The 72,089-nt window shown below is 34.5% G+C and overlaps 3 protein-coding genes, 2 long non-coding RNA genes and 1 pseudogene across 8 annotated transcripts in view; 4 read left to right on the top strand and 2 right to left on the bottom strand.

Annotated features, from left to right (window-relative positions):
• The first annotated feature begins 4,153 nt into the window (after positions 1 to 4,153).
• Positions 4,154 to 6,007, top strand: LOC106376772. Of its 2 annotated transcripts, XR_001275671.3 has the most exons (5): positions 4,154 to 4,389; positions 4,481 to 4,615; positions 4,719 to 4,825; positions 5,067 to 5,261; positions 5,492 to 6,007. It is a non-coding gene; the product is annotated as an uncharacterized LOC106376772 (long non-coding RNA). The 2 variants fall into 2 exon arrangements; XR_001275665.3 differs by lacking the exon at positions 5,492 to 6,007 and having other exon boundaries at positions 5,067 to 5,433.
• Positions 6,008 to 6,897: 890 nt separating this feature from the next.
• LOC111201960 lies at positions 6,898 to 9,588 on the bottom strand. Its single transcript, XR_002654897.2, has 2 exons — positions 7,496 to 9,588; positions 6,898 to 7,358 (listed from the first exon to the last, which is right to left on the bottom strand). It is a non-coding gene; the product is annotated as an uncharacterized LOC111201960 (long non-coding RNA).
• A 5,958-nt stretch (positions 9,589 to 15,546) lies between these two features.
• Positions 15,547 to 19,529, top strand: LOC106376770 (60S ribosomal protein L3-2). 3 transcript variants are annotated; one of them, XM_048745834.1, is made up of 5 exons: positions 15,547 to 15,660; positions 16,452 to 16,558; positions 16,793 to 16,903; positions 16,994 to 17,967; positions 19,218 to 19,529. In XM_048745834.1, exons 2-4 carry the CDS (start codon positions 16,474 to 16,476, stop codon positions 17,965 to 17,967), a joined length of 1,170 nt encoding a protein of 389 aa, XP_048601791.1. In that variant the 5' UTR covers positions 15,547 to 15,660; positions 16,452 to 16,473; the 3' UTR covers positions 19,218 to 19,529. The 3 variants fall into 3 exon arrangements, with proteins under 3 accessions (XP_048601791.1, XP_013672343.2, XP_013672344.2); XM_013816889.3 differs by lacking the exon at positions 19,218 to 19,529 and having other exon boundaries at positions 16,994 to 18,063; XM_013816890.3 differs by lacking the exon at positions 19,218 to 19,529 and having other exon boundaries at positions 15,614 to 15,705; positions 16,994 to 18,063.
• Positions 19,530 to 32,610: 13,081 nt separating this feature from the next.
• Positions 32,611 to 36,026, bottom strand: LOC106373720 (annotated as a pseudogene).
• A 780-nt stretch (positions 36,027 to 36,806) lies between these two features.
• Positions 36,807 to 46,655, top strand: LOC125580756 (protein RALF-like 15). Its single transcript, XM_048745833.1, has 2 exons — positions 36,807 to 36,917; positions 46,144 to 46,655. The coding sequence occupies exon 2, from the start codon at positions 46,175 to 46,177 to the stop codon at positions 46,400 to 46,402; it is 228 nt and encodes a 75-aa protein (XP_048601790.1). The 5' UTR covers positions 36,807 to 36,917; positions 46,144 to 46,174; the 3' UTR covers positions 46,403 to 46,655.
• Positions 46,656 to 69,641: 22,986 nt separating this feature from the next.
• LOC106376769 (MLO-like protein 6) overlaps positions 69,642 to 72,089 on the top strand; it is a 3,520-nt gene continuing 1,072 nt past the window's right edge. The window contains exons 1-10 of the mRNA XM_013816888.3: positions 69,642 to 69,968; positions 70,287 to 70,344; positions 70,455 to 70,720; positions 70,808 to 70,924; positions 71,037 to 71,097; positions 71,181 to 71,344; positions 71,448 to 71,542; positions 71,627 to 71,676; positions 71,775 to 71,815; positions 71,907 to 72,080. Of these exons, the coding sequence (XP_013672342.1) occupies positions 69,846 to 69,968; positions 70,287 to 70,344; positions 70,455 to 70,720; positions 70,808 to 70,924; positions 71,037 to 71,097; positions 71,181 to 71,344; positions 71,448 to 71,542; positions 71,627 to 71,676; positions 71,775 to 71,815; positions 71,907 to 72,080 (1,149 nt within the window). The 5' untranslated portion in view covers positions 69,642 to 69,845. The remainder of the gene's footprint in view (positions 69,969 to 70,286; positions 70,345 to 70,454; positions 70,721 to 70,807; positions 70,925 to 71,036; positions 71,098 to 71,180; positions 71,345 to 71,447; positions 71,543 to 71,626; positions 71,677 to 71,774; positions 71,816 to 71,906; positions 72,081 to 72,089) is intronic.

Genomic DNA, 72,089 nt, shown 5'->3' with positions numbered 1-72,089 from the left:
TGAATTCTATGAAACATAAAAACATGCATCAAATAATATAGTAAAACAATATGAAAGTCTAATTTCTAAAATTTAATTAATGTATATACAGTAAAATCGACTGTTTTGTAATTTAGAAATAAAAATAGAAAAATAGAAAACATCTAAAAAATAAAACTTTTTGTAAATTAATAATTCTATAAATTAATAAAATATCATAGTCCAATATTATTTGCAAAAGAAAATGAATATAAATCGAGCATACATATACAGTTCTTCTTATTGCAAGAGCTTGCTCACGAAGTTTAACATTTTCCTTTTCAATCAAAAAGAAAAGCTTTCACACCAAATTTTAACATTAACGCTAACATTCTTAAAAGTGAAAGTGCAAATCTCACAAATGTTCTAAGTTTCTAACATTTAATCCCTTAGACAATATTTGTGAAGTGATTTGCATATGTGTCATCACCACATTCTGTTTCAACCAAAAGAGATGACATAGCTTTGATAAAATGTGACATGTATAATTTTTCTTATAAAAATTTATATTTTTGGGTAAAGTTTTTCAATATGGTAATTATTATTAACTTTTATATCATCATTAATGTAAATTTTCTATATAAATAATTATTTTGTCAAGATTATTAAAATATATTAATAACTAATAATGCATATATCACTATTAGATTAATATGTATCCCGCTTTAGTAAAAAATAAACTAAATACAATTCCGAATATAATTTTTTACATCAACTTATATACCATATAAATATATACACTTAATCAAAATTAATTGTAAGTGTGCATAAAAAAATACAATAATAATCACAAATATTTTTAATAAGCCAATGATAAATTTATTGTTTCATTAGTTTAATTAAGAAATTAATTTTTTCAGTTTAACATGTTTTAACTAAAAGAAATAAAATCTAAAATATAATATAATTTATATTTATATATATATATATATATATAAATAGGTGACAGGAGTTTTATTAAAAATAAATAATAATTAAATAAAATATAAAAAGAAATTATTTTTATAAAATGTAATTTAAATAGATTAAATTTAAATAAAATAAAATTGAAATGGTAAAACAAAATCAAAAGAAATAAGACTAAAAATACGTTTAAGATTTTCTTCAAACCGTTTAAATATAAAAATAATAATTTACAAATGTAAATTAAATTTTATTTTGAAATATAAATAATATTATATCTAAAATTATTATGGAAAACTCCTAGTAATTACATGAATCGAAAGACACTAGGTTGGACCACTTTCACGATTTGATCACCTTAACTTTGTGAAGTGTATTATGTTATTTTGATATATATATATAAATTATAATTATTCAGAAATATACAAAGCTTAATCTTTCATCGTTCAGCATGAAAAACTGATTTTAACTGACTGTCTGAAACAAAGAAAGGTGTACATAAGAGGCTGGTTATATAGTTTAAGACATGACTGATAAATTCACAATGTAAATATGAAAACTATATAAACATGTGATTGTTACTATTATATAAACATGTGATTATTACTATTTTCTTCAAATATTTTTCTCAGTAACTAAATACGATTTTTTTATAGAATATTGTAATGGTGAATTGCTACTTAAAATAATTGATAACAATACATCATATATAAATAAAATTATTATTTAAATTCTATGTAACACTGTTTTGAGAACACATATATAATTTTTTTACCTAAATATATAAATTTCTAAATAAAATATAAAATACAACATAACCCCTGTAACATATTCACTAAATATTAGTCAAATATAAACATTATTATATTATATATAAGACCAAAACTTTTACAAATCATCAATCACTTATTTATTTATTTGTGAGAAAAAAGAAAGAAAGAAAACTCACACATGATGGTCGGAAAAAGCTATTTTTATACACTGATATTTGTTTTTCATGATTAATGTCATATATATTTTAGATGAGTCGTAATATACTTAATTGTATTCAGAAGACGTGGACCGAATCTGGTAATATAATTATTTTTGGTACAAATATCCGAACCCGTTTCAGATATATTTCTTTTTTAGATATTTTTAGGTTCATATACATTAGAAACGAACTCATCCAGACACAGAAGGAGCCAACTCAAAACCCACTCATAAATTTATAATATTCAAGCGGAGACTAGTTTCAAAACAAAAAAATAACGATACTCGAAAAGAACAACCCGTACATAAATAGATAGCCAATGTTCATACCTAACTGATTTTATAAACTAAATAAAAATGAATCTTTCTATGTGTTTGGCTAAATTAAGTGAAATTGAAAGATATTTTTATTTAGTAAAAAAATTATATGGAGTGAAAAATTAAGTGACAATAAATGTAATACAATTTTATTATTTTGATTTAAGTAATTATTTTATTCACTAAAAAATGTTTTTGAATTATGTTTTTGGCTACGTAATTTTCCACCGATTGAAACTAAAATATATTTAAAAAGTTTTAGTAAAACAAACTAAACCGAACGTTTTGACCATATACAAAACTCAGTTATTTTACATGTTTGATTTTATAATTGGCAAAAAGGTAATGTTGATTAACTAATAAATGAAAATCTGCACTATTATTATTATATGGTAATATAATTAGTGATGTGATGTATTGTTAATGTAATATAATTCATGAAATTGTTAAAATGAGTGAAATATAGAAAGTCAATTAATTTAATTATATTAATAAAGTTACTAAAATGACATTATACTTCTTCTTTTTAATATTGTTATCAATATTTTACAAACAGTTCTCATTTATATTGTTATTCATGTTTTCAAACAGTATTAAAAAATACTTTGTTTTAATAATATAGATTAATGATTTAATATAGGTTTAACCCATGTTCGAAATTACGCTAGGCGCTATACGTACGCTTGATCCGGGCCTAGTGAGTTAACTGAAAAACGAGATATAATCGGGGAGTAATCGGAGAGTACTCGGGGAGTAATTTTACAATAAAAATCATAAAAATTCACATTTTTCATTTATAATATATGTTAACTTGTTTTGAAAATCAATAGCAGACGTGTTATTGTGGCCTAGCGGTTACATTAGGCTTATTTAGGTCTCTTAACCTGGGTTCAACTGCCGCTAATGTCATTTTTCCATCTTTTTTTGTTTACATCTCTTTAATGAAGGGTATATTTGTAATTTACAATTCATCTTCTTCTTCCCGACCTGTGCGTCTTTTAACCCTAGTTTATGGCCGTTTTTTATTTTTTTTTAACAAAAATCATCTTTTCCTGGGACGATTTGCTTCGATTCTAGATTATTAACAATGAAACATGAAAGATTTATGTTGAAAGGACCGATTTCGAATCATAAAATGCCAAAATATGAACAATATTTTTCTAATCCGAGTTTTTGCCCGAATAACACAAAATCGCAGCAGAGCACCACCGATTTGCGTTTAACCGGCGAGTAATCGGCCAACTCGCCCGCGTTTTCGAACATGGGGTTTAACCATAAAGTAGAATCTGTATTTAATTTAAAAACTTAAAAAATAAATGTTAGGTCCAACACAATGTCTCTGTCTTAATAATATACTAGCTTTTGACCCCCGCGCCCGCGCGGATGTATATTTCATAAAATTAATAGTTTATAGAAAATAATTCATAAAAATATAAAATAAATTTTTCCATATTACATATTTGTTTTATATCACATGTCCGTTTTTTTATAATAGTATTTTTCGATATTTATAAATAGATTTTAAAACATAACAATTATATGGTTTCATTTGTGATAGTATTTTGTGCTATATATTTTTTTAATTGGACATCAATTGCATCAGTTAGATAGTAATATTTTTGTTAAATCTAACTATGTATTAATATACAGTGTAAAGCTAAATTGTTTTTAAAAAGACTGTATTAATTGAAAATTAGATATATGTATTTTATATCATATATATGTATACCATATAAATTGAAAAATCAAATATAAATATTTGTATCTGAAATTTAATTTGATTAAAATATACACCCAGCCAAATAACTACATCTTATCTATTAATTTTCATATTTATTATCATTGGGATATATTGATTTTAGTAATGCATAATCCAATAAATCTATGAATATTATGGCCCAAAATAAAAGTTGTAAATGAAGCCCAGTTTATAACTGTTTATTCCGGGAAAAAAACGTTTATCCAAAAAAAAAGTAACCACTTTTCCTCAATTAAATCTCTCTCTCTCTCTCTCTCTCTTGACAAAAAAAAAATTCTCTCTCTTTCTCTCTTATATCCGCTTCGATATTCATCAATAAAAAAAGGGATCGAAGAATCACATCCACTGAAAGCTATATTCTGGTTATCAACTTCATTGACTCAACTATTTTTTAAATCCATCGATCTATTCTCAGATAGGTTAGACTCATTAATTTTTTTTTGGATTCAGTTGAAAGGATTAATTTTTGAAGACCTAAAAACTTTAATTGTTTATTTCTTATGTCGATAGATTTCTGTTTCCATGAGTAGATCGGCCATCACGTTTCGACTTTGGAGACATCATATTGAAAAGTCAAAATCTTCATTGATAGAAGATAATCACGTCCATGAAGCCAGGTTCTCGTGCTAGAAAGAGTCCTTCAGGGTTTGTCCTTGATTCTGTTTCTATCAAAAAAAATTATGCTTCCAGTCATATGCTTATTACGATTAGTTTTGTCTAATCTACAATATTTATTTTTATTTTTCAGAGACCAGCTAAGGTATGGAATACCAAGACCCTTGACTCGGAAAGACAGATCATGGCTTCAGTTTTTAAAACGGGGATAAATCGTCTGCAATCCTTTGATCGGTGAAGGTATGATAAAAACTCTCCTTTGGTTTGTTTAGAAGGCTGATTTTAATTTACTTTTCTTTAGCTCAGTAACAGGATGGAATGACTTGATTGTCTCAGTTCTATTTAAGTGGTAGATTTATAAATATTATTGTTCAGAGCATGATATGTTAGTGGCATGGTTTCCGAGTCTTTTTATATGGTAGATTTATAAATATTATTGTTCAGAGCATATAGGATATTTGAAATCAGATACACTTTACAGGCGGGAAGTAATAGTACACCAACTAATCCGTTATGGAGAAATAGATGGACAGTCATCATAAGTGATAAGAGAAGCTCACACTGAGTACGGAGACAAAGACAGAGAGATGAGATTAACTTGTGACATCACAGAGCATAGGGAGCGAAGACCAATGAGTAAGTCAACCACCTTGACGATCAACATACTTATAAAACGGTTAGTAATTACTTAACTATAATAACTAAATCATAAGTTGAAAGCAATGTAAAAATATTTAGCCTAACTTAGATTATGAAAGAAATACTCTTTTCTTTTGAAAGCATTGTATATGTATATGAATAAAATCGAATTATATATTACCTATGAGGAAATTTGGTTTAGAGTTCCATTTTGAATTTCTTCATACTTGGCAAGAGATAGTAAATGTCTTTCATCCGCTAAACCAGAACCCGAAAGCACAGCATCATCTGCTATTGTCATCCTGTACTTATGCTGTGATGTTCGGTACTGACCACCAGCTGCAGTCACGGATACGTTTTGAACAACTCCCCATTTATCAATGGGTAAAACACGTTGAACTCGGTACATGAGACTTGGTTTGCAGGAAGCATGGATCTTGTTTCCCTAAAAAACACAAGAATATATTAGATTCAAAGGAACATAAGTAATGTTAAAAGAGAAGAAATGGTGTAGATGAAAAGTTACCCATTGGTCTGCTAAAACCATCTCAAAGCTATCACCTCCGGAAGATGTATGTTGCTTCCATGAATGTAAACATTTCACTTGAACTCTCCAACTGTTTTTGAAAGGTCTAGTTTTGTGAAAGGAGTATAAGCAGTCACGATAGACATGTTTAGGATTTAGTTTTTTTTTTTGATATGTTTGTGACGTTAGATGAAGTGTATCTATATATATAGTTGTGATTGGAAAAAGTAATAAAAGATTTTGTTAGTTGTGAGCTACGCGAAAAATCTTACAAAATTTATGACTGTAATATTAATTAATATTCTTTCCTTATTTTTGATATATCATATAACAAAGAGAATATACTTTTTGACGATAAGCATGATGTGTGTTGCAAGAATTAAAATCAGAATATGCTGATTGTGGTAGTTATGAAGAAATTGTGCGTAGAAATAGGAAAAAAAATAATGTTGTTTTGTTTAGGAAAAGGAATATTTTGTTAAGATATTTTTTATGTAATTTTAATTGTGTATAAGCAGAAATTGTTTTGAGAAAGTTTGTTTCGATTATGGATAGATTAAATCTTGTGTTTTTTTAAGAGTGAGTTACTTATTAGGACACATTTTTCTCTTTTTTTACATGATAGGACACATCCCGCTGGAGGCACACTTTCCTTTGAAAGAGAGAATTTTTGTGGATATTTTTGCCCTCCAGAAATTGAATCACGTGTTGAGATTTGCTAGACAGCTATCTACAACTGAAAATTGGTTTATGGGAAAGTGAGAATAATTGTGGCCACTTGATTGAAATTTAAAATGAAAATCTAACGAAAAGTATGGGTTTACAGATTTACGGACTTTTTTTTTGGCCATTTGATTGAAAAGAAAAATAACATCTAAAGGTTATGATTTTTTCAAACATACTTATTTTGTTATTATCTCATATTATAATATATAAATCAATATATATAAAAATTAGAAATTTCTTTTTCTATTTTGAGATCCATATGAAGATATATTTATTTTAATATATTAAAATTGAATTAAGTGGACAAACTTCCATGAACATATATTATGGATGTGGATGATATAATCTAAAAAAATGAGTTGTGGACATCGTTATTACAAAAAATTTGAGTTATGGATGGTGTGTATCAAAGAACAGCCACAGAAAAAACTTGAGTGCATTACACATTTGTAGATGAAAATGTTATGAACAAAATAAATTGTCGACACATATTGTGGATAGAGGAAAAAATATTTGCGAGTAATCAACAAAAATGAGGTGTGGATATGGTTATCATCTAAATCAAGAAAACGTTTTGTACATTTTATGAATCTTGGGTGAAAGCGTGAATAATCAAAACGTGAGTGACCACAGTTGCAAAAAAACTGAAAATTTGCCATTGTTGTTTTGGCTCTCGAGCATGACCCAGCTCACCGACTAGTAGCAGATCAAACCCGTCGACATCATCAGCTCCATGAACCTCCCCGATTCCAGCCATTCTATGTGTTTGTCGTCGCACAGGTTCAGCCGTCCTCCCCTGAAGTAGAGAGGTGCCGTCGTCACACATTCAAACGCAACTTTCTTGTCTTCTTCTTCCTCTTGCTCCTCCACATCCCCTTTCCACTGTCACAGAACAAGCAATTATGAAACAGTTTTCAAACCAAAACTTCGTGTCTTATGGTTGCAAACAGATCTCGTCCTCGACTCATCTTCTACAAATCAAAATCAAATGAAAACATTAAGGATTCACAGAGGCAAACCTGGTCCTAACCCAGCGGTGGTTGCACATAGAGGTGTTGACGTTTCTATGCCGTAGTGAGCGCAAGGAATCGAGCTCATAGATAGATTGGGAGGTGGAGTTGGTTTGGTCAAAAAAACAAGCTCTTACAGATTACCGTGAGAAAGAGCTATGAATTTTTGAGGTTTGTGATATTATAATTGAAAGCAAAAAGAAACACAGAGAAAAACAAAACATTGCAGAGAAAGGTTGAAGGAGAGAGTTTCTAGGGAATTTGGAAAAGTAAAAATAGATCTGAGATTTGAAATCGAAATTGGGGAGAGAATTGATTTTTGAATTTCTCATAGAAATTATTTTATTGCTTAGTTAGAGTCAGAAGAAAGTGTAATTGAGTCTTATTAGAGGGCATGATAGACATTGCACATCAATAAAGTGTGTCTCCAGCCATATGTGTTTTTATGTGTAATTCATAAGTGAGAAAGTGTCTTAAAAAGTAAAAATTTCTTTTTTTAATGGTACTGGCATTAAATCTTTTGTCGGACGTGATGTGAATTCGGTATTCGGTTTGAAGGTTGAATAATATAATTGTGATTATCATATGGGCCATAAGGTTTCATAAGCCCAGCACGTTTCAATTCCAAAATAATGAGTCAGTACAAAACGGCATAGCTTTATGGCAGTGGCATGGGTAATGTAATTATTGAAGAAAACTGAGGGTTATTTTTTTTTGTACTTCAGTCTTAATAGATTACTAGATTTTGACCCGCGCGTCCGCGCAGGTTTTGAATTTTATTTTTATATATCTAAACTATTTAACGACATTGTTGTCAATGTAATTTATTTACATTTTTCTTGGTTCCTACAAACTTAAACAGACATAGGATAGTCCGACTCAAACTCATTCTAGTAATTTATAATATCTGAACTGTATTAAAGGTCTAAAAACACAATATCCCAAAAAACGAATCGTGTTCTAACGGGTACTCTGATGTACTTGTCAATCTGATTTTGTAATCAAAATATATTTTTTTTTGGCACAAATGAAACATTATTATTAGATTATTAAAAAAAATTGTTTCTTTTTATAACTTGTGCAGTTTGTTTTGAAAATGTATAACTTGTGCAATTTTTGTTTTATATAAATTTGGACTAATCATATATGTACCACTTGCTTTTTATTAATTTTTTTCTAAATTTTTAGACATATTGAAAATTTTAATTTTAAAAAAAAATTATATGAAATGTTATTAATAATAAATTTATTTTCTGATAATTGTATCCTCTAACTATTTAAATGTGACTAAACTAATTAAGATTATACTATATATACAAAATAGTGTTTTTTAAATATAATATATTTCAGTTAAGGGTTTTTAAATTTTCCACAAAAAAAACAACAATAAAATGCTACATAAAATATAGTATTGTTTAAATTGTTTTATATAAAAAATGTAAATGTCTATTATTTACAAAATTGGGCCATACAACATATAATTCCAAAATTATTTACCCGTTACATAAAATCTGGCCCATATAAATATTGTCCTCAATTTTTTATTAGCCCAACTAATAACTCCGGGAAAATGTTTGTTATGTAACGTGCTAAAAACAGTACAACAATTTCTTTTTTGGCTTCTTCTTACCTTTCGATCCGTCGCTGCCTCTCTCTCTCTCTTTCTTAACTCTTCGTCTTCTTCGTGTGGAGATTCCTTCAAAAACCTAACTCAAAAACAGAATCTGAACAACTTTGATTTCATGTTCACTCTCGATCTATTGTATTAAAGGTTAGACACCAATCCTAATTTGTTTGGTTTAATTTCATTGCAAGGGTTTGCCAGATTTTATATTGTTAAATACCATATTGTATTAATGGTTAGACTTTTTTTTTAATTTGTTTGATCTATTGTATTTGGAATGGGGTCTCCGACCTCAACAAGTTCAATTCGGTCCAGGTCATATAATTACAATTTGTTTGCTCTAATTCCATTTTAAAAGGGTTTGGCAGATTTTATATTGTTAAAATTGTTTTTTTTCTGTACAACATTCTTCGTTTCTATGGTCGGATGGTTACAATTTAGGAGCCTAATGGAATTGTGAAAACTTTTACAGGTTGATGCAACATATAAAATAGAGAGCTTCCTTTTGAAACATCATCTCCACCATGTAATCATCTCCGCCATGTAACCGAGTCAGACAATAAGCAGATAAGTACAAAACTTTTATGTTTGTTTGTTCTGAAAAATGTCATTTGTTATCGTTCTTTTTCAATTCATTGTGTTTGTTTGTTCTGTAAAATATTTGAGAATAATGTATATTTTTATTTGATTTACTACAGAAAACTCGATTCAATCCTTAATTCTAACATTTTGGAGAACGAAGACCAGACTCGAGATGAGGAATTTAGACAATGCATTTGTCGACCAAATGGAACAAAACAACGGTTAGTAAATACCACCTTTTTTTTATATTAAGTCAATGAATTAGCTATTGGTTTTTCATTAGATGAAAAGAACTTAGCATCATGTAGGATATCGATTAAGTTATTATCTTGGTTTACCTATATTTTGTAGCTTTTAACTTGACTCATTGAAGCATCTATTTGTTAATGTGAATGATAGTGTCTAAAATGTAAGAAAGAATCAACACTGAATTTCTTGACAATAGCAGAATATATAGAGAATGTCTTGTAAAATGTAACAAAACCAATACGCAAATTTTTAAAAACAAAAGAGAATTCATAAAACAATAAAATAAAACCAAAGCAAAACAACTCTTTATTAGGTGACCATAACTTCCACTAATCAGTCTTTGTCTTCTCCTTCTTTATGATATTAGTGCATAACTTCTTAGATGTAGATGTCATGTCCATTTGATCGCACTCATCTTCCTTACGCTTGTTACTTGGGGTGGAAACATCTCCTGATGAGTTCTCATTGATATGATCAATCACAAGAAGCTAAAAAATAATTAAAAGAATATAGGTAATTTAATATACCTGAAATTGCACGTGAGTAATCTATTCTTAAAGTAGTCAAATATGCAAAAACCACTTACCTCTCCACTAGATAGAGTTGACGAAATGGTCTCAATTAATGAAATTGGTTCTGAGACTGATTCGATCCTCTGAATATACTCTCCAGACCAGACCTCAGAAACCTTAAAAGTCTCGGATCCGTTTACATTGTCATTGGTTATTGCTAGACCAAAACAAAAAGATTTCCCAACCAAGTCTCGAATAGGCTGAGGAATGACTTCTGGGTCTTCAATCTGTTATAAATACTTCACAGATTTATAGGCTGGTACTTGAGTTATAATATTAGCCTATATATTAAACTGTAAAAGTAAAATCACCTCATCAAATGAACCATCCCAAAGCTCAACATCTTTGCTACCAATAATTGTTTTAGCCACAGTGTCAAGAAGCATCAATATGCATGTCTCAGTGTCATCTTTCACAACCAAATGAAGCTTGAACCTGTATAATTCACATATCACTTAGCAAATTCATTTTATAATTTAAAATCTCAACACACGTTTACAGTTCGATATTTGAACAGGCTCCACGACACATTTCACAATGAAATTGTGGCTTTTCAGATTGAATCATCTTACCAGAAGATTTCCTACCAATCCTAGTAATACGTAGATTGCGTCTCTTACACCCAAAATAGAACCAACCCCAGTCCGTGTCAATGGATTCAATTGAACAAATGATCTTGCAACTGTCAGCCTATATGGTTATAAATATATAAAGTTAAAAATATTATAGTAAGAGACCACAACAACAACCGGATATGTAAAGTAGTATTATTACCTCAAAACTCTGTAAAATCTCATAAATACATCTGACGTCTACCTCATCCCAATCTTGAGCAACCTTTGTGATTATCTTATTTTTATTACTTTGATCCAAAATAGCTAGGGGAAGAGGATCATTCAACATCCTGATCAAAACAATAATTAGTGCGCCAAAGTATCTAAATTTTAATAGAGCCAAACCAAACAATATATATTTCATACTTACTTCTGTCTAAAATCGATAGCTTCCTCCATTGTTGGGTTGAGAAAGCGAAGCATCAAATGCGTTGGTTATTTGTTTTTCTCCTATGTTATGATAAAAATATATGCTCACGTCTTCTTTCAATCATACTTTGAAAATAGTACATATAAGATGTGGAGTGTTTACCTCTGTATTCGCTGATTTTTGCAAACCTTATCAAGCATATAATACTTTCATCATTAGCTTCTTTCACCGTTTCAAATTGCGCAGCATATTTTCCCCATAAGCAACATGCCACTTCATGACCACTGAGAGAACATACCATATTTAATATTAAACTTAGGACAGTAAGAGTAAAAATGATTAATAACAGATTTTGCTTAAACTACCTTGTATCACGCAAACGAAAGTGAACTCTTTTCATGTCATTTCCATTAGCTTGGACCATAGCTCCTGCTCCAAGTTCAGTAACCTGTCCCATGATATCTGTTTCAATTAACAGCTATATATATAGAAAAAGTAAAAATCGTTTTGTACACATACCAATTAGAAAATGGGGCTTCAGCTTTCCATTACCAATCTCCTCGTAGTTAGCCAGATTAAGGAAGTGATTATCATTCCGATAATCAGAAGGGGTTATTGATGTGTCTCCTAATGATTGTCATCTTGTACTGCTGCGTTGTAGGTCGATATTTACCTACTCCTACACCAGTTATTTTAACGGTGTCAATGACCTTCCATTCACCAACACGTAGGTAACGTTGAACACTAACGTTGAATACGATTCATTTGAGATCTCTTGCATGATGCTTAGATTTTAGCACCCTTTTAAGAAAACAAAGTAGAATATGAGTCACTATTAGATGAGAATTGGTATATATATGAATCACTATTGAAAGGCAATGTATATTACAGTTTAATCAACCAGGACGCACTCAAGAGTATCTCCTCCATAACTGGTGGTTTGTTTCCAGGAATGAAGCAGTTTCACAGTTAGACGCCATTCATCTCGGAACGGTTTGAGATCCTTAATAAGACACATTTTTCTTTAGTTTGACATGTTTTCTGTGAGAGATTGATCGGCAACCTTTAATTGTAGTCTCAGTATATATAGATGTGTGAAGAAATATAGGTTAAGCTGTATTTATGGCGATGATTAATATGCATCACCGATATTTTCTCATTTCTGTTTTTGACGAAATCATATATATTGTAATATATTTAATTGGTTGTTAGTTTTTAGAATATCTTGCTAACGTGGGGAGAAGGTTAGAATATCTTGCTAACGTGGGGAGAAGGTTAGGTAATATGTATATACGATAACAATGAGATATTTAAGGTAACTAATTTTTACAAATTTAAAATCGATGGGTTATAGGAAAAAAGGATATCGATGGGCCTTATACTAACGGGCAGACACAACAATTTAAGCAAACCATGTTTCCAAACACACCTACTTTTTAAAATGATATCTATGTAACCAAACAATCTCAATTTTTACTTGAGTTTTAATAAGATAGATAGATAGATATATTACAAAATAAAGGTTAGGTCCAACAAATGCAGATCAAACAAAAATGCAGACCAAGCAGAACAAATGCAAATCAAGCAGACCAAGTTAGTATAATAAAAATGTTGTATTTTTTAAATGAAAAATAAATATATAACCAAAATGCAACTTATTGTAAATAAGTAATAAATATCATGTTGAAAAAATAACAATAAATATCATCATTCTAATAAATATACTGAAATTATAAATTATATGAAATTTCATCACAATTACAAAAATTATAAAGAGTATTTTTGTTTTGCTCTTATTGTTTGTATCTTTATTCGATTTGGTTCAACTGTATAACTAATATTATCAATTTTATATATGTTACTGTATAAAAAAATCTTCATTTGAAAATTTAAAATATAAAAATGCATACATGTATATTTAAGAACAAAAAAATATGTTTGGTATTTTATTGATATTAAGTAACTATAAATAACCTATAACATTTGTAACTATATGCAATTAAAATATAAATGATCAAATATGAAAGTATATGCATAAATTTATTAAACTAATTTATATGAAAATATTTATTACTGTTGGAATATATAATACATGATTTTTATTGATCACAAATTTTAAAGGGATACAAAAATAACATGTATAACAAACTGCAACTATTTTATAAAAAAATATGAATATACAACCTTAATATTTATTATTTTATGCATTACTATTTATTGCAAATAAATTGTATTAAAGTTGTAATATGTAAAGAAAAAATATACCATTTTATAAATCATTTCATAGAAAATAAGATATAAGTAATACAATACATATTTTATATATTAATTTTATAAATAATTTTCAAAAATTAAGTTATAATATAAAACGAAAATGGTCTAAATACTAACAATAATTATGAAAGGTTTGGTGTTCTGTTTGAAAATAAATGAAATGGAATAAATAAACTATTTATAAAAAAACAAGGAAAAAAACTACATGATTGGTCATCTGCATTTCTCCCACCTCTTTTTTTTTTACTTTTTGCAGAATAATAAATCTCTTTTATAATAAAAATCTTCATGCAGATTGTAATGCATATTAATGATCTGCATTTAGAAAGCTGAATGGACAAAAAATGCAGTACAACCTGCAAAATAAATGGCCTGCAATTATTCTGCATTGACATGTTTCACATTCAAAGCCATTGTTTTTTTTTATTAATATAGATATACGGGCCGAGCCGAAGAACCCTATAAGTCAAAACAAAAGTCTATGCATATCCAAAACATTTAGTGGGGTTTATTGGTTCTAGTATTTTAATGGATTTGGAAATTCTAATAGATTTGGAAATTTTTGATAAATCCACTAATTTTTAAAATTAAATAAACGGATTTCATAAGAATTCAGATAGATTTAAAAATGAAGTATGTAGATTATTATAAATCAATCAAATGAATTTACAAGAGATAAGACCATGGCTTGTGAACAGGGCCGGCTAATTACAGGGGACAAACAGTGTGACCGTTCTGGGCCCAAGAACGTGTCCTCCCATATATTAATAGTTAATGGGTCCAATTTTTTTATTATAAATATATATATTTTATACAAAAAATTAAAAAATGTAATATATAAAATTGAAAAGGGCCCAAAAATATTTGTTATGTATATATTTTTATTTTCATCATAAAATATACAAAATATTACTGATTAAATTTTAAAAATATTTTAAACATTATATGAATATAAATCGAAAGGATAAATTTTTTTTTTGCCATATGGCCCATAAAAATGTTAAGCCGGCTCTACTTATGAAAATGCCATTAGTCCTTAAAATAGAGAACACTTTCTTGTAATCATATTTTGTTGTTGTGTGTGATCTCTTTTTATGGGGTTAATTTGTGTTCATTCCTTATTACGTAGTGCTTGAGGTGAGTGATTATGTGCTTGAAGTGCTTTTCACCTCTGGCAACACACATTTGAACGGAGACGACTTTGACGATAAAGTCTTTAGTCATTAACTCATTATGCGTTGAGCCTGTTGACATGTAATTTTACGTACAGCTTTTACCCTGCTATTCAGGATGTCAAGATGAAGTTGGATGAAAAAGAGTCAAATGTGTTCCGGTGAGGTTGTAGCTGTAGGTGGTGGGGTTTATGTCTTCGTGAACATGAAATATATTGTGATGCGTAGAGAATTGGAGAAAAGAACGATATCACAAATCCAAGCAAAATAACAAAGTTAACTTTTGTATTTATTCCTTTGTATTTTGAGCATAAAAATACTTACAAATCCATGAAAATATAGTTTCAAATCAAATCCTTGAATAAATCATTGTCATTAAATAACACTTGATTCCAAAATCTATTTTAAAAGCATATAATCAATAACACTAGATTTGCATATAGATTTAAAACTCATAAAATCAATAACACTTGATTTACTATGGATTCCTGAAACCATTAAAATATGCGAACCAATAACAACCTCTCAATTTCAATACCTTTGCGGGTCGGGCTATTTAAAACTTACTTCGGGCCAACCAAGCCCATACTTATATTGGTGTAGCCCTAACTCTTAACAGAAAACCCTAATTCATACACTTGCATATAAATAACCTTCTTTGTTTCAACTATTTGACATTAAAAAGTTCTTTACGCTCATCGCCGCCGAAGACGTGAGGTGCACAAAGCTTACTCTTTGATTTGCGTTTGGTTTCTTGGATCTGTATGTCTTTGCTCCTCGAAACCTGTATATTAATGTCTAATAGTTGAACACACTAGCTTCTTGTATTGTTCTTGTCTGTGATTTGTTTGTTATGAGATGCGCATCAGTATATACACATGTACTTGTGGTGATGATCGGAATGAAAACCCTCGGAAAACATTTTAAATCAAGGCTGGAATCTCTTATCTGCTCTCTGTTACTGGAAAACATTTTTTTTTTAAATGGCTTTCTGGTGAGAAACACTTAAAAAATGAGCTTGAGATTTGGCTATCTTCATTGATGCCATAGGCCTTTGATCCGGGGGAACATTCCGTATCATCTTAACACAAGTCCTAAGAGTATACTGTTGTTGTATATTCATCATCTGCTGTTGTATATTGCTGGTTATATTTTTTATTTTATTCTATACTCTTGTATATTATTTGTTTCTGACATATATTTGCATATGTTGGACTTGCGTTGTCTTCTGTTGGTTGTTTGTTTATTAGATTGATTAGCAGATTGTGTAGAATTATATTCACTATCTTTCAGAAAGATTGAATCACTTAGATTGGCGTTTATTAATCTGTTGATTGAATTACTTACAATCATGTAGACTTTTTTTTTTCTATCTTAGGAGCTGAAACATATACTCTCCTTTCATTTTGCTTTCTGTCTAACTCGTCATCATCTTTACGAGGTGGTGTTTGTTGATTTCTTGATTTGTTTTTTTCATCTTTGTGTAAAACTCAATCTTTAATTGGCAGTGTTTAATTCGAGTAGAAAGATATGTCTCACAGAAAGTTTGAGCATCCAAGACATGGTTCTTTGGGTTTCCTTCCAAGGAAAAGGGCTAACAGGCAACGTGGCAAAGGTAATCTTTTTTGCTTGTAGATTGATATCAGAATGTCTACTTGCATTTATTTCATCATCCATTTCTTGCACTTTTGTAATATGCTTTATTCAACGTAACCTTATGAACAGAGCTTTAAACTTGTGAATATAAAAATGTTTATATTCTCTAAAATGATGGGTGTTACTAGTGTATATTTTTGGTTTGCTTTCTCGCAAATGGTCTCGATCTGACACTCTTAGTTGGTATTTTCAGTGAAGGCCTTCCCTAAGGATGATCCTACTAAGCCTTGCAGACTCACTTCCTTTCTGGGATACAAAGCTGGGATGACTCACATTGTCAGAGAAGTTGAAAAACCTGGATCAAGTGTGTTCTCTCTCACTCTCTTTTCTTTTATTGGTTTCCAGCATTTACTTAAATGTTTCTTTGCTGGTCTCTTTTAATTGTGAATCCCAGAGCTCCACAAGAAGGAAACATGTGAAGCTGTGACTGTGATTGAGACGCCTCCAATGGTTGTTGTCGGTGTGGTTGGGTACGTGAAGACACCACGTGGTCTGCGCTCCCTAAGCACTGTCTGGGCACAGCATTTGAGCGAAGAAGTGAGGAGGAGGTTCTACAAGAACTGGGCCAAGTCTAAGAAGAAGGCGTTCACCAAATACTCAAAGAAGCATGAAACCGAAGAAGGCAAAAAAGACATTCAAAGTCAACTTGAGAAGATGAAGAAGTACTGCACTGTCATCAGAGTCCTTGCGCACACTCAGATAAGGAAAATGAAGGGGCTGAAGCAGAAGAAGGCTCATCTGAATGAGATTCAGGTCAACGGTGGAGACACAGCTAAGAAGGTTGACTATGCGTACAGTCTATTCGAGAAGCAAGTCCCTGTAGATGCTATCTTCCAGAAAGATGAGATGATTGATATCATCGGTGTTACTAAAGGAAAAGGTTATGAAGGTGTGGTTACAAGATGGGGTGTGACCCGTCTTCCAAGGAAGACTCATCGTGGACTCCGCAAGGTGGCTTGTATTGGAGCTTGGCACCCTGCTAGAGTCTCCTACACGGTGGCTAGAGCTGGGCAGAACGGGTACCACCACCGTACTGAGATGAACAAGAAGATTTACAGGCTTGGTAAAGTTGGCCAAGAGACTCACACCGCCATGACTGAGTTCGACAGAACAGAGAAGGAGATCACGCCGATGGGAGGGTTCCCTCACTATGGGATAGTGAAGGATGATTATCTGTTGATCAAGGGTTGTTGCGTGGGGCCAAAGAAACGTGTGGTGACATTGAGACAGACGTTGTTGAAGCAGACGTCTAGGGTTGCGTTGGAGGAGATAAAGCTTAAGTTCATCGACACAGCTTCCAATGGGGGACACGGTCGTTTCCAGACTGCTGAAGAGAAGGCCAAGTTCTATGGTAGACTCAAGGCTTAGATTTTTGGGAAATCTGTTTTTTTAGAGCAAAAAAATGGTAACTATGTCTTTTTAGACTAATTTATACTATTTTATGTCGACTAATTTTTTTCAAAATGGCAGTAATGTCCTTAAAATTGAAATTTTTTTAAAAAAGATATATATTGAGTTCGACAAGGGGATCGATCGATCGATCCCACTTTACAAGTTACAGTGGATCGATCAATCCCGATCATTATTCAGAACAAAAAAAACGCGAAATATATACTGATCGACCTGATCCATTTTACTCGATCGGCGAAGGTCGATTTACACAGATCGACCGATCTGTAAGAATAGATCGATCGATCCCGTGCCGAGGAAAAAATCTCAAATCGATTTTTTTAGTTTTGTATGATTATATCCGGATTGATTCCCACTTGATTTGAACCGACTAAGCATTAAAACTCCAACCTGAAGATACAACCAATTCTCAAACACCACATGAAGCATAGACATGAATCATGGTAGAAATAATGTGAAAATTTTGTGAAAATTTTGTGAACAATCAATGGAATATAGAAGACGGCGAAGAAGGTTGCCAATGTTTTTTTGTCGCTTTTTTTTGTTCTTTTTTCGTTTTTTTTTTTAAATCGGTTTTTTTAAAAAAAAAATATAAAAGTGAATATTCTCAAATATTTTGTTTCCATATTTTTAGGAACTGATTTCTTATCCGTAGAATACAACTAATATGTAGAAATCAGTTTCTACAGTTTTTTAGAATTATAGTAATGTTTAGAATTTGATTTCTACATGTTTTAGATTTATAGTAAATCTGTAGAAGTCGGTTTCTACATGTATTAGAATTAGATTAATGTGTAGATTTCGATTTCTAAGAATTTTAGAATGGTAGGTTAAGCGCGGAATGTGTATTCTACAAATTTGTAGAATACTCATATTTACGTAGATCACGTATTCTAAACATTGTAAATTCAATGAAAAAAATAGATTTCGTTTTCTACTTCGTAGAATATCATTTCTACTTTTTTTAGAACATAATCTGAAATTTATAATTTTAACTTTTTTATAACTGAAAAATATACCATTAAGTTCATATAGGTATTTTAACAAATGTTACTATTTTTCCAAATTTTTTTTGTTTGTAAAACTATTTATTAAAATTATTTTCATAAATATTAAAGGGTATTATAGGAAAATATGACACAAAATATAGATTAGTATAAAGGGACATAGTTACTATTTTTTTACTCTAAAAAAACAATTTTCCTTAGATATTTTTACTTTTCAAATCCCATTAAAAACATTGTTTCGAGTTTTTCTTTCTTTGTTGGCCATTTTGACTGGTTGTTCTTTTGACGTTTTACATCCTCTGCCGTTTTGGTTAAATATGATCAAGATTTTGACCAAATCGTTGAGCTGGAACCTAACCGCCGTGTGGTTCGAGTCTTTTTTTATTTAAATTAATTATTGTTATAAATCACGGTTCGAGTCTTTTTTTTTTTTAATTAATCTATATTATTAAAGTTGAAGTACAAATGAGTTTTGTTTGTATATAAGGATAGAATGATAAATAAAATGTGTTTGGAAATATGGATAGCACTGAATTAATATTTCCTATTTTTCAAAAACGTTTAACGTCATTTATTAATTAACATAACTCCACAAAAGTTCTATCGATTTCTCACACCATATCTAACCTATAAACGCCATATGGTCATTTTTCTCATCCAATAAAAGACAGAGTTTCATACCAAAGCATCCTACAAGAAAAAAGTAAAGACTCGGTTATTCTGTTTGACCATATAAGTGCAATAACAAAATACAGAACTTGACCATTTCTAAAATCCGAATGATTTTACTCAAATTTCAGCAACAAACATATGATATTTTAAAAAGTTGCATAAGCCATTAATGGCCTCTAAAAGTTCTCTTTATGGCAAGAAAACGATAGTTTGGTTTCCCCCTTCGAAATCAATTTCCTTTCCAATCCAAAATTTACTAAACCGAAGTCATCTTCTCGAAACCGAAATCTAATAAATCAAGATATCTTATTAGATGAAAATATATTACTTGACAAAATCTAAGGTTGACAATAAAATGATTTACTCACATTAACTCCCACTTATATCACCAACCCAATAACTGACATATCTTCCAAAAAACCTAATTACGTGATTCACTTACATTCAAACCTTCCTTATCCAATAAATTGTAACAATATTTAAAAAAATATATTGAAGTTTAAAAATGGAATATTCTCATCGATCATAACTATTTTAGCTAGATACGCATATTAACTTGATCTTATACGTGATTGACTCCACAAAATCTAACTATTAAATCTAACAATTAAATACAAAATAATAATATCCCCTATTGTTACTCATGACCCTAAATATATTGCTCACCCTTCCCATCGTTTTTCATATTCAGAGCACGCAAAAACAGAGAGAAAAAAATGTCAAACAAGCAAAGTTATGTTTTTCTTCAGAAAGTGAGATCCTTGAGGAAATTAGCGAGTACACGTGAAGTGTCTTCACTCATGGAAGATAAACAATAGCTTTGGCGAATCTCATGAATTCGTTCTCGCAGACGAAAACGTAAGTTGAAATACTCTATATATATATATATATTCCCATTTAAACTTAATACTATATAGATTTGTTGCTTTAGCAACCAAAATATATTCATATGAGCTTTTTCGTGGCGTTTAGGGTGGAAAACTTCATGCTACTACCAAAACAAAATCACAGGTATCATGCGCATCGCAATCTCCCAATTTGAGAATGAAGGTTTATTGAGAACTTTTCAGTTAAAGGTGCTGGAGGTCAATATCGAACAACAAGTTCTCCATACAACCTTGAGTTCACTGGTGAGACAGTTTTTGCGAAATCAGATTTTCAACAAGACAATCACTTCCTTACTCTTGCAAATTATGAAGATATTGGTAATGGAAAACTCAAAACGTATCTTCTAATTGGTTTGTCCCGCACTTCTACATATTTAAGATATGATATAGTTCGCTTGTGTTGGTAATAATATTATATTTGTTTGTATGTGTTTTAGATATCATTGGTGAAGTGTCTGAGCTTGGAAGAATACAAACAGTTCAAGTTCATGACAAAGACAAAGAAAATACTTCAATTTCAGATGTGTGATACTAAGTGAAGAGTTGTACCTGATTTTCCTTAAACATTTATTATCTTTTCAAATTTTACGGTTCGTTCTATATTATACTGAAGAGGGCTCTTGATGTTGCGTATTGCCTATGGCGAACTTACGCTGAACTATTTGATTCCGCCTCTGTTCTTCTCCCCTGAGCGTATTTTAGATTCAAATGCTTTTATGGAACAGATTTTCAATTTCAGGAACTAAGCTTGATCACCCAAAAACATAGGTTCGTTGTTGCTTCTCCAATTTCATTAACGCCGATCTGTATTATTTAGATATAATCTATCAAATATCTGAGTAACAAAACAAAACCCTAAAATAATCTAAAACAGACTCCAAACCCTTGTATATAGGCGATATTTAGTGATGATCTTCAAAAACTTCTTCCGTTTAGATTCAAGTGAAATGTGATCGGTATCTATGTTTAACGAAGCGGTGTGGAAGACATAAAGCTCTTCTGAGATTAGCTTTGTTATTTAGTGATGATCTTCAAAAACTTATTCCATTTAGATTAGCTATCTTAACGTATTTTTAAGATAGATGCAACAACATGAATATCTAATATATATTTTATATAGTTTATTTACGTTTTTATTAATTTTTAATATAATCCTCAAATTTATTAATATTTAAATTATTAATCATCTATATAACTATATAACTGATCCAACACGTGATAAAAATTCAATATAACAAAAGGAGTGGTTCTACTATACAGAGAATTGAAACATTGACCTCTTACTTAAAAAAATTATACATGAAAGGACCAGTTTTGTTAAAACTGTACTAAAATTTTTAAAACTCCCAACATTAATCATAGACGACCCATTAACTTTTTGTTTTTCAAAATTTTATATATATCATAAAAACAAAGACCCGCCCAGTTGGGCGGGTTAAGATCTAGTTATTGTTATAAATCATATTGTGGATGTACATAACTAGCCCTACTAGAGAGAGAGAGCCGGCGCCTAGAGAGAGACACAACAAACCCTAGTTTTCATTTTCCTTATTGGTTTATGATTAGTACTCTTTTCATATTTGTATTTCTTTTCTCTAGTCTTTCCATTATTCTATGACGGTGTATAAAGGGCTCCTTATGTTTATGAATAATACAGAAGAACTTTTACCTAAGTTTCACAACACGTTATCAGCACGATTACTCTGAAACCTTAAGCTAAACCCTATCGATGATAAACCCTAGCCGGCGAACCTCCATCCCGATCGAGAACATACAATCCGATTGTGATCCATCTCTTCCCGATCGTGAAACCCTTGATCTCGTGTTCAGCAACAATCTCAGCTCGTGATAGATGGTCTCGGCTTGTTCCAGCTCGCATCAGACGATCTCAGCAATCAGCACGTTTGCGAACCGATACTCAAATCAGCACGTTTTACGGTTTACTGTATATCCATGGGGGTAAGTGTAGAACATTCTGTGGCACATGTACATACACAAAACGTCTTGGCCGAATCCTTTATCAAACGCATACAGCTAATAGCTAGACCGTTACTTATGAGATCAAAACTCCCGGTCTCAGCTTGGGGACATGCGGTTCTACATGCAGCCGAACTAATACGCATCAGGCCATCTAATGAACATAGATATTCCCCATCACAATTGCTCACGGTTCACGAGCCAGACATATCCCATCTTAAGACATTTGGATGTGTCGTCTATGTACCAATTGCACCACCACAGAGAACAAAGATGGGTCCTCAAAAGAGGATGGGGATATATGTTGGATATGATTCTCCCACGATTATTAAGTACCTTGAGCCAACTACGGGTGATTTATTTAAGGCCAGGTATGCGGATTGTCATTTCGATGAATTCGAACATCCAACATTAGGGGGAGATAATAATAAGCTGGTAAAAGAAATTACATGGAATCAAACATCCTTATCTTGGCAAGATCCTCGGACTCAAGAATGTGATTTAGAAGTCCAAAAGATAATACATTTACAAAAGCTAGCTAATCAATTGCCAGATTCCTTTGCTGACCCGAAAAGAGTGACAAAGTCATATATACCAGCTGCTAATGCACCAATTAGAATTGATGTTCAAAAGGGACACAATCAAGTTGCTACAGAGTCTAGACAACATTTGAAACGTGGTAGACCAAAATGTTCAAAAGATAAGAACCCTCAGAAAACAAAGAAAGGTGCTGAATCCGAGGTTGGAACCCCAGACATGGCCGCGGCCGATCCTACCCAAGATGTGGCCGCGTCCGACCATAAGGCTTTAGACATGGCCGATGGTCCTGATGTACCAAACACTGATGCTTGGGACGCCAAGCTTCATGGTACTGATGGTCCTGATAATAATGAGATCTCAATAAATTATGTCTTGTCTGGGATACAATGGAACAGAAAGAATGTCGACATTGATGATATATTTGCATACAAGGTTGCACTTGAACTCATGAATTTAAACGAGGATCATGAACCCACGTCTATTTATGAGTGCACTCAACGATCAGATTGGATTAAATGGAAAGAATCTATAAACGTGGAGTTAAATTGTTTAAAGAAAAGAGGTGTTTTCGGTCCTATAATCCGAACACCATATGATGTTAAACCAGTTAAATACAAATGGGTCTTTGTGAGGAAAAGAAATGAACATGGTGAAGTAGTGAGATATAAAGCACGACTCGTTGCACAAGAATTCTCACAGAGACCAGGAATAGATTATGAGGAGACGTACTCCCCTGTGGTGGATGCTACTACTTTTAGATTCCTGATAAGTCTGCCTATAAGAGAATACTTAGACTTGCGGTTAATGGATGTAGTAAATGCATACTTATATGGTCCACTGGATAATGAGATATATATGAAAGTCCTAGAGGGTATTGAATTGAAAAACAAATCGAGTTCTCGAGAACAACATTGTATAAAGTTGAACAAATCACTTTATGGATTGAAACAATCAGGCCGAATGTGGTACAATAGGCTAAGTGAGTATCTAATGAAAGAAGGATATAAGAATGATCCGATCAGTCCTTGTATCTTCATAAAGAAATTTGGCCAGGGCTTTGTGATCATAGCAGTGTATGTTGATGATCTGAATATCCTAGGAACCTCTGGAGAAATCTCCCAAACAGTTGAATATCTTAAGAAAGAATTCGAGATGAAAGATCTAGGAAAAACGAAATTCTGTTTGGGATTACAACTTGAGTACATTAAAGATGGAATCCTTGTGCATCAAATGGCATATACAGAAAAGGTACTCAAGAGATTCAATATGGCCGAGTCACCCATTATCTAGCCCCATGGTCATGAGCTCCCTCAGCCTGGACATTAATCTGTTCCGTCCTAAGATGGACGATGAAGATGTCCTTGGTCCCGAAGTGCCATATCTCAGTGCCATAGAAGGTTTGATGTATTTGGCTAGTCACACACGACCATATATATGTTTTGCCGTGAATCTATTGTCTAGATTTAGCTCTTGTCCGACCCAAAGGCACTGGAACGGGATTAAACATGTTCTTCGTTACCTGCAAGGAACGAAAGTCTTGGATCTATTTTATACTAACCAAAACAAAGAAAGTTTAGTTGGTTTTTCTGATGCAGGTTATCTTTCGGATCCACACAATGCTCGATCACAGACATGCTATATGTTTACACATGGTGGAACGGCCATATCATGGCGTTTCATGAAGCAGACGATCGCGGCCACATATTCAAACCATTCGGAGATCTTGGCAATACATGAGGCCAGCCGCGAGTGTGTTTGGTTGAGGTCCATGACCCAACATGTTCGAGTTGATTGTGGGATGTCCGAAGGCAAGGACGCACCAACCGTGATGTATGAGGACAATGCAGCATGCATTGCTCAGCTCAAGGATGGCTACATCAAAGGAGACCGAACGAAGCACATCTTACCGAAGTTCTTCTTCACGCACGAGCTACAGAAAGCCGGCGAGGTCCAAGTAGTCCAAGTGCGTTCCAGCGACAACTTAGTCGATCTGTTCACCAAATCACTTCCGACTTGCACGTTCAGGAAGCTCACACATCAGATTGGGATGTGTAGACTGAAAGACCTTCAGTGATGTTCAGAACAGGGAGAGTAATACGTGTTGTACTATTTTTCTTTCACCATGGTTTTTTCCTACTGGATTTTCTTGGTAATGTTTTAATGAGACAACATCCAAAACTTATTACAAACTCTGTATGGTTATGACATCCAAGGGGGAGTGTTATAAATCATATTATGGATGTCCATAACCAGCCCATACTAGAGAGAGAGAGAGCCGGCGGCCATGAGAGAGAGAGAGAGAGAGAGAGCTGGCGCCTAGAGAGAGAGACAGCAAACCCTAGTTTTCCTTTTCCTTATTGGTTTATGATTAGTACTCTTTCTATATTTGTATTTTCTTTCTCTAGTCTTTCCGTTATTCTATGACGGTGTAATTCCTTATATACATAAAGGGTTCCTTATGTTTATTAATAATACAAAAGAACTTTTACCTAAGTTTCACAACAATTATGAAAATGTCTTAAATATTGTGTGGTTCTAGACCGAATCGAAACTATTGGTGCATTTTGTTGATTGACACCATTCCTTTTTTTCCCTCGACATATTTGATTAGAACATAACCGAGGTTACACAATCGACATTTTAACCGAACCTCGGACCGGCGGCATTCATGTATCTGAAAACTGAGCTGCCCACACATAAGAAGTCATTCTAAGGCCAACTTCAACAAAACACTAAAACAATAAATTATCTTTAACAAAACACCAAAATGATACTATCCCACCAATTTTAATGTTTATTATCTTTAACAAAACACCAAAATGATATTATCCCACCAATTTTAGTGTTTATTTTAATAGTGTTGTAACACTATTCATCACAACAATATTAAAATCATATATTTTATTACTTTTTATTTAATTGTAAATAGATTAGTATTATTGATAGTTTTGATTTATAGTTAAAATAAATATATCATGTTATTTCGTATTTTTTATTTTTATTTTTACATTATTAAAATTATTTTATTTATATAAATGAGTGTTATCAAGGACATCCAATTGTGTCAAAATAAAAACCATTTATTATGTTTCTTCATTTTTAAATATGTAAATTTTAATTTCAACATCCCATACACACCAACATCGTAGACATGCAAAGCCAATACATAAATCATCAGAGAGATAACACCCATGATCAGTGCCGGTCCGGACTTATGTGGTGCCTAACAAAAAATTTATGCCCTTAAATATAAGTAATATATTATTTAAGTCATAATTTGTTAACAAAAATAAAATAAAATACAAAGAGATAAAATCATATTATTCATGAAAATAATGTTATGAACTTTGAATAACTAAAATGTTTAAGCCATATTGCTTCTAATAATATCATTGACAATCCATTTAGTTGATTACTAATCTTATTTTGGTAACATTTTCTATAAATAAATCAAAACATAAATTGTATAATATGGAAAAATATGATAAAATTATATTAACATCAACATTATTTTTCCTTTATGAAATCCTCAGGGATTAGATGATAATTTGTTTTTTTCAGATTTGATAAATTCCTAGAAAATAATAAAAACTTACAAAAGAAAATGAATAAATAGATTAAAAAAGTCACATGAGTCGCATCAATTCCGATTAAAAAAAAGTAGAAGTTGAGCAACTGATAATTTAAGTCCTTTGTTATAATATATATCTTGTTTACAAAGTTATTTTATCAAAATATAGAATATAAAACAAAAATATTAAGAAGAACGTCTATTAAATATAACTAAGGTGTGCTTAGCTAAATGGGTTATTTAAAAATGAGTTGTGATAAAATAGACTGACTTTGTTAGAAAAGGTAAGTATTGAATGAGATAATTTTTAATTCCTATTTTCTCCTAAACTCTAGAAAGAAAAGAATAAAAAGAAAAAGTAGTAAAAGGGAGCAAACGGTCAGTCGAACTCATCAAATATAAACATAAACAATTATGAGGAGGACACGAACCATTAAGCTACAGCGGTAAATTAACAAAAAATGGTGCCCCTGTGATATATACCAATTTTGGTGCTTAAAACCCTTGCTTCATGAACTTTAACCTATGGCTTCCATCACGATGAACCTTCGGTTGACCCAAGCAAAATCTAAACCAAAACCAAGAGAAACCTTAAAAAAGAACCAACATTTACAAATGGAACCTGATTTCGACGCTTAGAGCATCATTATCCAGGTTTTCTTAGGACAGAGTTCTTAGGGGAATATAAGAAAATGTTTCTTAATTTTTAAAAACTCCGTCCTAAGAAATCCTGGATAATGATGCTCTTAGGGAACCACCAAAACCACTGTTACACGATTTAGATCTGAGAAAGTTTAGAGATGGAAGAGTATAGTTTGATCATTCTTATTAGCTTTAGAAGCCACAATGGACAAATTGACAGCAAAACACAAACCATAACAAACAAAAATCCTAAACATATTAGTAGAGATAGAAACCTAAACACTAAACCAAGAAAATTTGACTAAACTTAAGAGATAAGAATCCAGTGACTAAAAGCAAAAACTTTCTGCCGATAACCGTTGTTGCAACACTACATCAGATCCACTCATAACCGTTCTAACTCTTCCCGTTAAAACATCACGTCTTCAGCCGGAAACACCGAACTATTACTGATGCAGCTGGAAACCATCAATAAAACACATCTGCCAAAATCATGGCCAAATCTAGAAGCTAGGAACATTGGCCGAAAAAGATTAAAAAGGAAATTGTTTCTGAGAAAAAGGCAGTTGCCTAAGATTTTAATAGAAAAAAAAAGAGATGCTTACGGTTTCAAACTTTCAATAATAATATTTTGTGGAAACAAGATAAATCATATAACATTTTGTATTTTCTGAATTTGTGTTTATTAACTTTAAATACCAACTAGATTTTGATCCGCGTTTTAAAAACGCGAGTTTGTTTTCCTCTTAAATGTTTTTAAAAAATTGAAATAATTGTGAAATGTAATATTTTCATTTATTTTTATTTCCTCGTTTTTAGTTGCCAAAAAAAATTATGAGTTTTTATTATTATTTTATAAAAGACAATGTATGTTTACGAAATGGTAATTGATTTTCTGAAAGGATTCAAAATGGTATTTATCTAATCAATAAATTTTATTATGTAGTGAATTTTTAAAAAATTTATTTTATTTAAAATTTCAACCGGTTAATAAACTGTAATTTAAAGTGTGAAACTCATTAGTCCACAGATTTGATTCGTTTTTCATATTACATTATAAATATTTCAATATTTTTTGAAAGTTTAAATTTTATTGAGGAAACAGAAAAATCTAATAATCATGTGTGTAATTATGTGTTAATGTGGGTTTATTTTTGTGCATATTAAACAATATATTTGAAATTGGCCCGAATGGCCCAAAAGAAAAAGTTTTGTGCCGAAAAAATGTGTGATCTATGACCATTCACTTTAAGAAAAAACAGAAAAGGAAAGAAACAAAAATTTATGTCTCGATGTAATATTATTTTCTAACAATCGTAAAATTGTTTATTCTGTAAATCTATACTATTATTTGAGAAGTGAATTTGCTTATTGTCATCTTTTCCATGATTTTAGTTAATTTGCTTATTTGTCATTTTTTTACATGATTTTAAGATAAATTATTAGGTTAATTAATATTTTTATTTTAAATTTTGCTTACTTATCATTTTTTCCATGATTTTAGTTAATTTGCTTAATTGTCATTTTTTCGATGATTTTTAGAATAAATCATTAGTTTAATTAATATTATTATTTAAAATTTTATTTTAAAATATATATATTTATCATGATATTAAAGATAATTAATAAACATTAAACTATTCTACTGATATATATATATATATATATATACTATTAATTTAAAAAATATATTTTAATATATAATTATCATGATATTTAGGACATTTAATTAATAAATAGATATTAACAATTGATATTAGCAATATCTACTGATAATATAATCATTACTTTTATCTTATATTAATTTATGATTTTAATGACTAATATTATAGCCATTTCTTTGATTTTTATTGGAAATATTGATGAAATAAAAATTTTATATACAAGTATTTTAATATATCTAAATTAACCATTTTCTTTGGTTTATTCGGTTGATCGTTTAATATACTCAACCACATCCATATACTGCGGTTTCTTAAAAATAACATCCATTCAGTTTACTCGGTACTACCAAATCAAGACCGTTTTCCCTATTTCGGTTTGGTTCGGTTTAAAATGGTTCGGTTTTACCGGATTGAACACTCCTAGACTATTGTTATTTTATTAATGTTTTGTAGTTGTGATTTTTTTATAATCCTTTCCAGTACCACATGATTTCTTTTCAGTCCAAATACTACATGTATTTAATTTCAAATACAAATTTCCTAATTTAATTATTACTATAGAAAAGATTTTGATCCAATAAAACATAATTTAGTACATTTATTACCAATATGAATATTGAAGTTTTATAATTTATAATAATTTAGATTTTGTATCTAATTTAGTTATTATTATTTTATAAAAATAAATATTAGAATTAAAAATTGTTATGTATATAGATATATTAATCCACACAAGGTGTGGGACATCAACTAGTTAGTATTAAATTATATCATAAAATGTTTTTTAACCATCCTAAAATCGTTAATATTAATAAAAAAATAAACCAAAATATTGTAACCCAAAATCTAGTTAGCATGTTAAAAATATAATATTGGATCATAAACTACAAAAGTATACCATAGGAATCAAATTTTATCATTATGTTTTTGATATTCTTTGTGTAAAAATATTATTATCAAATCTGGAATATAGTATAGAAATCGAGTGAAAAGTATGGTTAGAGTTAGGGTTATGTATCAGAGGAAAGAGGAAGCGAATCTAAACTATTGTTAGGGTTTAGGTTAAGTATTTTGGGTTTAGGGCATGTTTTTCGGTGTTCAGATTCACCTTTTAGGTATTAGCACTCGCTAACTTTTAATATTTGTCACCTATGTATAAAAAAATGTGAATAATGTCAGCAACAATCTACATGTATAAAAAATTATTGTATGTATCAAATTTCTTCAGAATATTGTTGAATTCCCATGCTCATAACAATATATTCTCACAAATTGATAGTGACATGTGTATGTATGGTATAATTCCAGTGAAATTAATCATACCTGGTTTATAACGGTTATTGTGGTCGTTAGATTTTGACACACAAATACGGATAGAGGAAACGCGGGGCTATTATATCACACTGTTAATTATGATTGACACACAAATACAATTAGGAAAGTGGGCCTATTATATCACAATGTTAGCGATGTTGTGAAACTAGAGAATAGAATCTATGTTTCTGTATTATTCATAAACATAAGGAGCTCTTTATATATAGGGAATTATACCGTCATAGAATAATGAAAAGACTAAAGAAAAGAAATACAAATATGGAAAGAGTACAAATCATAATCTAATAAGAAAAATGCAAGATGCCGATTCTCTCTCTCTCTCTCTCTCTCCTCACGGTCGACTCTCTCTCTCTAGCATTGGGCCGGTTATAAACCGGACCGGTTATGGACATCCACAATATGATTTATAACACTCTCCCTTGGATGCCATAACCATACAAGGATTGTAATACGCTTTAGATATTACCTCATTAAAACCTTACCAGGAAAACCCAGTGGGAAAAAACCATGGTGAAAGAAAAAGAGTACAACACGTATTACTCCCCATGTTCTGAACAACTAGCGGCTGGCCTCATGAACAGCTAAGATCCCCGAATGGTTTGAAGATGTGGCCGCGATCGTTATGGCCGTTCCACCATGTGTGAAAACATAGCATGTTTGTGATCGAGCATTGTGTGGATCCGAAAGATAACCTGCATCAACAAAATCAACTAAACCTTCTTTGTTTTGGTTAGTATAAAATAAACCCAAGTCTTTTGTTCCTTGCAGGTAACGAAGAACATGTGTAATCCCGTTCCAATGCCTTTGGGTTGGACAAGAGCTTAATCTAGACAATAGATTCACGGCAAAACATATATCTGGTCGTGTGACTAGCCAGATACATCAAAGCTCCTATGGCACTGGGATGTGGTACTTTGGGACCAAGGACATCTTTATCGTCCATCTTAGGACGGAACGGATCAGTGTCCAGGCCGAGGGACCTCACGACCATGGGGCTAGATAATGGGTGAGACTCGGCCATGTTGAATCTCTTGAGTACTTTTCTGTATATGCCATTTGATGCACAAGGATTCCATCTCTTATGTAGTCAAGCTGTAATCCCAAACAAAACTTTGTTTTTTTCAAGATCTTTCATCTCGAATTCTTTCTTAAGATATTCAACTGTTTGGGAATCTCTCTAGAGGTTCCTAGGATATTTAAATCATCAACATACACTGCTATAATCACAAAGCCCTGGCCGAATTTCTGTATAAAGATACAAGGGCTGATCGGATCATTCTTGTATCCTTCTCTCTCTAGGTACTCACTTAACCTATTGTACCACATTCGGCCTGATTGTTTCAATCCATAAAGTGACTTATTCAACTTTATACAGTGTTGTTCTCGAGTACTCGATTTGTTTTTCAACTCTATACCCTCTGGTACTTCATATAAATCTCATTATCCAGTGTCCCATATAAGTATGCAGTTACAACATCCATTAACCGCAAGTCTAATTTCTCTCTTATAGCCAGACTTATCAGGAATCTAAAAGTAGTAGCATCCACCACAAGGGAGTATGTCTCCTCATAATCTATTCCTGATCTCTGTGAGAATCCTTGTGCAACAAGCCGTGTTTTATATCTAACGACCTCGCCGTGTTCATTTCTTTTTCTCACAAAGACCCACTTATAGCGACTGGTTTAACATCATATGGTGTCCGGACTATTGGTCCAAAGACATCTGTCTTCTTTAAAGAGTTTAACTCCACATTTATAGCTTCTTTCCATTTGATCCAATCTGATCGTTGAGTGCACTCATAAATAGACGTGGGTTCATGATCCTCATTCAAATCCATAAGTTCAAGTGCTACCTTGTATGCAAATATATCATCAATGTCGACATTCTTTCTGTTTCATTGTATCCCAGACAAGACATAGTTTATTGAGATCTCATTATTACCAGGACCTTCACTACCTTAAATCTTGGCGTCCCAAGAATCAGTATTAGATACATCAGGGCCGGCCGCATCTAAGCATTCATGATCGGCCGCAATCGCTATTTGGGTTTTGGGATCGGCCGCGGTTAAGTCCCGGGATTTAGGAATAGCCGCGGTCGTGTCTAGGGTTTCAACAACCTTGGTTTCATTCTCTGCACCTTTCTTAGTTTTCCGAGGGTTCTTATCTTTGGAACCTATTGGTCTACCACGTTTCAAACGTTGTCTAGACTCTGTAGCAACTTGATTATATCCCTCTTGAACATCAATTCTGATTGGTGCATTAGCAGCTGGTATATATGAACACAAAACATAGATGTCGAATTCAACTTCATTCTTTTAAACAATCTAAAGTTTCATAATCCATAAGATCGTCTCGTTCATGATTGAAATCATATTCACCATCTTGATAAGTCATATGAGCTTCAAGATTCTTCCCTTTCAAACTCTCTTGGTAGAGGTCAACGAGATGTTTGGGAGTACTACATGTCTTAGCCCAATGATTATCCATACCACATCTATGGCACACGGATTTGGTCGAGTTTTGTGGTTTAAATGATGTACCACGGCCTCGGCCATGACCACGGCTTCCATAAGAGTTTCCTTGGCCACGACCATATGAGTTGCCTCGGCCACGGCCATATGAGTTACCTCGGCCACCACGTCCATGCTATTTTCCACGACCATGGCCGTGTTGGCTATCACTCTGGACATGGTTCGACTCTTTCTTATCCTCTATGGCCGCATGTGCCTCAGGTAATAGTTTTGTTCTAGGAGGTCTCAATTCACTGTTTCTCATCAACAGTTCATTGTTCTGCTCACCGAGCAAGAGACAAGAGATCAGATTAGCATAAGTTGTGAATCCCTTCTCACGGTGCTGTTGTTGTAACAACACATTGCTTGTGTGGAAGGTGGAAAAGGTTTTCTCAAGCATATCATTATCCGTTATATCCTCACCACACAATTTCAATTTAGAAACTATCTTAACTAGGGCCGAGTTATACTCGTCCACAGACTTGAAGTCCTGGATTCTGAGATTCCTCCAATCATACGTAGCTTTTGGTAATAACACCGTTCTCTGGTGATCATATCTCATTTTTAACTCTGTCCAAAAGACTAGAGGATTCTCAATAGTCAAATACTAATCTTTGAGACTCTCAATAAGATGATGGCGTATAATTAATATCGCACTGTATCTATCTTTCTCACTTGCATTATTGCCCTCGATGATACATTCACCGAGTCCCTTGGATTTTAGGATGATCTTAGCATCAAGTGTCCATTGCAAGTAATTATCTCCAGAGAGATTTCGGGCAGCAAAATCCAAGTTGTTGATTTTCGACTTCTGAAATCATATGTTTCATAATTTAGATTAAAAAGTGTTCAAGCGAATGCAATCAATATGCTCAAGCAATCCAAATTCTAGGTATGATGCAAATATGTCATTCGTATGTGATGCATACATGTTCAATTTTAGCATTCGGATTCTATATGCAATCAGTTCGTACAATTATGCATGCATGATGCAAACAAGCCGCACGGCTACAATCTTAGCAAACGGTTTCAATGCAATCAATACAATGGTCATTCGTTTTCAATCTTAGCAAATGGTTTTCTAAGAGTTCAATGTGTAATTGCAATCAAACAGTCGAGCAATGCATCAATTAGGGTTCATTCAATAATGTATGAAAACTATCAATACTAGGCGGATTATTATCAAGACGAGAATGCATAAATCATTTAACCTAGCTAGCGATTTCTATTTCAATTCAAGCATTCGGTTTTAATCAATCAAACATGATAGTATTCGATTTTAATTTCAAGATATTAGGGTTTTGATCAAACAATCAATACGACTTCAATTTGAAAATCATTCAATCGGTTTTATCAATTCAAACAACCAAATTCAAGAATGAGATTATCAATCCTAGCAATCGATTTCTATGTGATCAAATTCAATACGGTTTTAATTAATCAAGGCTAGCATACTATATCCAAACATACAATCATTCAAACAATCAATTTCGATCTCAAAGATTAATCAGGGTTTGGATAAAATCAATTATGCATTAGCTTTAGGGTTTTAATCGATTTCATGCATAGCATGCATTATGCATGTATGCGGCTAAAGGTATTAGGAAAACGATTTTGATCATTAGATCAATTGGGGTTTAGGGAATCGAACTTATGATTATGAGCTTCGATTTACTCATTAGGGTTTTGATCTATTACCCTAGGGTTTCAATTAGGGTTTAAGGATTACCTTAACCTCAAGTAGGGTTGAATGGACCACCAATGAGATGAGGATCGCGAGCTGAACGTTGAGATTGATATGCGAACGAGCTGAGGTCGTCTAGAGCTGGAATGTATCGCGAGCTGTCCTTGCTGGTATCGGGAACGCAAGCTGAAGCTGAGATCGTCTGATCACGAACGGAAACAAGCTGTTATCGCGAGCGGTATCGAGTCGTCTATCGCGAGCTGGCTGAGATCGTGTCTCGGGATCGAGCTGAGACGGTCTTAGGTCGTGAGCTGGGATCGTGTCACGAACGGGAACATGATGAGTATTAGGTTTAGGGTTCGTGATCGGGAGTTCTCAACGGTTAGGGTTTATCGTCGAGGGGATTATGGATTCGCCGGCTAGGGTTTGTTTGGCTTAGGGTTTAGAGTAATCGTGCTGATAACGTGTTGTGAAACTAGATAATAGAATCTATGTTTCTGTATTATTCATAAACATAAGGATCCCTTTATATATAGGTAATTACACCGTCATAGAATAATGGAAAGATTAAAGAAATGAAATACAAATATGGAAAGAATACAAATCATAATCTAACAAGAAAAATGCAAGATGCCGATTCTCTCTCTCTCTTCACGGTCGACTCTCTTTCTCTAGCATTGAGCCGGTTCTGGACATCCACAATATGATTTATAACAAGCGAGTCAAAATCAAATTAAAATGGAGAATAATAGAACTAAAACGTTAGGAATTAAATTTACCGCAACACCCCTAATGAAGGAGTCGATTCCTTTGAAAAATTAGTGGCAGAAAGAGTAAATAACAAAGTATTTTAGAGGTTAAAATTAGATCGGATCATCAAGCTTTGATAGTATAGATTAAGGTGAAACAGAGTTAATATATCAATTAAAGAAAACATTAAAATCTTTCCTTATAAAACGATTTACAGCAGCATTTCCTAGGTGGAAAAATATATACAATAAATGTTTTCGATAGTAATGGTTTATTTCTTCTTTTGGCTAATTGACTTTCTAAAATAGTTTGTTTATAATAGCTCAATGAACAATATTTGGTTTTAATAGGGAACAAATAATATTCATATTTATTTGATCGTAACATCATCGTGTTAAAATCAATTATAAAGCCAATAACAGACTAATTAAATAACAAGGAAATTAATTTGATCATCTCAAATTAATATGAGGATTGCATTTTTATAAATTAACCAAATTAGGAAACTAATTTGATGCATGAATATGATCTTCGGTTATCATCTGTATAATTTAACGAGATTCACGGCACCGCTCAGCCGTCTCGCATCCTCTGTGGTAAGGATTGACTTCTTGCTTCTTGCAGGTGCTAGGATTCGCTTTATCGCAAGCCAAACTGTGATCTCCACTACCAAGATCACGATAATTTATGTATCTCGCCTCAATATTGGTTGCTGCAAGAGCCAAGAACACTACAAGAACTAGAGAGACCAACACTTTGACATTTTTAGACATCCTCATTTATTACTAATTATTTGCTATTTTTCAAATAAATTAAATAAATAAATTTATAAAAGAAACCCTGGGTAGGAGTTCAATTTATTTTTTTTATATATTTAAGTTTATTTGGAGTTGGCTCTGTGGAATTATGAGGAATAGTTTATTGGTGTTTATATAATGGAGAATATATGGAATTTCAAAGTTGGTTATTCTTGGATGATGATTAGTAACCACATAATTTTTAGAAACGGAATATTTTTAGTAAAGAGAGCTGGCAAATGTGTTTTAAATATGATTGTTTTGATTTATTTATTATAAGAAGATTGTAAATCAAAAGAATAATTATTTTCATTTATGTGTTCGTGCCAATTTAATTATATATGTAATAGTTATTTATTTCTCAATTATTCAATATATATTTATTATTTATTATTTTATAATATGTTAATAATAGTGTACGTAAAAACATTTCTATACTGAATGTTCATTCCGCGCAAATTGTGGATCTTAATCTAGTTGGGTTTAATAAAATATTGTTATTGATCGCTTATTACTTTCAACCTAATATAAGCAAAAATGTTTCCAGTGACTAATTCGTTTAAATGGTAAACTCACCTTATTTTCGTAAAAGCTAATTATGTGTAGCATTGTTGCAAGAGATATAATGTTTAGATTAATTTAAAACACATTTCCAGCTCTCTTTACTAAAAATATCTCTTTTCTAAAATTTATGTGGTTACTAATCATCATCCAAGAATAACCAACTTTGAAATTCCATATATTCTCCACTGTATAAACATGAATAAACTCTTCCTCATAATCCCACAGCCAATTCGAAATACAATTAAATATATAAATAAAATAAATTGAACTCCTACCCGAGGTTTCTTTTACAAATTTATTTTATTTAATTTATGGGCTTTTTGCAAAAGTAACTCAAAACTTGAAGTCAAACAGAAAACTAACCTTTTCTTTTGACTCCTTTTTTTTTTGAGATTTTAACCCCACACCTGCATTTTATCTACGAAAATGCCATTAACATTTTGTTTTTTTTTTTTTCGAAAATGGCTTCTTTACTGTCTCAACCTCATCATCTTCAAGTATTTACAATATTGCCACTGCAATGAATAGTGGCAACAACCTTGTACGAACTGTTTGGAGCTTTTAATGCCCTTTAATGCACGTAAATCTCTTTACACTCTCTCTGTTTCAATTGTTATGAACTAAAAACAACATTTCTTTCACTTTCTCTCTATATTCATCCAAAAAACTCAAGCTTTTGATTCAAAATATGGGCTATGGTTGACAGAGCCATATTTCTTTCGTTTTTACTTACGGTTGCTTTCGTTTGAGGTTCTGGGTGGTTGGAGAAGACCCTGTGTGCAAACGAAGTCATCTCACCTAGTTTAAGGTACGAATTTGAATTTTTTTTCAAGATCTGTTCGCGTAGAAGACTTACTAGTAAGTCATCTGTATGTAGAAGACTTACTGATGAGTCTGCTGGTCAAACGGACGACTTAAATTAAGTCGTCCAGCTTTGTTTGTTAAAAAAAACACTCCAGACGACTTATATATACGTCGTCTACGAGAAACGGGCTAGTTTTGCATTTGACCGAATCGTGTCAGATCTTTGACTATTTCTGGACGACTTATAATTCAGTCGTCTCTGGGAAAGTTAAAATTTTAATATTTTATGAAAACTTGACGACTTACGTGTAAGTCGTCCTAGGTTAGTTTTGTAATTGAAAAATAAAACTTCATAATTTAACTTTAACCAGACGACTTAATATAAAGTCGTCCCTCCAGAAGACTTAATTTAAAGTCGTCCGGGGAAAGCAAAGTCGTCCAGAATTTTTCCCAATTTTCTGGTCAAACCTTGCTTATCCCGGACGACCTTAAATTAAGTCGTTTAGCTGGACGACTTTCATCTAAGTCGTCTGGAGAAAGTTAAATTTCAAGTTTTATTTTTCAATTACAAAACTAACCTTAGGACGACTTACACGTAAGTCGTCAAGTTTTCATAAAATATTGAAATTTTAACTTTCCCAGAGACGACTGAATTATAAGTCGTCCAGAAATAGTCAAAGATCTGACACGATTCGGTCAAATGCAAAACTAGCCCGTTTCTCGTAGACGACTTATATATAAGTCGTCTGAAGTTTTTTTTTTAACAAACAAAGCCGGACGACTTAGAATTAAGTCGTCCCTTTTAATTTTCAATTGCAAAAGTGACCTCTTTAGACGACTTACCTTTAAGTCTTCTGGACGACTTAATGCTAAGTCGTCTGCGGCAATGTTTATTGAACTTCTTCATTTTCTCTATGTTTACTAATGTGTTTTATTTTGATTATTTGCAGATGATTTTTCAGTTACATGCAGTGTATGGAGAATGGTTGTTGAGAGATTTCCGTTGGGATTTTGTGGTTGATGATCTCAAAGGAGCAAGATTGTTTTTATTGAATGAAGATTCAACACATGCTGAACTTGTTGCAATGGCTCAAGAAGATTATAACCTGGACATGAGAACAGTGAGTGTGGAGATTAGCTACTCATTACCAGCAGAAATGATGATGGCTCCAGGCAGTCTTCCCATTCATGTTACAAGTGATAGACAAGTTCGAAACTTGCTGGAGATACTCAAAACCCATAGAGTATGTCTTTGTGTATCAAGCCGCAGCAAGGTCGAAACGGTTTCAGAGAAAAGGGATATTGATGAAGCTGGTGAATGGGAAAAAGATGTTGGTGATAATGATGAAGCTGGTGAATGGGAAGAAGATGTTGGTGGTGATGATGAAGATGTTGGTGATAATGAGTTTGTTGAAGATGAAAATCAAGATGGGGAGGAGGAAAATGGGGAGGAGGATGCTGATAATTCTATTGTTGGTGAAACGGATCAGAATGGTGGGGATTACAGTCTTTATGGAAAGGTTCCAGATGAGGACGAGGAAGATGATGATAATATTTGTTTTGAAGAAATCCAAAAGGCATATGCTAAGACAAATGCTATTGAAGGAGGAATGGTGAGAGTCTTTTGGCATGGCGCTTGATTACACCACTTCATACAGAGCACTGTTATATGCACAAAGATTGGTGAGAGGATCAGCAGAAGAAGGGTATTCGCGTCTGGCATCATATCTCGAGCAAATCTCCATTGCAAATCCTGATTCTATCACGGCGATAGAACTTGATTCTATGAAAAGATTTAAGTATCTATTTCTCTCTTTTGGAGCTTCTATCAAAGGTTTTAAGTATCAGAGAAGGGTCATTGTGGTGGATGGAACTCACCTAAGTGGAAAGTATGGAGGAACTATGTTAGTTGCAGCCGCACAAGATGGCAATTTTCAGATATTCCCATTGGCTTTTGGGATCGTGGATGAGGAAGATATACCTTCTTGGGAATGGTTTTTCACAAAATTGGCTAGTTGTATATCTCATGACAAGCCTCTGGTGATAGTCTCCGACCGGCACAAGGCCATTAAAAGTGCGTGTGATAAGGTGTTTCCTTGGGCAACCCGAGGAATATGTTATTATCACCTTCAAGATAACATTGTCAAAAAGTTTAAAGGGAAACATCTCATGTACTTGGTGAAAGGGGCTGCTTATGCTCACACGGTTTACGATTTTGACCGGTACATGGCTGAGATACGGAGTGCAAACCCGGAACTTGCAACGTATTTGGAGAAAGCCGACGTCAGGCTATGGTCAAGGGTTTATTGTAAGGGGAACAGGTTCAACATAAAAACAAGCAACATTGCTGAATCTATTAATTCCGCACTAAAGCGAGCAAGAGGATTTCCGATTACGTTCCTGCTGGAGTTCATAAGGCAGAAGTTAGGAAAATGGTATTGGAAAAGGAGACAAGATGCTTTGAGTCTCACAACTGAACATAGCCGGGCTGTTGAATACTTGCTTGCTGTTCGAGAAGAGATAGCGGGTATGATGACGGTCGAACCAATTGATGGATGGCATTTCTTTGTCAAAGGTGGCAAAATGGACTGTGTGGTTGATTTGGAACATGCAAAGTGTGATTGTGGTGTCTATGGAGTGGAGAAAATACCTTGCTCTCATGCTATAGCTGCTGGAATACATGCTGGTTTGCATATCTCCACACTTGTATGTCCACTGTACTCAAAGAATTATCTGTATGCAGGATACTCAGAGAATATATATCCTATCGTGTCACAACATATTGAGGAACGAGAATGCTTTCCTCCAGAACTAAAGCGTGGTCGGGGGAGACCGAAGAAATCAAGATGGCAATCTTGGTTGGAGCTATCTAGGATGAGAGGACACAAACCCAGGAAGAAACACAGGGCACGGAGATGCTCAAACTGCAAGGAAACTGGCCATACGAAACCACAATGTACACAACCAGTTGACTAGTTGTCCAGACGACCTAAATTTAAGTCGTCCCGTCTTGATTACCCGTCTAGACGACTAAATATTTAGTCGTCCAGTGTATTTTATTTTTAGACGACCTTCTACTAAGTCGTCCAGTGTATTTTATTTTTAGACGACCTTCTACTATCCCTTCAAGTGTATTTTATTTTTAGACGACCTTCTACTAAGTTGTCCAGTGTATTTTATTTTTAGACGACCTTCTACTATCCCTTCAAGTGTATTTTATTTTTAGACTACCTTCTACTATCCCTTCAAGTCGTCCAAACCTTCTAGACGACTTATTTGTAAGTCGTCCAGTTGGAAAACCTTCCAGACGACTTATAATAAGTCGTCCAAACCTTCTAGACGACTTATTTGTAAGTCGTCCAGTTGGAAAACCTTCCAGACGACTTATTTGTAAGTCGTCTAGTTGGAAAACCTTCCAGACGACTTATTTCTTCCAGACAACTTATATCATGTTCAAATACAAAAATCATGTTAAAAAATCATGTTCAAATACAAAAATCATGTTCAAAAATCATGTTCAAATACAAAAATCATGTTAAAAAATCATGTTCAAATACAAAAATCATGTTAAAAAATCATGTTCAAATACAAATCTAATCATACATGCCCACGAACTTATCACCATCCACATTTTCTTTCAGATGCTGATCAACAAGCTCCTTCCATATATCCACCGCCATATTATCCCTCATTTTCTTCGCGTTGCACCTAGCAAAGTCTTTAGGGTCAAAGGAGCCCCCGAGCGCATGACATTCAATGTACTTTACAGTGTACACGCCACAATCACCATTGTTGGCCGTGGGTACACCTTTCAGCGGTCTCTCATATGTGTATGGCTCCAACCCGTATTTGACCCGCATTTCGTCGGTGGCTGCGCACTCAACAAGCAGATAAGGGACCATCTGGAGAAAAGGCTCCATTATCGCATCCCATGCGTCTGGTACACTAGATGAAGGTATGCTGTCCCAGACGACTATGTGCCTCTTAGGGATCGATATCCAAATAGCAACCCAATGCTTGTCGTCCAAGTTCACTGGCGCATAGATATCATCAATGTCCTCCCCCCACTTCTTGTTTGATTGGCAAAATGAAGGTATTGATCCGTCATAAAAATACGACGCCCCACCAGGTAGAACTCTTCCTAAACCTTTGTGATCAGGTTCCGATGTTTTGAAGAGCTGATACTGCTCTCTCCAAGACTGAGAAAAGTTGTGATCCAGGAAGCACATTCGCTCGCTCCTGAAAGCTTGTGGGTTCTCCTGATACCTCTGCCTTAGCACATTAATCCAAGCATCTATATGCTGCATATTAAATATAACAAGTTAGAAGTTACCAGACGAAGACGACTTAATTATAAGTCGTCTACGTGGTCGTCCAAGTAGACGACTTTCCAGACGATTTATCTTTAAGTCGTCTGGAAAGTAGTCTACTTGGACGACTTTGTAGACGACTTAAATCGTGTGCAGAAGACTTACGCAGTCTTCCAGCCATCCTCTGGCTGTCCGGAGGAAGTGGTACCACCTTGTTGGTGATGTACGTGGTTTGTCCTCGATCTTAGTTAAATAATGACTGCAAACAAAAAAGCAATCAGTTTTGGACGACTAAATCAAGCTATTATGGGTAAAGCAATCACTTACGGATCAGTTTTCAACCAATCAGCGAGTTCCTTCAACTTTTCTTTGTTTACTGGCGGAAATGGATTATAGGCTGCCACTTTATCTTTTTTTTTCTCTGCCATATAAGGAGATCTCACAGTAGGAGCAGGTTTCTTCGCTCGTTTACTCTTTGCACGCTTGTCCAATACAACCAGGCTCGGTTGTGAAACTGGATCGCTTGGCTCGGTGGAAGCGAGGCTCGGTTGTTGATCTGTGGAAGCGAGGCTCGGTTGGTGATCGGTGGAAGTGACAGCAACAATCTCTTTGGAGGTGACACCATCTGCTTTATTTACCGAGTTCGCCTCGGTTGCTGTATCCTCCGGCAACCATCTCTGCAATAAAAGTTGCACACAAGTTAACCCTGGACGACTTAAATAAAAGTTGTCTGGACGACTAGTTGACCCTGGACGACTTAAATAAAAGTTGTCTGGACGACTAGTTGACCCTGGACGACTTAAAATTAAGTCTTCCGTGGTCAACTAGTCGTCCAGACAACTTACGTTTAAGTCGTCCAGGGTCAACTAGTCGTCCAGACAACTTTTACAGTCGTCTGGACAACTAGTTAACCCTGGATTTGATACTAACATATTTGATTTGAGGAGGCTGTTTCTTTTGAGGAGGAGGCTGTTTCTTTTGAAGAGGAGGAGGCTGCTGCTGTTTCTTTTGAGGAGGAGGAGGCTGCTGTTTGGTTTGATGAGGAGGAGGCTGGTTACTAACCACGGTTTCATTGGCATGAGGGGTAGCCTGTTTGTTTCTACCCCCGGTTTCTTTGGCAAGAGGGGTAGGCTGTTTATCTTGAGGGGTAGCCTGATTGGTTAGAGGTGGAGGGGTAGCCTGATTGGTGACACCAACCTTCTTCTCCACAGCTTCCAATCTATCAGACAACTTCCTAAACTCCCTCATGCACTTATTAAACCCTTTTTTCATAGCCTCAGCTACGCCCTTGAACATAATTTCCAACTCCTCTCTGGTCACCCCTCTAGCCTCTTCTCTAGCCTCTTCTCTAGCCTCTTCAGGAGCCTCTTTACGAGCTTTCTTCCGAGGTCTTGGATTGTCTTCCTCCTCCTCCTCCTCCTCCAACACAACCATCTCTTTGGCCTTCTTCGATGGAGTCACAACCTTAGGTTTTGTATTGACCTTAGTACCAGTGACTTCCCAGCAATCCATGGTCCACTTCCACGGTCTCCGCTCATACATGACTTTAATGATGTTCTCCGCGGGCAGGTCCTCAACCTCAGAGTCCCATTTTGGCCACATTTCACTAATGTCCTTCTCAACAAAGTTGATCACGCGGGTCTGCAGTAAATAGAAGAATCGAGTTAGATATTTGAAAAAAAATACTAAATAGACGACTTAATTATAAGTCGTCTACTAAGTCGTCCAGCTGGAAGACCTTCCAGACGACTTATAATAAGTCGTCTAATAAGTCGTCCAGATGGAAGACTTTCCAGACGACTTAATTAAGTCGTCCGATAAGTCGTCCAGCTGGGAAGACTTTCCAGACGCCTTATTATAAGTCGTCTAATAAGTCGTCCAGATGGAAGACCTTCCAGACGACTTATAATAAGTCGTCTAATAAGTCGTCCAGATGGAAGACTTTCCAGACGACTTATAATAAGTCGTCCAGCTGGGAAGACTTTCCAGACGACTTATTATAAGTCGTCCGATAAGTCGTCAAGCTGGACGACCTTCCAGACGACTTATAATAAGTCGTCTGCGCAGTCTTTTGGATTGAAGTAAATACCTGACTCAAGATAGCAGCTTTCATTGATCTGCGGCCTCTGCTGCCCTCGTAAGCCAGTATCGGTGGAGACGGACTGTCTGCTCTGGGACCACCAATACTAGCACCCAATTCCGGCATAGCTGTGTACGTCCAGACTTGAAGAACTTGTATAAACCCATCCACGGTGTAACAGCCAGCAATTTCTTTGTTCCACAAAGAGTCCATCAGCACCTTAAACGCGACTCTCCCCCATGGATAATTCTCAAACCGTTCTAAATCCATCACTAGCCTTGCCAGAGTAGATCGTGTAGCGGTTGAAAACTTTCTCCCTTCAATGAATCCAGTGAAGATGGAGAGGTACGCGAGCCGCTTGCGATCTTCCCTGGACCAATCCCCGCATCTCTTCAGTGCTGCTATTATCTGATCAGTAGTTGGCCCAGCTTCCAGATGAACTCCCAGCATCCCCCAGAAAGAAACCATCTCTGGGGTAACGTCACATTTTGGTGTCTCAAGGTCCTCGATGTACTCGCAGTTTAGACCAGTGAGGTTTTCAAACTCTAACAGTGAAAACCTCAAAGGTTCTGGACCAACGAGAGACCACATCTCATACTTCTTCTTAATGTCCAGCTTGAAACTGAGCATGTAGTGAACCAGCCTTGAAGCCCAACCAAATCCCTGCTCCTTGAACTTGATGAAAACTCCCAAACTCGACTCCTTGAGCTCTTCAAATTCGTCATCAGTAAGAGCTTTCCTAAGAGCAGTATGCAACTTGCTGTTATCCGTATGATACGAAATGCTATTGTGGGCTTCTGGCTCTTCCCCTGATGTGTATAACCTACGGGGGAGTTCTGGAATATCCATCCTTTTTGTCTGCAAAATAATCAAAGACAACAATATAAGTCCAGACGACTTAGTAGACGACTTAAATTTTAAGTCGTCTGGAAAGTCGTCCAGTCCAGTTTAAGTCGTCTGGAAAGTCTTCCAAATGGACGACTTATATTTAAGTCATCTACTAAGTCGTCCAGGTGGAAGACTTTCCAGACGACTTAAATTACTTACAAGTCTTCCAGTCGCAGAAGGAGTTGGAGTACTCGTCATTGCGGTTATTGATCTGAAAAAATAAACGTGAAACGGTGAGAATGAGTAAATTGATAGAGACAACGTTTTATGTTCATCTTTTCCTCGAGATTGATGACTTAGCGGCGTTAGGGTTTACAGAGAAACGGCGCTAAGGTTTACAGAGAAGAAGCGGCGGCGCTAGGGTTTAGAAGAAGCGGCGGCGCTAGTGTTTAGAGGAAGCGGCGGTGAGAACGTTGGTGACCACGGTGGCGAGGGCGACGGTTTGTTCAGAAATAGTGGAAGCGGCGGCGCTAGGGTTTAGAGGAATCGGCGGCGCTAGGGTTTAGAGGAATCGGCGGCGCTAGGGTTAGAAGAAGCTGCGGCGACAACGGTGAGAATGAAGTGAGATAGATAGCTGACGTTGAGAACGATGGTTTGTTCGGAAATCGTGGGAATTCGAAATCGCCTTTGAGAGAGAACTGTTAGGGTTTCTGAATTTCGTGAAAAATGAAACAAAAAAAATAAAAATCACCTTATATATTGGGTAAATAATCCGGTTAGCTTTAAAAGTACATTGGTAAACTTTAAGGTTTGGTCCGGTTTAGACGACTTATTCTGGCTGATAATGTACAACAGACGACTTAATATTTAGTCGTCTGTTTTCAGACGACAAAATATTAAGTCGTCCTAGACCCTAAAATGAACCCCTAAACTAAAATGACTAGATTAACTAACTAACCACGTTATAAAATCAAATTATACTTAAATAGTGTTTACTATACATAGAAATGAACACGCATAAGTAATTTTAAAAATTTTCAAAAACGGTTTTAATGCTTTCCAAAATCTAACCCTAAGAACACATACAATACTACAACATATGTTGATGAAACATAAACTAAAGAATATCATGACTCACTACTTTCACTCATCTATGCTGAAAACAATTGAAATTTGTTATATCTTAATTTATACCTCCTAAGACATATGTTAATTACATAATTCCCATTTTTCACTTATCAAAATATTTTTTACAAAAATTTTAAATTATGTTTAAGACTAACTGTCCAGACGACTTTCAGTTAAGTCGTCTGGACGACTTATTTTCAAGTCGTCTAAACAGACGACTTGCGAGGGGTAGAAACGTAAAAAAAATTCCGTTTTTTTGTTTGGTCACAAGGGGATAGTTGTAATTTCAATAGCCTTTTAGGTTACTTTTGCCTTTGACCCAAGTTGGAGTATTGTTTTGGTTTGACTCCAAGTTTTGAGTCACACTTGGCAATTCTCCCTTAATTTATTTGAAAAATAACAAATAATAGTAATAAATGAGGATGTCTACAAATGTCAAAGTGTTGGTCTCTCTAGTTCTTGTAGTGTTATTGGCTCTTGCAGCAACCAATATTGAGGCAAGATACATAAATTATCGCGATCTTCGTAGTGGAGATCACAGTTTGTCTTGCGATAAAGGGAATCCTAGCACCTGCACGAAGCAAGAAGTCAATCGTTACCAAAGAGGATGCGAGACGGCTGATCGGTGCCGTGAATCTGGTTAATTTATACAGATGATAACCGAAGAGCATATTCATGCATCAAATTAGTTTCCTAATTATTATAATAGATTGACAGGCTTCTAACTTGGAGAACAAATCTTGGTTAGTTTGTACAAATGCAATCCTCATATTGATTTGAGATGATCAAATTGATTTCGTTAGTATTTAATTAGTCTCTTATTAGTTTTGTATTATTTTAACACAATGATGTTACGATCAAACAAATATAAATATGTTGCTCCCTGTTTAAACTAAATTTGGAGCTATTTTACTTTCATAACTAGGTAGAGACATGCGCCTTGCGCAGGGTTAGATTAATATTATATTTACAAAAACATATCTTTCTTTAATTATAGTTTCTAAATTTACAATATAAAAACTTTAAATATTAAAACTAAATTACATGGAATAATATGTAAACCGATCAAATATGATATAGGCTAATGATTGGGATGAAATGCATATATAGGCTGATGTTTATATATAACCAATGGTGTCAAAAAATATATATGTATATATAGAAGAACCAATTAGTAGAACCATTAATGCAAAACAAATTGCTATAAAATTGGGTATATTCGACACCAAATAAATAAAATATTTTTAATTGCGGATTTTTTTTCTAATTTACATGCCTGACTATAACTTTCCTTTAATATTTCAAAGAAATTTTAAAAGCGAATAAGTCTTATAGAGTCATGTCGTACATATCGTAATGCACTATGTGTTTGAAATATTAAGAACTTTTGATCTCCAGTTTACGACTCTGAAGGCAATAATCTATAAATTAATATCTTCGTTCCGTCATTCCTTCTTTTAGAAAACATATCTTATATATTAAATTAAAAGTCATGACTATTTTCATTTGTGATTTTTTAATTTGGATCATCACTTAAAAATCTTATTAAATGTATTTTATTAAGACTAATAATACATAGATTTTTTAAAATACTTTAATGATAATATATTTTGATATCATTTTATTTTAATTAAATTTTTTAACAAATCTGTTTTAAAAGATTTTTAAAAGATCTTCATTTTCGAAATTATATTTAAATACTTATACTAATTTCGAAATTAGTTTGAAATATTATTATACATTAATATATTCAGTTATCGTTTATAAAATGAAAATAAAATATTCTATAATATTTTATCTATTATATAATCATAATCATTCATATTAAAAGAAAATTATTATATTGAGGTAAATATAATAAAATTGTATTAAAATTATAAAACTATAAATTTTAGATTTGTAAGTATAAAATATTTATGTTCAAAAAAAAAATCTAATACGTTGGTAAAATGGGTTAACATTAGCAAACTATATAATATATGTATAAAAATTAACATGTATATCTTTAAAGCTAATAATATAAAATCTTTGTAACTACTTTAATCATAATATATTTTCATTTTAAATATAATATAATATATATTATATTTTAATAATATAACAATTTTCATTTATATATTATATTTTAAAATTCTAATAAATCTGTGTAAAACTATTTTAACAATAACTTAATGTATTTTAAGTTATCATTAATAAAATGAAAAATAAATAAATTATATCCTACTTTATCTACTTTATAGTCATGATCATGTTAAAATACAATTATTATACTTAAATAAATATGATAAATGTATATTCAATTGATAAATTTATAAATTTTATTTTCATAAATATAAACTGTTTATTTAAAAAATATAATATGATGATAGAACGGGTTAAAATTAACAAACTATATAATACATGTCTAAAAATTAACACATCTTAGACTTTTATATATACAATAATATATTATCTAAGATGAATAAGCATAAAAAATATTGGTAAAAAAAAATCCAGCTTTGAAAGACGGATCAGAATTTAACATAAATTAAATAAAAAATAATTTTCAAATATGTTTTCTCATAAATATATTAATTTCCTTAATAACTAAATGCAAATACAATAAGATAAAAATATAATAAGAATTGACAAATTCATACTGTTTTAAACAATTGATTAATTATAACATGTAAATTATAAAATTATTGTATCTGAAATAGTTATATAAATATTTAAGTATACGATTAACGTTAAAAATATATACACTTATGTTCTAAAATAATAATTTATGTGTAGAAAAGTGAAAACAAACAATCGCGCAGATCAAAATCTAGTACTTTGAATTACAGAGCAAGCATTCGTGTTAACCAAGCACATAGTAAATAACTGATATTTTCAAACTAAATGAGAATCCCATTTAATGGAGTACATAATAGGTATAAACTTTTATGGGAACTAATATTAAACTGTATAGCTTATTAGGAATATCAAAATTTTGAATAGAACAAAACTTATATTCACTCTCTAGGGTGAACCTTTAAATTCACCTCACCTTTTATGACTAATCAAAGTGACACATAAATTATTAATTAAAAAATATTAAATTAAATAAAAAATAGCTACAAAAAATAAAAACGATAATTTTAACGACACTAACGCTTCCAGCGAAATCCTAAACCCTAAATCTTAAATTATAAACCCTATACCTAAATTTTAAACCCAAATCCAAACCCCTAAACCCAAACCCTATACCCTAAACTCTAATCTTAGACCTTAAACCCAAATTATATACCTTAAACCCAAAAATAGACTATAAACCTAAACCCTAAACCCTAAACCCAAGTCTTAGACCATAAACCCAAACCGTAAACCTTAACCCAAACCCCATAGCATCTAAGTTTGGAGTTTGGGTTTAGGGTTTACCGTTTGGGTTTTAGGTCTAGGATTTGGGTTTAGGGTATAGGTTTTGGGTTTAGGATTTACGGTTTGGGTTTAGGATTTACTGTTTGGACTTATGGTTAAGGTTTTGGGTTTAGGGTATATAATTTGGGTTTAAGATTTACGGTTTAGGTTTAGGGTCTAGGACTTGGGTTTATAGTATAGAATTTAGGTTTATAGTCTAGTTTTTGGGTTTAGGGTATATAATTTGGGTTTAGGGTCTAGGATTATGGTTTGGAGTATAGGTTTTGGGTTTAGGGGTTTGGATTTGGGTTTATAATTTAGGGTATCAGGTTTAGAATTTAAGATTTAGGGTTTAGGGTGTAGCTGGAAGCGTTAGCGTCGTTAAAATTAGCGTTTTTATTTTTTGTTGCTATTTTTTATTTAATTTAATGTTTTTTAATTAATAATCTATATATCATTTTGATTGGTCATAAAGGGAAAAGTTCACCCTAGAGGTGAACCTAAATCATGTGCTTTTGAATACAATAGGTATTCCCATTTATGACGGAAATTTCGCTTGATCAAGCATATCAATTTTATATGTTTATCCTAATTGATAGAGTAAAGGCTGTAGATCTTAAGACTTGCCTGAACACTGAATGTAGCCTAATTTCTTTAGAGCATGAGTACAATGCAAGCAGAAATAAAGAGAAATAAATTCCATTTACTAATTTACGTTTATGTCATCGTTTGTCTAAAACGGTAACAGTTAATATCGGGACTTTGATCTTATCAATTTGATATTTGCATACACTGCTTGTGTTAATACTGAAAACTACATCATAAGAATTTTATACATTGTATCAAAGTATTAACAGCAAAGGGGAATAGTGCGGCCTGATTTGTAAAGAATTGGCAATATATAAAATTCTTAGCAAATTCTTGTCTTCAAATTTGTTTAAAAAATACCTAGAACATAGAATATAAAAAATTATTTGATAGTTCTTGGCTTCTCCTTTAAAAAAAATAGCCAGAATTGTTCTAAGTACACTGCTCAGATACTTTGAATTTGGTATCCAGTTTCATCTTCATACCAGAAACCGATGAACATTCCTAGAGCTCATTGTTGTGTTAACTGAAAAACAAACATATGGGTTGACTCTAACTGTACTATTTGCCTCTCTTCACCTCAAAGATGAACATTCCTAGAGTTCATCGCCAGTCCATCTTTTTCTCTAGCTATATCTGATCCTCAAAATCTCAAACCTAAAGTCAAGGTCTCGAACCTAACTACTCCAAATCGTTAGAGTCTCACCATTCTCTGGATAAGCCGCCATTGCTGATAATCCGTTTTGCCAAACACAGACTCAACGATATTAAAAAGCTTAATAACAATGGTGGCAACACCTTTCACAAGTTTAACTCATGCAAGCACTATTATAATTTGGTAAGCTGTTTTTTCTTTTAAAGAATTTTGTATGTTGTTTCATCTTCATAGCTCAACGTAGGATGATTTTAACATATAATCATCATTGTTCTATGTAGGACGAAGACAATTATAGATCTGAACTGTAGGCTTATGACTATAATAGTTCAAAGTATTATTAAAATACAGAGTTAACTAACACTGATTCTCCTTTTAAGTTATTGTTCTATGTAGGCTGATGTATATAGGCTGATGACGATACAAAACTATATGGGTCGTCAAATTATTCAAGAAGTCAGTTCAATGGCATCCTAAGTAAATAGTATAGTTATATGGAAGGGTTAAGGTTAAAAGAGGCTGAGAAGGATTCTCACGATGACACATAAGAAAAATAGCACCAATGTAAATAATTTACATTTTAAAGGTTACTCTTCTATTTTGTTTCTCTTTTAATAATAAGGGGATTAATGTTACATTTTTAACATAAAATATATTAATTCAAAGCTATCAGCACTAGATGATAGATACGAAGGAAGCATTACGTAGTGTCTTTCTAGTCATAACGAAAGCACATACAAAAATAAAAAAGATAGAGACTCGATGTCCCGGATGATTTCGAAGATCTCAGCCGAGAAAAGGTTCAAGTTAATTGCTTTAATAAGCATTTGACAATTTGATTTGATACATATTTTTCATAGACCGAGGTCCTCTGGGTTGTACATGGCTGAGCAGACTGCTAAAGCCTTTGCTTGGAAGGGGGAAACGACATGCTCCTCTAGGCACAATGTTTGTCTAATATAGAAACCATAGGAATTCTGAAACAGCCATCCACAACCTGCAGCTTTACTACATTGGTTCCACACTGCATCTGTTTAACGCGTTAAACAATCAAAAGCAATAAGCATAGGATTCTGCTTAAGGCGGAATTTGCCTGGAGGTGATAAAGATGACTGTGCGTCTGTGCCTATGCCAGCATATCCACGGGAGCAAGTCAACCGAGATTCCCAATGGTGGTAGATAGGTAACACCTTTAAAAGCATCAAAGGCTTGTCTAAAAGAGGCTAGATTCTGTACGTTAGGGCATAGTCTCATCAGCAAAGCAGTAAAAACATTTTTTAGCCATTCCACAATGAAAGAGGAATTGGAGAGCTGTCCAGTGTTCGTTGAATCTACAACATTGCGTGTCAAGGAAAAACCCTTGTTTTGGGAGATTGTAGCCAAGGGGAAGAGCGCCTTGTATAATTTTCCATGGAAAATCTTGAGTCTTAGTGAACAGACTTTGCTACATACATCTTTCATTTAGTTAGTTCATGCTCTTCAGATTGCTTCTGTCGAAGGGTTCCATTCGCGTGCATTATCAGAAGAAATAGTTGTATGATATCCTGATTTTTTTTGTCTACAACCCTAATGGAGAATGTGGCCACATCCGCACATCAGCAACACCCATGAGACTTGGTTTGACACTTAGGATATCATGTAACAAGTGAGTAAGAGCCCTTTTAATACGCTCAACATACCAAGTGTTTGTTCCGCTACATACAAAATCTGCAACCATAAGATATTGTTCTTTTTCCTGAGGAGGACCATACGGTGTGGACGGGAGAGTAGTGGTGATCCAAGGGTCACCCCGCGTCGACTCTCCATTCCCAATCGTTGACACGATGCTCGGGATGAGCGAGGAGATCCTACCATAAAAGGATACACTTCCATCCATGTGAAGCTCCTGCCGAGAGAGACACTGTCAAGAAAAAGCCTTTTGGCAATGTTAATTTTTTTAACCAACCGCTTGTGTTACACAACGATCACAACGATCACAGTGCGTTACATACGAGTTCGAGAGAAAGAATAAAATAGATGTTTTAGGCTTATAAACTTTTCTGAAAATACTTTTGTATTATTGAGATTCTGTGATGTTGTTTACAACAAGTGATTAATCTTTATATATAGATCGAATCATTACAAGTATAAGAGACACAACTCTTTATACTAAAAGACACAACATGAAGAGTTACAACTCTTTGTATAATAACTAACTAATGTGAATGTGTTAAGGAGAGATTAGATTATATTATATAGTTTAACACTCCTCTTTAATCATATCTCGACTTGATTCCAAGCTGCTTCCTGAGATCTTCAAACCTTGAACCGCCCAATGCCTTTGTGAGAATGTCTGTGAGTTGATCATCCCCTTTGCAATACTCCAGTTCAATGATTCCTTTTTGCTCAGCTTCCCTCACGAAATGGTACTTGATCTCTATGTGCTTCGTCCTTCTGTGTTGCACCGGATTCTTCCCAATTGCTATTGATGATTTGTTGTCACATAAGATCGGAATGCCTCCTTCAAACTTCTGACCAAAATCTTCGAATAGTCTTTGTAACCACACGGCTTGATTTGCTGCTGCACACACGGCTATGTACTCCGCCTCAGCCATTGATTGCGCCACTGTTTGTTGCTTGCTTGATTGCCAACAAAACATGGTTGAACCAAGAGTAAACACATAACCTGAAGTGATTTTCTTGTCTTCCTTAGAACCACCCCAATCGCTGTCCGTGTAGCCTACAAGTTTTGGTTCTTTCACGGTTGTGAAGTACATTCCAAAGCTTGATGTTCCTTTGACATATCTTAACACCCTTTTTGCTTTTTGGTAGAGCTTCATGCGAGATGATGACATGTATCTTGAGAGATAGGCGCTTGCATACATCACATCAGGTCTTGATGCACACAAGTACAAAAGCCCTCCAACGATGCTTCTATACTTTGTCGGATCTCCATACTCCTTGTCATCCTCAACTCCTTTTCCTTGTGGTGTAAGTGGATTGATTACACTCTTGCTGTCTCGAATCCCAAACTTGTCTACAAGCTTGTTTGCATACTTGTCTAGTTAGCATATCTCTACTCCTCTCAGAGAAGTCCTGTATTCATATTATTTCATTAATAAAACGCCTCCGAGCGACTATTTATCTTTATCTTGCTATATATCTTTTTACGTTCTGAAAGTGATTACGTAGAGAATTCGGACCTTCAGGGAAAATCAGGTTTTCTTGGTTTTCCTCCATACTTATTCTTTAAAATCGACGGTGAAAATTTCGGTTCCCACATCTAGCTTCCTCCTCTTTTGATCTGGGACATGTATGTAGCATATGCTACCAAACATTCTCATGTGTGACACATCTGGCTTGTGTCCACCCCACTTCTCTATAGGAGTGACATCTTCTTCTATTGCCTTTGATGGCAGACGGTTTTGAAGATATGAGGCAGTGTATACCGCTTCTGCCCATAACTTGAGCGGTAAGTCTTGCTCTGCTAACATCGATCTAGCCGTCTCAACCAAGGTCCTATTCATGTGCTCCGCTGACCATTTTGTTGCGGTGAATAAGGCAATCTGACTTCTTATTGATTCCTTCTTCTTCACAGAACCGGTTGAATTCTCGTGAAGTGAACTCACCACCTCCATCTGATCTCAGTGTCTTGATGGTACAATCCGATTGATTCTCCACCATTGCTTTGAACTTCTTGAACAGTTAGAATGCCTATGACCTTTGCTTCATGAAATATACCCAACACATGTGAGTATGATCATCCAAGAATAGCAAAAAGTATCGGCTTCCATCAACAGACTGGTGCTGCATCGGTCCACATACATCCGTATGTACAATCTCAAGATTTTCTCTTGTCTTAGTTTGAGATTCTTTTGGGAAGCTTTTGCGTGATTGCTTTCCAAGTCTACACGCCTCACACGCTTCCTTCTTGACTTTAAACTTTGGTAATCCTTTTACCAAGTCTTTGTCTTGCATTTGTTGCAACCTTTTGTCGCCTACATGACCAACTCTCTTGTGCCATGTCTCCATCTTTCCTTGCTCACTAGCGCTCATGACTTCTTCTACCTGAGCCGAACTCATCCTGATTCTATAGCTTTTGTGAGTCATTGGGATATCCATTATCCTCCTTCCTTTTGCATCCTTTATGATGCATCTCTTCTCTTGGAAACTCACTCGGTATCCACTTGAAACAATTTGTGGAACACTCAACAAATTTTTCGCCAAACCCGGAACCAAGAACACATTTCCGATGGTCCTCTTGCCACCATTAGTCATGATGGTAATATCTCCTTTACCGGCTGTCATGACTGTTCTTCCATTTCCAATCTTTATTGGAACCTTGATACTCCTATCAAGCCTTGAGAAGTAATTCTCCTCCTTTGTCATATGATTAGTTGCTCCATTGTCTACTAACCAGACATCCTCCATCACTGTTGTTGTTGCTTCGCTTGCACTGAACAACATGTGATCTTCATTCAAGTCTTCTTCGAGACTTACATGTGCTTTCTCTTTCTTCTTTAAGTAGCACTGATTTGCAAAGTGGCCTAACTTGCCACAATTGTAACACTCCTTGTTACTTCTGTGATCCTTCTTTGGATCATCCTTCTTCTGTATCCTTAGACACTCGCTCTCGGTATGGTTGTTCTTCTTGCAGTAACCACACCACTTCTTGCCTCCTCGGCGCTTTGAGTTGTCTTATGTGACACCAGAATTTTTGTGTTTAACACGAGCATCGAATGCTCCTTCACTTGTGTTTTCTTCTCTTGCAGCCAGCCTTTCTTCATGAGCCTTCAAAATCCCGATCAACTCTGCCAACTTTGTTGAAGTCAAATCGCTTGTTTGCTCCAACACACTGACTATGCTATCGAACTTGGTTGGGGGAGAGATGAGTATCTTCTGCATGAGTTGAACATCTGTTTTCTGTTCACCATGATAAGTTAATTGATTTTCCAATTCAACTATCTTATCCGTGAAGACCTTAATGTCTTCATTCTCATACATCTTCAGATTGTCGTACTCCCTTCGCAACGTTTGAAGTCAAATCAAACGAACTTGGGGAGACCCTTCATACTCTGCCTTCAATGCATCCCACGCTTCTTTGGATGTTGATGCTGCTGCAATCCGTGAGAAGATGTGATCCGATACGGCTGTTTGCAAAATTTGCAAAGCCAATGTATCGTTCATCATCGCTTCTTCTCTAAGCGATATTGCCCTTGCTATTTCAGGGGTCTCATCCACTTGTGCTGGTGGGGCTGCTACGCCTTCTTCAACCACAGACCATAACTTCCTAGTCTTGAGAATGGTTGTCATCTTAATGCTCCAGAAGTTGTACTTCTCTCCATCAAATATGAGGATTACCTGATTCTTCATCGTTTCGTGTGCTTCCGATAAATCGTATGCCAAAATCCTCTAGCCTCCTTTTTTCCACGCCAAGTGTTTCTCTTACTAGTGCTTTCTTCTTCGTCCTCTAAACCTTACAACTCTGATACCATGTTAATCTTTTACCAACTGCTTGTGTTACACAACGATCAAAGTGCGTTACACATGAGTTCGAGAGAAAGAATAAGATAGACGTTTCAGGCTTACAAACTTTTCTGAAAATACTTTTGTATTATTGAGATTATGTGATATTGTTTACAAGAAGTGATTGATCTTTATATAGAGATCGAATCATTACAAGTATAAGAGACACAACTCTTTATACTAAAAGACACAACATGAAGAGTTACAACTCTTTGTATAATAACTAACTAATCTGAATGTGTTAAGGAGATATTAGATTATATTATACAGTTTAACAGTATCTTCCCAGAATTGCCAAGCTTGTTTAGCTAGCAGCGGCACATTAAAGGCATTAAGATCCTTTAAAGCCGAAGACACTATTTCAATGTCATCATGGTAGAGGGTGAAGAACAACACAAAACTTTGGGGAAAATCTTGATGAACAAATCTGGATTTGAAGCCACGAGCTTGGTGTCAATAAAAACACAGCCATGAAGTCGGTCGAAACCCCCCAAGAATCACAAATTTTTGAGCTTCGTCAAACCTAAATCGATCACACTTTCCTAATCGATACTGAAGCAGTGTCGACACCCATCTAGAAAAGCAATGAATTCCAATTCGACCTTGATCGATCATACATATATGGTGTCGGTCTACACTGGTTAGATATGTTACCTTGTCTTTCGATCATGTCAAACCGAATGAGGAAAAGGTCTACACGTCTAAAATATCATTCCTTGGAGTGCCAAAGCATCTTAAACAACCTATTAGTGCAAAAGTGTTGGATGGGTTTCACAAAAGAGTGAAAGAACTCCTGAAGGTGTCTTATTTGAAGATGCTTATGATGAAGTTCCCACGATGAAACTGAACATTAAGCTCTTAAATGAGGTCAATGGTGGTGAATTTGGATAAATTTTATGAACTGAGGGCAGAAATGGTTAGATTGTTAAGCTAATGTCAAGTAGGAAGTACCTTCTAAGGTTGGTATTAATTAATGTGGCTTGCAACATGTACCGGTGAAAGTGATAGTTTTAAAGAATATGTGAGTTCATGCGTTTTCAAACCTCTTTCACAAGTTTAATCTCTGTTTTTGCTTGAGAGCAAGCAAATGTCAAGTTTGTGGGAGTTAATATACCATGGTTTTACAGGTTTTTGATATAATTTCTATTTTAGAGTCTTACATATATATTTTGAATCGTTTTAGAGTCTTTGTAGGTTTAGATACTTTTTGGACGAATTTGGAGATTTTGGAGCATTTTGGAGATTTTGGAGCATTTTAGAGCTTGGGGAGCTGAAAAGCTGAAGTCGGAGTCAAACATTGAGGTTGGTGTCGATCAACACTCACCTTGGTGTAGATCGACACCCAGGGCATAACTGGTTTCTCCGCTACCACCCGCCAACACAGCTTTTACGGTTGGTAGCGGTTGCTGGCATTTTACGACAATCACTCAAATCGCTCTAAAACAATTCAAACCACTCTAAACCTCTTAAATTCAAAAGTTGGTTCGAGCTAGAGTTTGCGGTTGCGGGTAAATTTTTTTTTCTTTTTCTTTAAACAATATAAATACAAAAATAAAAATTTTAAATTGAAATAATAAAAATACTAAAATATATCTATTATATTTTAATTTATATTATAAAATTTAAAATACAAATATTTTCTATATTTTTAAAAAATTTAAAACTATAATTTTCTAAATATAATTTTTATATTTATTATAATATTATGATGCTTAAATTTGATATACCATAGATTTTACTCGCTTTCACCCATGGTATATAAGTGTTTTAAGATATAATTATTATGTTTTGGAGTCTTTTTAGAGTATTTACAGGTTCAGGTACGTTCTGGAGAAATATGGTGATTCTGAAGTCTTTTGAGGTGCAGAACTGCACAGACGCGTCAGATGTTTAGCTATGGATGGAGACTTTACCACTGTTAGATTGAGCCCATCTTTTGATACAAGATAGAGCTTTGAGTTAGATTTTCAATGCCACCGGTCTGAGGTCAATCAGCATCCTGTAGCAGAAGTTATGCATGTTTTACTGACGAGTGGTCAGTCTGCCTCGCGAGAAGAAGTTGTCGAGGAGATGAAGGACTATCGTTCGATGAAACAGCATTGGTGTCGATCGACAGTGATGCCAGAACGTGGGCCAAGCATATTTCAAGAACGATTGAAGCCCAGAAGCCACACAAAGTTACCAAAATACCCATGGACGACCAGAAACCCTATTTATGTATTTTTAAGCCATTGTTGACGGCAACAAGCTTTCTATTATCATATTCTATTGTTTTCTCTTAAGTTTGGAGAGAAGATCAATTCTACTTCAGATATTTATTAGAACTCCGTTGGTTTTATCATTGATTTCTTATCTATTATATTATTCAGACTATGATTTGTGTTATTGCTTCTATGTCTGAGTAATCATCTTGTTAGGTTTAGGTATTTCATGAGCTTAATGTCAAACTGATAATAAATTAGGATTGCTAGATTATCTATAGATCTCTACACTAGGGTGATTTTTAATACTAGGATCTGGAATAGTTAGAATAGCACGACAGTGTGACTAATTGTTTGAACCTAGAATCATATGATAGTTGAGAGGCATGAAAGTGCAATCAATTATCGGAACCCGAACTCTGCTGGATGAGATTCCTAGGCACATACGAGAGTTGGTCTAGGAATCTAGTTGAACTTAATCGATTAGTTCGTTAATGCTTGTCTGAAGAAGCATCGATCAACGCTCAGGCCATATCATCGATCGACGCTCGCTCCAAGTCAATAAGCGACAGCTGAGACTGGACTTAGACGTCTGATTAGCAATTGTATGCGAAATCTGGATTGCTTACTTATGAAAATCGAGTTCTAGAATTGAATCTATAAACCATTAGCATCCTTGAATTGTAGTTTGAATCTCTTGATTGATAAATCCCTAGGTCTAACAATTTCTCCTAATTGTTTACAACCTCAATCAACCAATCAAACAACTATTTTGTTCACCTTGCTTTCATTAATTTACGGCTTTATAAACGGTTTGCCTAGCTTAATCTTGATTTCTATAGTCTATTGTGTGCCCTAGCTCTCTGTGGATTTGATCCCTAAGTACTACAATTAAACCTCTTATTTGAGAGAGTAAAATCACTCCTTAGGGTAATTTGAGTGATATCAATATTTTTATAATTATATAAAATATAAATATTGTTAATTTATTATTTAACCGCTGCTGTATTTGGTAGTTAACCAGTCATAAGTATCCCGCAAACGCATCCACTTCTAATCATAGTACCAGTCGTACAAATCTCTTAAAACCACAACCACAACCACCCGCATCCGCAAACTCCCCCAACCGCAATCTCAACCGCTGCGGTTACACTAGTCAGACCCTTAATGAAGTTTCAAGATTTGCAAAAAGGTCCATGAGTTTTCAGTATTCATAAACGAGTTTCAAATGTGTGTTAACCTATATAATCTATTCTTAAGTCTTTGTTTAGGGTATGCTTCATGTACCTCTAACTGTGCTTTATTTATGTTGTTTATTCAGATCATGCTTTGTGTTTAACTGATTATGTCCGGGTAAACAACCTGTTGAATTTAGTGTTTTCAAAGGATTGATGAATTGGTGGAATAAATTGTTAAGGTTATATTTATCTTTCATCTTAATTGTTCTTAATGCTAGAATTGGATTGACAACCTGAAATATAGATCATATGATAATTGGTAACACGGGAATGTTATTGATTAGTTGAATTAATCTTGATGAGTAAAATACATATATACAAAGAGATTTGGTTGAGGGATTTAGTAAACTTATCAAACATGTTCTTAACGCTTGTCTGAACTGATTGAATGTACAAAGAGATTTGAGATTTTAGATATTAGACATAGAATATTTATGCAACAAAAGTTTATTGATCTGATTGCTGTGCTATGAGTTTAAGAAATGTTCTTTAATAACCCCTGACAATATTTTGATATGTAATTTTGATTTACCAGCGAGTTTCCGTGAGTCTAGCATATTTTCCTTCTATTTTACAACTGATTTACTTTATGTCTCTTATTGCATTACAATTACTATTGTCTAGCTTAATTCAAAACTATAAGTTTATTTCGAATCTTTGTAGATTTGATCCCTAATTGGTATATCGCATTCTGAAATTGTTGAATAGCTCAATGGGTAAATTTAAGCATATTATTGACCAAAAGACTTCACTTGAAGTCTCCTTCGCAAAGCAGATATGAAAAATTTGAAAATCAAGTGAATAATTACCAAGATTAATAGAGTCCATGTTTAACTTCTTAAACCACTCATAACTTATACTTATGCTGAATGAAAGATATTTAGTTGTTAATAACCGAAAATCATCAAACTTGAGGAAGTTCAAGGAAAATGTCAAAGAAGTAAAAAATTTGAGTTTTTGGATCTAATGGGAGAGAAAATAAGAGGGGAAATACAAGATAAAGGAGTTTTTTTTACCAAAAAAAAAAAAAGATAAAGGAGTTTTGTGTATAATAAATAAGAGAAGAAGTTAAAAATGAATTATCTTTGCATGTAATTGAATTCTGTTTGTTTAATAGCTACTCCTGAAAAAATGCATTTGTTTGGCGTGTAATGTACGCGCTTCCCCCTTTCCACTCTATTCTCAAAAATCTCTTCACCGCTCGGGTGGAGGCTCTCCGATCCGGTTCCGGCGTCTTGTCGGTCGGTGAGTAGTTCTCCCACCCCTCTTCTTCGGCATCTGAGAAAATATGTCGGGATAGTCTCGACCTAGGCCTATATCGGAGGTGCTCTCTCTTTATCTTCTTGGCATCTGGAAAGATCTCTTTCACGACGGCCTCTATGGAAGCTTGAAGATCTTGGTGGCTCATCGGTCGTTGGCTTCTGTGCTCCATTTTAGGAAGGCGGAGTTGTGGCTGGAAACCGCAAGCTAGACATCAGGCCTAGGGTTTTTCTTAGATCTTTGGAAGAAATCGCCGACGGAGGAGCAATCTTTGGTGATGACGGTAACTCCGGGAAGGAGAACTCTGGGATGCGTCTCCTTCCAGTTGCGGTTTCTTCTTGAACTAGAGGAGACTGTGGATATGCACGTGGTTTTTCGGACTCGTGAAATGGCGACGATACATAAAAATTTTGGCGGTTAAGATTTCGGGGATTGCTTTCTTTTAGATCTGGCCTTTGTTGCCACAGGTCAACTTTGACGGTGGTCTCTCTGACAGTGTTGTCGACGGATCTCAGGCCGGTTTAGACACCCGGTCGCCGTGAAGTTTGTGAGTTCAAGATTGGAAACCTCCGGGTGTTCATCGGAGGCGGAAGCATCACTTCCCTTTAATTTCTTTCCCACACCCGTTTCTTATAGCCTCTTAGATTGTATGTTGTTGTGGTTGTCAATCTTGCATGTAAACTATGCGGCTGTTTCTCTGGCGAGCTGACGTGATTGTACATAACTGTTGAAGATCCCAAATTTTGGATGAATTAATTAATATAATTTTAATTTTTGAATATTTACAGTGCATATACAAGAATAATAGCTATATTTGCAAGGATTGAATTAGTACTATTCTGATGAGCTGTTTTTTCATAATAGTCGTTTTACCCCTATCCTTTAAAGCAAACCTATTTGTATTATTAAAAAATCTTTTTTAAATGTATATCGATGATGGAGTTAAAGCTTTGTCTCTTTCTTCTCTTATCTGCAACTTTTCTTTTTTTTCTTTGTCTCTATTTTTTTTCTATAAGAATTGTAGTTTTCTTATGTTAGTCTTATTTAACAAATTCTAATTTTTGTTAGTTGACTCATGGTGTCCGCCGCTAACAGTAACTGTTGACATGAAGAATTAAAAAGGGGAAGTAATAGAGGAAGTGGGAGAAGTGGCCATTTCACTTACCAAATGGGGAGGAGTGGCTAGTCCACTACTAGTTAGTGGAGGAAGTGGGAGGAGTGACCATATCACTTACCAAATGGGGAGGAGTGGCTAGTCCACTACTAGTTATTTATTCTTCCACCATTGAGTGCTTATTGCTTTTGTTTCCTTTAAATACACCATGTATGTTACACAATTAAACACACAATTAAATACAAACATTTCTATCATTCTCTCAATCTCACAAATTCTCTCATTCTCTTAAATTCTCAAATTTCTCTTCTCTCTCAAATACTTACGGTTACTTCACTCCTTTTTTATTTTGTTCGTGTGCTTCATCACGGTTAAAACACTTAGAAGCTCTCATAATCCCACAAATTATCATGGTATCAGAGCAGCAACAATCTTGAAACCTTTCTAAATTCCGCAAAATCAAAACTCTGTTTCTAGTTCTTAAACTCTACCTCTGACCAAGTAAATCCCCAAGATGGAGAACAACAACAACAATAACAACAACCGCATCAGCATACCTGTGACCCTGAAGGGGATTAACTACCTCTTGTGGGCCAGGATGGTGAAGATTGCCCTTGGAGGAAAGGGTTTGTGGAGTCATGTCTCAGCAGAAGCAGCTCCAAAACAAACCACCCAAGGAGAAGATGGACAGGAGATTGTGGTAGCTACTGATGAAGACAAATGGGCTCAGGAAGATCTCATGGTTCTCACAGTGCTCCTTAGCTCCCTAGAACCCGCCATCATGGAGTCTTACTCCTACTGTGAAACTACCAAGCAGCTGTGGGATACACTCTACAAAGTGTATGGAAATACCTCCAACCTTACAAGGGTCTTTGAAGTAAAAAGAGCTATCAATACCCTCAACCAAGGAGATATGGAGTTCCAGCCTCACTTTGGCAAGTTCCGGTCTCTTTGGGCAGAGATGGAACTACTCAGACCACATACTACCGACCCCGCCACTCTCTTAACCAGGCGTGAAGAGGACAGAGTGTTTGGACTACTGCTCACGCTTAATCCATCTTATGGGAGCTTAATCAAGCACATCCTGAGAGCTGACAAGTTACCTGACCTGGATGAAGTATGCGCTCAAATTCAGAAGGAAGAAGGCTCTGTGGGCTTATTTGGAGGCAAGGGAGACTTAAACATGGCACATCAAGCTGAACGAGCCGTGTCAAACAAGGCAGCTTACAAGCTAGATGAGAAGAAAAACTTGACCTGCGATCACTGCAAGAAGAAGGGCCACATGAAGGACAAATGCTGGATACTACATCCGCACCTCAAGCCCAACAAATTTAAGGACAACCGCCCTTAATACCAAGATGCAAGAGCCAACTTCTCAACTGATGGTGCTGAGCCAACAACACCAATCACCATGGGTATAAGCAACCTAGGTGTGGGAAGAGCTACTGCCTCCACATCAGGCTATGCCACGCCAAGAGCCAATCTAGATGAGACCATCAAGAAGTCTGACTTAACCGCTCTCATCAAGGCTCTCAAGGAATCTGGTATATCTAAAACTCTTGGTATCTCCCTTGATGCTTCTCACAATGCAAATGGTTCTATGAATAATTTTAAATCGGCTAAGCCTTAGTTATAGACTCTGGTGCTTCTCATCACATGATAAGTGATTTAGAACTGATTAAGAACATAGAACCGACTTTAGGAAATGTGATGATAGCAAATGGAGATAAAATTCCAATAAAAGGTGTAGGTGAACTTAGATTATTTGATAAAGAATCTAAAGCTTTCTATATGCCTACATTTGCCTCAAACCTACTGTCTGTTAAAAAAGTAACTAATGATCTCAATTGTCAAGTTACTTTCACGCCTAACAGTGTATACTTTCAGGATATTGATTCTAGTAAGTTGCTTGGCAAAGGTGTTACCAAGGGAGACTTGTACTTACTTGAGGACACAAGACCTGTATCTCAATTATCGTGTGTGTTTCATTCTGTTTCTGAATTCCCTAAAGATGAAATCTGGCATGCTAGACTAGGACATCCCCATTCTCGTGCCTTGAACATCCTGTTGCCTAGTATTTCTTTTAAAAATGAGTGTGAAGCGTGTATATTAGGAAAACATTGCAGAACTGTGTTTCCTAAATCAAAAACCCAATATGAAAACTGCTTTGATTTGATTCACTCTGATGTGTGGACTGCTCCATGTGTATCTAGAGAACAACATAAATATTTTGTGACATTCATTGATGAAAAATCTAAATACACATGGATCACTTTGTTGCAATCTAAGGATAGGGTGCTAGAAGCATTTAAAAATTTTCAGAACTATATTACTAACCATTTCAATGTTAAGATTAAAATTCTTAGATCAGATAATGGTGGTGAATATACTAGCACAGCCTTCAAACAACATCTAGCCTCACATGGAATCATTCAACAAACCAGCTGTCTTTACACACCCCAACAAAATGGTGTGGCTGAAAGAAAGAATAGACACTTGATGGAAGTGGCAAGGAGTATGATGTTCCATACAAATGTACCCAAGCGGTTTTGGGGGGATGCAGTAGTCACAGCCACCTACCTAATCAACCGCACACCTACAAGAGTCCTCTTTGATGCCACCCCATATGAGGTACTAAACAAATCTAGACCATCAATTGATCATTTGCGTGTGTTTTGGTGTGTGTGCTTTGTTTTGATTCCAGGAGAACTAAGAAACAAACTGGAGGCAAAGAGCACAAAGGCAATGTTCATTGGATACTCTACGCACCAAAAGGGGTACAAATGCTATGTACCAGAGACAAGGAGAGTCCTAGTATCCAGAGATGTTAAGTTCATGGAATCCAAGGCCTATTATGATGAGAAGAGTTGGGAGGAACTCAAAGATCTATCTCATTCTGCCTCGGACAGAGCTAACAACCTGAAGATTCTTATGGAAAGACTCGGCATTAACCTAGAAAAGGAACCAGAGAAAGGCCGGGACACTACTCCTTATAAAGAGACCATGGTTCATAACACTGAAGACTCTCATCCTGACCATGAAGGGGGGAATGAAGATCAACCGGCGCAAGCTCAACCTGAAGAAAACCCAGTATTATCTCATGATCAAGATGAGATGGGACAACCAGACACTGAAGCTCAAGAAGGAGAACCAAGCAGCAGTAATGAACCTGAGCAGACACAAGTCCTAAGGAGAAGTACAAGGATCAGAAGACCAGCCTCAGATTGGGTTAAAAATGATTTTGTTTACTACAATGCTCAAGCTGTGGCACATCCAGAAAGTGGATTATGCTCCCTAGCTCACTATCCAGAAGAACATCAAGTCTTTATGAGTTCATTGGACCTGGAATGGATACCAAGAACATATGCAGAAGCTATGGAAGATGATGAATGGAGGAAATCGGTGGATGATGAAATGAGGGCCATGGAGAAGAACAACACCTGGTATGAGACAGAACTTCCAAAAGGGAAGAAAGCCGTGACCAGCAGACTCATACATACCATTAAGTATCTTGCAAATGGGAAGCCAGAAAGAAAGAAGACCAGACTGGTGGCAAGAGGATACACACAAGTGTATGGAGAGGACTATCTAGACACCTTTGCACCAGTGGCCAAGCTTCATACAATCCGGATTCTACTCTCATTAGCAGTGAACCTAGAATGGGACCTTTGGCAAATGGATGTGAAGAATGCTTTCCTGCAAGGAGAACTAGAAGATGAAGTGTATATGAAACCACCTCCGGGGATGGAAGAAATGGTGAAACCAGGGAATGTCCTTAGACTCAGAAAGGCAATCTATGGCTTGAAGCAATCACCAAGAGCTTGGTACCACAAGCTAAGCACTACATTGAATGGAAGGGGATTTGTGAAGTCTCAAGCGGATCACACACTCTTCACTCTCACCAGCAAGCAAGGAATTACGGTAATTCTAGTCTATGTGGATGACATCATCATCACGGGTAGTGACAAGGAGGGGATCAGTTTAACCAAGACATTTCTCAAGGCCGCATTTGACATCAAAGACCTGGGAGAACTGAAGTACTTCCTTGGCATTGAGATGTGCAGATCAAAGGAAGGATTATTCATGTCCCAAAGAAAGTATACCCTGGACATATTAAAGGAGGCAGGAGATCTTGGAGGAAGACATGCCAAGACACCACTTGAAGAAGGTTACAAGGTATTGCGAGAGGGGGAGTATGAAGACACTCCATTTGAAGATGTCAAGCAGTATAGACGGATGGTTGGGAAGCTGATCTATCTAACCATCACTCGGCCAGATGTGTGTTTCGCAGTTAATCAAGTGAGCCAGCACATGCAAACTCCCAAGGTTCATCACTGGAACATGGTGGAGAGGATTCTAAGATACTTAAGAGAAGCGCCAGGACAAGGTGTATGGATGGCTTGCAACAAGAACACTGAGGTGATAGGATACTGTGATGCAGATTGGGCTGGAGATAGAGTAGACAGAAGGTCAACCACCGGTTATTGTACATTCATTGGAGGGAATCTTGTCACTTGGAAGAGCAAGAAACAGAAAGTAGTATCTTGTTCAAGCGCAGAAGCAGAGTACAGATCAATGAGGAAGCTAACCAGTGAGCTTATCTGGATAAAGGGGCTTTTAGGCGACTTGGGAATTGAGATCACCTCTCCCATGACCATGCACTGTGACAACCAAGCCGCAATACACATTGCATCCAACTCAGTCTTTCATGAAAGGACAAAGCACATAGAAGTAGACTGCCACAAGGTCAGACAAGCAGTAGAGCAGCAAGTGATTCTCCCATGTTATACAAGAAGTGCGGATCAGCTGGCTGACATCTTCACCAAGGCGGCCAGTAGCAAAGTTTGTGAGTCCATTCTTCCAAGACTTGGACTCATAAACCTTCCATGTCAATGATCTCCTCACCGTGGAGTATTCTACTCTTTTTCCTTTGCTTGGTTTTTATCCCAAGTGGTTTTTCCAAGAAAAGGTTTTAATGAGGGAATGGCTTTACAAGCTTGACACTCACTACTGTCAAGCTTGAGGGGGAGTGTTGACATGAAGAATTAAACAAAGGGAAGTAGTGGAGGAAGTGGGAGAAGTGGCCATATCACTTACCAAATGGGGAGGAGTGGCTAGTCCACTACTAGTTAGTGGAGGAAGTGGGAGGAGTGGCCATATCACTTACCAAATGGGGAGGAGTGGCTAGTCCACTACTAGTTATTTATTCTTCCACCATTGAATGCTTATTGCTTTTGTTTCCTTTAAATACACCATGTATGTTATACAATTAAACACACAATTAAATACAAACATTTCTTTCATTCTCTCAATCTCACAAATTCTCTCATTCTCTTAAATTCTCAAATTTCTCTTCTCTCTCAAATACTTACGGTTACGTCACTCCTTTTTTACTTTGTTCGTGTGCTTCATCACGGTTAAAACACTTAGAAGCTCTCATAATCCCACAAATTATCAGTAACTCCATCCTTAATATGAGCGAGAAGCACGACAGCCATGCACAATCACACTGTTCCTCTCTGTGGAGTCACACTGTGTGCAGCGAATAGAGCCCACAATTTTTGCGCTCCTTCCTTTCAATCCAAGACTCCGGATCGAGCTGATTTTTTCTGCTTTCCTTGCTCTGCCTGCTTCTCTTGCGAAGGTTGTTGTATACGAGAAATCAGAGGAATCTTGATTGATTTGCAGCATAGGATCAAAGCTTGAGGCTGAAGACGTCAGATCGAGCAATTCTAGTGTGCACAAATCGATTATTTCACCAAGCTTTTGGGTCGTGGGAGATCTGATCTTTTCCATCTTTTGAAATTTTGCATGTTTGGTCTCTGATCTTTGTGATTCTTCGATTTTGGTCCCAAACTGTTAAAGAAGCAGATTATTTCATCAATTATGTCCCAAAACCTTAAAATGTGTCGAGGTTGCTTTAAACATTCTCATGGCTCTTAGTGAAAGTTATCATACTTTTAGCCGACTATTAATTGAAAAATCTATCTAACAATAATGATATCCTGATAATCTTAAATTATTAGAAGATTGAGTTTATAGTGATAATCGACTACTGGTCAAAATATCCAACTAACAGTAATATTGTCCGGATAAATATTTAAGCTAGCCGCCACTAATATAATAATCAGTTCAGATGTAAAATATCCAGATAAATTGAAATATAACCATTTAAAACGAACATTGGTTTGTATGATGTAAAATATCCGGATAAATTGGAATATAACCATCTAAAATGGACATTGGTTTGTTTCTCTCTCTTTCAAGCAATCATATGGATAATCATGTAATTTTATCATTTTCTCTCTCAAACTTTTATTGTTTTTCCATTTGTGCAAATTACCGACTTAGTTAGTATTTTCCATGCAAATTACCTTTTTTTAAAAAAAGTACCGAATTGTTAGTATTTTTTTTTCCTTTTTGAACAACTGAATTGTCTAATATAAGCAAAAAAAAAAATGAATTAGCTTTGTTACTATATCTATATATATATATGTGTATTTTTAAAGAATATACGGATAATATAGTATAAGCGAAAAAATGAATTATCTCTGTTAAAATACTAAAAGTTGTGTTTCATTAGAAAAAGTATGAACAAAACTTGGGTTCACCCCCTGTGGTGAACTCTTAAATTCACCTCGACTCTCTACACCAATTAAAGTGTCATGTAAGATTAGTTAAAAAAGAAATAAAATTAAAGAAAAAAACAAGGAAAATATGTGAAAAAAATACAAAAGACGTTGTTGTCAAAGAAGAAAACGTGATCTCTATTGCCTCTGCCTCTTTCTTCTTCATCCTCACAGAGAAGATATGAAGTTTTATTTGTCAAGTTTAAGTCTCCAATTCTGTGCTTTCAAATTTAGTTTCGACTTTATCTTCTCGAAATCCAATCAAATCATGTTCTCTTATGAGATAGATAAACAATAGTCTGCATCGATTTCTAAACCCTAAATCCTAAACCCAAATCGTAAATTCTAAACTTTATTTAGATGTATTAGGTTTGGGTTTAGAGTTTACAATTGAGTTTGGATTTAGGGTTTACAGTTTGGGTTTGGGTTTAGGGTTTACAGTTTGGGTTTAGGGTATAGAATTGTATTTGAAAGCACATAATAAGAGACTCAAAGCTTCACAAATGAAGCTCCATATCTTTTATGTGGGGATGAAAAAGAAGAAGCCGACGTCTTTTATTTTTCAACTATTTTTCTTTTTTTTCTAATTTTTTTTTTACTTAATTCTACATGGCATTTTAATTGGTTTAGGAGGTTGAAGTGAATTAGAGAATTCACCACAGGGGCTGAACCCAAGTCTTGTCCAAAAAGTATCTGTATATACTAAACGTAAGACAAACAAACAATCAATGTCATCTTAAGATTATTTTATTTATTATATAGGTTTTGGTGTTCGTTTTGATTTACAATTCATTGACTCGGATATATTATCAAAGTTTCTTTACAGTTGAAATTCCAAAAAGTAAACTTCATGTCATGGCCCAGTCACAGCTATGCACAACGAGTTTCAGATTTGCGAGAAATCTCCCTAACCTGGAGGAAACTCACTTGAAGAGACTATGAATTTCGAACATTTTCGGATAGAACATTACTTTTGAGAGTTTACAATTTTTGAGTAATCATTTGTTTTGTCGGCAACTTTAACTAATCTTTCTTTTCGATTACATCAAAATGTGAATAATTAATTCACACTTAAAAACAAACTACAAAAGAAACACATGCAGGAGGAGAAGTTATACAGAAACAGAAACAATTTAACATTTAGACAAAAAAAAAGTTATACAGAAACATTAAATTTGATGGACAACTCAACAATACATAACGGAACACAAGGGATGTTTTTGAAAAAGTCATATTAATGGTTTCAAAGTCAAAAACTTTGAACTTTTCAAAATATGCCTACTCACCTGTTGTCTTCTTTCACCTCTCTGCTTATATTATGACATAAGACCAATTTCATGATTGCAAATAAACTAAGAAACAAAAAGAAAAAGAGGACAAACAAAAGGAATAATATCAAACTGCGATTTTCTTTATTTTATAAATTTTCTGACTATACTATATTAGCTAGTATTTACGGGGGAGAAAACTTTCCAAAGGAAGGATTTTTTCGCTTGAGGTTGTTCTGTGAGCTCTAATGGCAGATAAGGTGGATGAAAGAACGCTTCAGCAGACTTCCACGTGGGCGGTCGCCGTTGTTTGCTTCTTCTTGCTTCTAATTTCGATTGTCATTGAGAAACTGATCCACAAATTAGGAAATGTAAGTCCTTTTTATACCTTTTCTTCTTCTTGATTATTGGTTCTCCGTTTCTTTTGTTTTCCTCTGTGTCTGTTTAGTTCTTGATTCTCTGTTTATGTATCTGTTTAGTTCTTGATTCTCTGTTTCTTCATTTTTTTCTCTTTTTTGTGTCTTATTCAGTTCTCATTGATTCTCTGGTTTTTCTTCTTGATCTCACTGATTAAAACCGCCAAAACCCAATTACAGTTTCTTTGTTGGTTACGTACTTACATGTTTGCTCTCTTTCTGATACTAATCATAACTAATAATCCTATGTTCTTTATCATCTTCTTATGATAGTGGTTTAAAAGGAAGAACAAAAAGGCTCTGTATGAAGCTCTTGAAAAAGTGAAAGCAGGTAAAAACAATAGTATTAATATAAAACATTTAATTTCCCTCCAAAAGATTCATATAACCAACTATATTAATTAATCTTATTTAAATATTAATTAAATGTAAAACATGCAGAGCTTATGCTGATGGGATTCATATCACTACTGCTAACAATTGGACAAAACTATATCTCACAAATTTGCGTCTCCGAGAGCATTGCAGCATCAATGCGCCCTTGCAGTAGATCCGAAGAAGAGAAGAAGTATCCCAATACGAAAAAAGATACCGGGAAGGACGTAGGAGATGAAGAAAACTCTGGTCGAAAGCTTCTCGAGTTAGTCGATTCTTTCATTCCTCGAAGGAGTTTGGCTACCAAAGGCTATGACAAGTGTGCAGAGAAGGTAAAACTTCACTCTTCAGAAAATCTTATCTTTATGTAAATTCATTTTCAAAATTTGACATATGATTCTTTTAATGTTTATTTCCAGGGACAAGTGGCTTTTGTATCGTCCTACGGGATGCATCAGCTGCATATATTCATCTTCGTTCTTGCTGTTTGTCATGTGATCTACTGCATTCTAACTTATGCTTTGGGAAAGACCAAGGTATATTCTCTCACATTACATCCACATAATTCTCAAAACTGGTTGAGATCTTGCTTCTTTTTTTTTTGCTAAAGAATGGATTTGTTTTTTTTGTTTCTTTCCGCAACATCAGATGAGAAGATGGAAGAGGTGGGAAGAGGAGACAAAGACAATTGAATATCAGTATTCACACGGTATATACATATAGCTTACAAAATTTGAATGGATGAAACTGAGTGTGAAGCTTTAATGAGGCATCTTTTCATATGTAATGCAGATCCTGAGAGGTTTAGGTTTGCGAGGGATACATCTTTCGGGCGTAGACATCTGAACTTCTGGAGCAAATCGACTATTACACTGTGGATTGCATGTTTCTTCAGACAGTTTTTTGGATCTGTAACCAAAGTTGATTACTTAACACTGAGACATGGTTTCATCATGGTAAAACAACTCAAATCTTTTTTATCTTCTCTTTAACCTTTCACATTGTTTGGAAAAGCAAAATTCTTACCGCATTGCAAAATGATTCTTTCTTCTTCTTCAGGCCCATTTGGCTCCAGGGAGTGATGCGAGGTTCGATTTCCGAAAGTACATTCAAAGATCATTAGAGGAAGATTTCAAAACTATCGTTGAAATCAGGTATGGCTACTAATAGTTTTTTTAAAGAAAAAAAAAATTCACTAATTATTTCTTAATCTGATGTCACCAATTGCCTTTCTCCAGTCCTGTGATATGGTTTGTAGCCGTGCTATTCCTCCTGACCAACACAAACGGTACAACTCATCTTCAAAACGTTGCTACATTCTTAAACACTAAAAAACAATCCCAAAAAAAAAAACTGATATACTTGCTCTGCCTTTGTTATGAACAGGATTGAATTCTTACGTCTGGCAACCATTCATTCCCTTAGTTGTAAGCAACAAAACTTTATACAAAGAAACATTTTCTTTTGGTTCACAGTTTCGTCTCTTTAACAAGAATGAATGTATAAAAAAAACTGCAGGTGATACTTATAGTTGGAACAAAACTTCAAGTGATAATAACAAAACTAGGACTTCTAATCCAAGAGAAAGGGGACATAGTGAAAGGCATGCCGCTTGTTCAGCCCGGTGATCATCTCTTCTGGTTCGGTCGTCCACGTTTCATTCTCTTCCTCGTTCACTTAGTCCTTTTCACGGTACCATAC

This window comes from Brassica napus, chromosome C1 (genome assembly GCF_020379485.1).
Source record: "Brassica napus cultivar Da-Ae chromosome C1, Da-Ae, whole genome shotgun sequence".
In the NCBI taxonomy this organism is placed as follows: domain Eukaryota; kingdom Viridiplantae; phylum Streptophyta; class Magnoliopsida; order Brassicales; family Brassicaceae; genus Brassica; species Brassica napus.
Note: the sequence above shows the minus strand (reverse complement) of the source record. Positions and strands in the feature narration are given on the sequence as shown.

Coding starts and splice junctions, on each gene's coding strand:
- LOC106376770 (XM_048745834.1), top strand. CDS start 16,474: ATGTCTCACAGAAAGTTTGAGCATCCAAGACATGGTTCTTTGGGTTTC. Junction 16,559..16,792: donor TAACAGGCAACGTGGCAAAG/GTAATCTTTTTT, acceptor TGGTATTTTCAG/TGAAGGCCTTCCCTAAGGAT. Junction 16,904..16,993: donor AGTTGAAAAACCTGGATCAA/GTGTGTTCTCTC, acceptor TGTGAATCCCAG/AGCTCCACAAGAAGGAAACA.
- LOC125580756 (XM_048745833.1), top strand. CDS start 46,175: ATGAGGATGTCTACAAATGTCAAAGTGTTGGTCTCTCTAGTTCTTGTA.